The 54,655-nt window shown below is 30.6% G+C and overlaps 8 protein-coding genes across 8 annotated transcripts; 2 read left to right on the forward strand and 6 right to left on the reverse strand.

The window, feature by feature from the left end:
- Window positions 1-4,018: 4,018 nt before the first annotated feature.
- On the forward strand, window positions 4,019-5,080 carry LOC105436165 (nuclear polyadenylated RNA-binding protein 3). The gene has a single exon (XM_011661017.2). It carries the CDS (start codon window positions 4,231-4,233, stop codon window positions 4,648-4,650), a length of 420 nt encoding a protein of 139 aa, XP_011659319.1. The 5' UTR covers window positions 4,019-4,230; the 3' UTR covers window positions 4,651-5,080.
- A 610-nt stretch (window positions 5,081-5,690) lies between these two features.
- Window positions 5,691-8,872, reverse strand: LOC101220148 (rho GTPase-activating protein 2). Its single transcript, XM_004148831.3, has 4 exons — window positions 8,321-8,872; window positions 7,230-7,350; window positions 6,789-7,139; window positions 5,691-6,631 (listed from the first exon to the last, which is right to left on the reverse strand). Exons 1-4 carry the CDS (start codon window positions 8,656-8,658, stop codon window positions 5,996-5,998), a joined length of 1,446 nt encoding a protein of 481 aa, XP_004148879.1. The 5' UTR covers window positions 8,659-8,872; the 3' UTR covers window positions 5,691-5,995.
- Window positions 8,873-12,884: 4,012 nt separating this feature from the next.
- On the reverse strand, window positions 12,885-15,406 carry LOC101204157 (pentatricopeptide repeat-containing protein At2g22410, mitochondrial). The gene has a single exon (XM_004148850.3). The coding sequence runs from the start codon at window positions 15,066-15,068 to the stop codon at window positions 13,041-13,043; it is 2,028 nt and encodes a 675-aa protein (XP_004148898.1). The 5' UTR covers window positions 15,069-15,406; the 3' UTR covers window positions 12,885-13,040.
- A 397-nt stretch (window positions 15,407-15,803) lies between these two features.
- On the reverse strand, window positions 15,804-18,296 carry LOC101220388 (protein SLOW WALKER 1). Its single transcript, XM_004148832.3, has 2 exons — window positions 18,135-18,296; window positions 15,804-17,661 (listed from the first exon to the last, which is right to left on the reverse strand). The coding sequence occupies exon 2, from the start codon at window positions 17,621-17,623 to the stop codon at window positions 16,037-16,039; it is 1,587 nt and encodes a 528-aa protein (XP_004148880.1). The 5' UTR covers window positions 17,624-17,661; window positions 18,135-18,296; the 3' UTR covers window positions 15,804-16,036.
- A 3,111-nt stretch (window positions 18,297-21,407) lies between these two features.
- LOC101221090 (histone H2AX) lies at window positions 21,408-22,953 on the reverse strand. Its single transcript, XM_004148835.3, has 2 exons — window positions 22,614-22,953; window positions 21,408-21,789 (listed from the first exon to the last, which is right to left on the reverse strand). Exons 1-2 carry the CDS (start codon window positions 22,809-22,811, stop codon window positions 21,568-21,570), a joined length of 420 nt encoding a protein of 139 aa, XP_004148883.1. The 5' UTR covers window positions 22,812-22,953; the 3' UTR covers window positions 21,408-21,567.
- Window positions 22,954-23,091: 138 nt separating this feature from the next.
- Window positions 23,092-23,935, reverse strand: LOC101220856 (histone H2AX). The gene is made up of 2 exons (XM_004148834.3): window positions 23,633-23,935; window positions 23,092-23,551 (listed from the first exon to the last, which is right to left on the reverse strand). The coding sequence occupies exons 1-2, from the start codon at window positions 23,831-23,833 to the stop codon at window positions 23,324-23,326; spliced, it is 429 nt and encodes a 142-aa protein (XP_004148882.1). The 5' UTR covers window positions 23,834-23,935; the 3' UTR covers window positions 23,092-23,323.
- A 6,586-nt stretch (window positions 23,936-30,521) lies between these two features.
- On the reverse strand, window positions 30,522-32,910 carry LOC101220619 (poly [ADP-ribose] polymerase tankyrase-2). The gene has a single exon (XM_004148833.3). It carries the CDS (start codon window positions 31,974-31,976, stop codon window positions 30,654-30,656), a length of 1,323 nt encoding a protein of 440 aa, XP_004148881.1. The 5' UTR covers window positions 31,977-32,910; the 3' UTR covers window positions 30,522-30,653.
- A 17,581-nt stretch (window positions 32,911-50,491) lies between these two features.
- On the forward strand, window positions 50,492-52,119 carry LOC101219912 (gibberellin receptor GID1B-like). The gene is made up of 2 exons (NM_001290220.1): window positions 50,492-50,530; window positions 51,130-52,119. Exons 1-2 carry the CDS (start codon window positions 50,492-50,494, stop codon window positions 52,117-52,119), a joined length of 1,029 nt encoding a protein of 342 aa, NP_001277149.1.
- Window positions 52,120-54,655: the final 2,536 nt, after the last annotated feature.

Genomic DNA, 54,655 nt, shown 5'->3' on the forward strand with positions numbered 1-54,655 from the left:
GCAAAAAGAAAAAGAAAAAGGAGAAGGAAAAAGTAAGAATTAAATATTAAAAGAAGTAATAATTAAAAGTAAAGGGAAGAGCGGTTACGGACAGCTCATTTTCCAATTAAACGTTAGTTTTTCTTTTTAATATGTCTTTATTTGAGACATCTTTTCTTTGTACGTTTTCTTCTCTTTTTTTTTCATAATAATTACCTACATCTTTTATGACGTAGATATCTATCAAGCTTCAACGGTAACGATTCAAAATATGTTTGTTAGTATGAAAATCAAGTTTTAAAGAAGTATCATTTCCTCGATTTTTCAATGTAAAATTCTTAATCGCTTCAAAGTTGCTATAATATTTTAAACAATTAAGTGTTGGACTAACAAAAGTATTTATAAAGCATCGTGTATATAATACTTGAAATAAATCTTTTATAAGAGAAAAAGAAAAAAACACTTTAAATGGATGATGATAGATATCTACACACACCTTGATTAGATTTTTGTTTTATCATTTTAATTTTTCCAAAAAAAAATCCTATTATCAAAATTTAAAACAAAAGGATAAGGTTTTATTTCTATTAATTTAAAAATATTATTTTATAAAAAGAAAAAGGAATATAGTTAGTAAAATTGACCCAATTTTAAAGGGTATAGATATTGACACTTTTGATCCAATAAATTGAGCTGAAAAAGAAGAAAAGTGAGAGTTGATGATGTCACTAACAAAACCTCAATTTAAAATGTCTACTTCAATCTTTTCTTTTCTTTTTCTCTTTAAAAATACTTTTTAAAAGAAAAAGAAAAAATCTCATGGGATGAAAGAAAACATAAACATCTCTAAATTCCCTTTTCGAGAGAATAAAGATATAAATGGAATAATAAAACATTCAATATGTTTTTATCAAATATACCTATAAATTTCAAAGTTTGAAATCATATTTGGAATCAATACCCCCATCTTAATGTATGAAAAGAGAAAATTAAAAACAATACTATTACTCACACACACACATATATATTATAAACTTTTCAAAAGAAGTTAAAATGTAATAACTTTCTAAAATAAAAGTTATACAACTTTTAAATAAGTAAAAATAACTTCAATATTAATACAAATAGTTTTCATATGATTCCCATTATAATATTTATAAAAAAATTTCTAAAAAAAATAGGAAAATAAATAATACAACTAATTTTGAAAGGTTTGTAACTTTGTATTATCACCCTCAAATGGTAATTAATGAATTCCAAAAGATAAAAGTAGTTAAATTGTTGATACCCTATTATTATATTTTTCTAAATATCTCATGGCACCTTTTTATAACTAAGAGATGAGTAAAAAGTTTTTAACCTTGATTAATTAACTTTTTGAGAAGATGGGTAAAAGTTTTTTTTTTTTTTTTCTTTTGCTTGACTCCCTCCTTTTTTAGAAGAATGGAAAGACTTTATTGTATGTAATAATTAGTTGGGTGAAATGTAAATGGAGTAAAAAGAAGAAAAAAATAAAAGCCCCTTTTAGTTTTTCCTTTCATAGCTTAAGTCGTTAGAGAATTTGTTCTTTTAATTTTTTTTATATGTATTGAATTAAAATAAAGCGAAAAGACTTCACATCCTAAGACTAAGACGTTATAAGAAAAAAAGTTATATATGTAACTAGAGGTAAATATGATAAATTGAAAAACTGAGCGAATCCAAAGGTGATCAATTGAAGATAGGAAACGTTGATTTGGAAAAAATATAAACCGATGACATTTTTTTAACATTTTTAATCAATGTAAATCCTTCGATCGACAGACCAATGGTCGATTTTTATTTTTTTATGGTTGGAATCGATTTTAAACATTTACTAACTTGAAACTGACTTTGACCAATTGATGTTCATCCTAAAATGCAAACAAATAAATTAAGAGATGAACATAGACAAAAAAAAAATGCATAAAAAACCCCTTAACTCAAGAAAAAATGTCCATAAGAGAATAAACGGCTTGAATCTCATAAAGTCTCGAGAATTTATTCATATTTATAGAAAGATACAAAAGATTAATTTATTTTTTTTCACTCTAAAGTGAATTTATTGTAATTGTATATTAAAAAAAGAGTCTTCAACTTGGCTATTTGTTTAAAAATACCTTTATACTTTTAAAACGTACAATATTATTCTTACACATTTTAAAACATTTCAAATATACGGGTAAAGTATCAATTCCTTATAATTCTTAGACAGATATTGAGACATGAAATGGGCAGGACTAGTGGTAACCTATAACAAAATTTTGGACTACATCATTGTTTTAGATCATTTATATTCATTTTTTTATGAAATTCTAAAGGATTTTTATTAAAGGGTAATTTTGAAAAAACCATGAACATCGGGGGTGCGTAGGTAACATTGTTACTTTTAAAAGATATAGGTATTGTTGAGACCAATGTACGTCAAAAATCAAGAAGTTTTAGGTCCAAATCACCTACTCCATTTGTATTGTCTTTAAACAAATGACAAAAATTAAGAGTATTTTGTTTCGTAGACATGGAATCATAACTTTTTTTTTCTTTAAATAAGAAGATAACAATTCTAATTGGTAAACATAAAAAGACTTTAATGTATTAACCAAGTTAATTTTGTTCAAATTGGCTAATCATATCAATTCTTCTAAAAATGAAAATTTTAAATTAAATCCTACTTTTTTATATTTTTAAACTTTTACAACCAACTTGATCCTAAACTCTAAACAAGTTCATATGAAAAACGTCATTTCAACTTTTTTTTTTTTTTTTGGAAAAGTAAAATTTAGGGAGAGTCAAAAGTATTGAAAAAAAAAAGTTTTTTTCTTTTTTTTTTTGGAAGTTGAAATTGGAAAAAAGAATTGAAAAATGTGACTTTTCTCTTTCCTTTTATTGTAATTTAATTGTTCATATTTTTTAAAAAAAAAAATAACTTTCAACCAACATTTCCAAATTCACCCTTCTCTTCTCTGCTTGCGTGTAAAATTTCCCTTTAATAAATCACCCTTTTCATATAATCTTTCACTTTAACATCTTTTTATTTCCTAAAAAACATAAACAAATATTTAATTATCCTAAATCATTTTTAATTATGTCTTTTTATTTATTCTTTTTAAAACTCTACCATTTTTCAATGGTGTCATGTCATATATATTCTTAAATTTATGTACCACTTGCTAAGCTTTTATATTTTTTTAAAAAATACAATTGAGATCCCTATTTCAAATCTTGGGAGAGTTAAAAGGAATTTCAATAGAATCAATAATAATATATATATGAAAAAAACGAGACAAAACTACAAATTCCACTTTAAACTTCTAGAATCCGATTTACTTTTTATTTACATTTTGAAAAATAAACTTAGTAAATATGACTTCATAAAAATAAAATAAAAATTATATTAGATATTTTTAGATTCAATAACTAAATTAACTCCATCAAGAGAAACCACTCTTAAACAAATCAATCAAGAACTTGAATGATACCGATATGATGTCTAAACCTCTAGTACTTCTAGATATTTATAATTCAATCCCCACCACATCATTTCAAAGGTACTTCTTCTCATCTAAATTACATTTAAAAGCAAGTATATATATATTATATATATATATATATCCTCAAATCTAACAAGAGCTAGAAATTCTTTTTAAAAAATAGAAAAACTTAAATGAGGAAGATGGGGAGGTGTGTTTTGTCGTATATGTGGAAGAAAAATGAATTGAAGGGTTTGGCATATGTGTAAGAAATGGGTTGGACCTCTTCCTTCACACCTTCCTTCTAGAGATATATAAACTAATAAATGAATCAAATTTTGTTCATGACATTAATTCTTTCTAGAAGCCTAAAGTTTAAACTCTCAATAGCACACCACTTTCATTATTTCATTTTCCTTCTAGAACTTCTCCATTGCATGTTGTAATCAATTTGATTCACAACTTGCCTTTTCTTTTTTCTACTCCTTCCTCCAAACAATATTTATTTATTTATTTATTTTCTCCCCATTTTTTACACCAACTTTAGAAAATGACCCACAAAAGTATTTCTAATTTCAAGGGCAGCCCATGTTTTCTTTCTTAAAAAAAAAAAAAAAAAAGAAAAGAAAAAAGAAAACTTTTTTAGTTTTTGCTTTATATAACCTCTCCCCATGCCACACCCTCCATTTGTTAATATTCTACTAAATAAATCAACACATCACCTTTTTCTTGTTTTCTTATTCTTTTTTTCATTTTGATCATTATGCTCTCATCTCCTCTCTTCTTCAACTTCTATCCTCACCATTTTGTTCATAACCAAGGCAACCACATTGAGGATATTTCCTCTTATTTTCTCTTTGAGGCCACTGGGGACTCCGAGGTCGACCTTCAGAGCTCGTCTCCCGTCTCCACGGAGTTCAACGACGCGGAATCATGCACCGATGACACTGATCGTATTATGTTATGTAATAATGAAGATGATGAAGATGAAGAAGAGATGGGTGTTGAGAATGATGATGATGATGGGGATGAAGAAGAAGAAGAAGAAGAAGTAGTTGAAAGCAAGGCCATTGGGTTTTCAATAAAGTCAAATGCTTCTATTGATTCAACTAAGGATGAGTTCAAAATGTTGAATGAAGTTGATAAAAACAGGTTGTTTTGGGAGACTTGTTTGGCTTCATAGGGTTTTTTTTTTTTTTTTTTTTTTTTTTTTTTTTTTTTTTCCAATCTCATTTCTGAAAAACTGGGAGGGTTGTGGTGAAGGAAAAATGAAGGAAACTTGTGGGATTTCTTTCTTTTTTTAAAAAAAAAATATATACTTTTGTTGGTGTTGCTGTTTGATGTTTAAAATGTACATGAAAGCAAGAGATGGATTTTTATTGATCCATTTAAGACATTTCTTTTTCTTTTCGTTTGACTTTGTGTTATTGCCTTCTTTTTCTGGGTTCATTTATGATGTTTTAAGATTTCTGAAGATGGGGTGGTAATTCTCAAGTTGGACCTACACAAAAACTATTCATTTTAAATGGGCTAAATTGTAAATCTTGTCTCTGGTTTCAAGAAGTTTAGATTTCAGTTCTTATATTAAAATTTAATATTACCAATTTACATGATGACATATGTGTAAAAGACTAAGATGACTACTTTATCTTTTAGACTTGCTATTTTATTAAGTATGTAAAAGACTAAGATGTATCTAATTTTATACTGCTAAAAAAGAGTATATAAATGAAAAATACAAAACTGTCACATGGTAATTTTTCACCGGACAACTCCTTGGACGGCATGAATTAAAGATAGGTGCAATCTAGAGAACCATTCTCTCTTTGATTTATTAAGTTTTCTTTGTGAGAAAGAAAAACACATAGTTTAGTTCTAAAAAAAAGTGAGGAGAGGAAGGCACACAATTTTTTAGAAGATCATTATTATTTACGGTTCAAAGAAGGTTATTGTTTTATACCCAACAGGTTATTATAGTAAAAACTTACAACTTTATAAACTGTATGAATAAATTCTGAACTTTTCTTCAAATTATAGGACTAAATTTATGATTGGTCACTTCAAATATATGAGTTGAAAGCAAAGTCTGCAACTTCCTCGCTCCGTCCTATGATGGCGATTATTTTGGTAGGTGGCTGTTGAAGTTTGAAGTCATGATTTCAAAGATGACATCCAACACATTGTAATTGAAATTCAACAAAGTTATCTAAGAGATGATGAGAGTTTGGGAACATCATGAAACTTCAAATACATCCACAATAGCAATAACACAGTTCTACTAACAAGAGAATTTTCAAGGTTAAGTTTGTTTCGGTTACAAAAGAAACGGATCAAGCGCGTTCAGCTCGAAGCTAAACTTTAGGAATCACAAAATCACACAAACAAGCAATCCTCTCTATCTTTTTTTTTTTTCGGGTCAAAGCCTCTCGCTAAATGTCGTGCTATGATACAAAAAAAAAAGCAAGCATCACTTTGAACTACTACAAAGAAAGCATATCACGAAGTACTGTCGTTGCCGGTGAAAGCTGTTAGACTGATTCCTTAGAAGCAACAACCATGGACGTCGACGAAACGGGTTCTCTCATTTTGTCATCAATCTGAATATCGATGAAGTTTTTACATGCCATGGGGTCTTCTTTGTGAATGCTTTGTCCCTCGTCTTCGTGCAAACTCGTCCTTGAATCTTCTCCATCACTACTAGTACTACTAAGGCATGAGTTTTCGTTTTTACTATCAGTGAACGTTATACTGGACTCGACATTAAATCCTGAGCAGCTTCTTGGACTCAATTCCATGTCTAAATCACCTTCTTGTCTAGTTGAAGACCTGCAAGACTCACTTTTTGTTTCATTCAATTGCCTCAAGAAGCAGTCCTCTATCTCACTTAATGACCCCTCCTCTTCATCTCCATCTTCACTGCTGTGATTGTAATCATCGACATCATTCTCAACATCGGAGTTTGGTCCTCTCGATTCATCAGCAGTATCCATGTCTTCCTGACTGTCGAAATCTTCATGCATTTGTCGATCGGAAGAATGAGATGACATGGGCGAATATCCTCCTGAAGAAGCCTCTTCCCGCTCACGTAAAGTTTTCATTATCAGTGTTTTGAGAAGGTTCATCACTTGAACAGCATGCATTAGGGCCGTCAATGGATCAGACATCTATCAAAGAAAATAGCAGAGTCAATCAACTTTAACGAGTCGAAAAACAACACTGAACACAACATCATGCAAATGACTAAAATACTGATTGAAAACTTTTAATGCAAGTCGAATAGCCTAATAAAACATTTTTTTACTCATCTATCTCGGTTTAGACCTGAGTCATGTTCGGAGCAAAAACCATAGCAATATTCCTTGCGTTCATTTTGTTGGAATCCTCTTCCTCAACAACATCAGCCATAAGATCCACAGCCCAACCCAGCAAGGCAGCCTCAGTTGGTTTTAACTGCTTAACAAGCTCGACCGACTCCTCTTCGGTGTTACATTGCAGAACTTCCTCAGGAGAGAGTCCATCAAGCACTCCAGACGGAAGCTCTCGAAACCAAGCTTTAATTAGGCCAGCTAAGCAGTGGACATCAATGTTTTCAGGTATAATTCCCCTGTTCAATTTGTCCCTTACTTTCTCCTCTTGGCTATTCTCCGGGTTAATCCGAAAAATCCCTTCCGCCTGCAGCAAAAATCATCACAAAAAAACACATAAACATACAAACAAACAGGTAGATACAAAACAATCCACCATTAACCACGATTTCGGTACCTTGAGACCTCCTTGACGGTACAATCGATCCTGCATTAGTAAAAGTATTGTCGGTACACTATTTCCTCTTGAATCAGTAGAGCATTGCATTGATTCAGCTGAGACCCCAAACACATTGGCACTGCAAAGTTAAGGTGTTCATAATTTAGTTGTACATGAAGAACAGAGAAAACTAAATGATGTCGGGACCCCACTCGTTACATAATGTTCGTGGCCCACACAACTAATAATCAAAAGGCTCCTCCCACCAAATGACCAGCTCCAAGAAACAGTATTGTCATAGCCCGTGACACAATTCAATGTTCATTCTAAATGACAGGGAGGTGAGTTCCTTAATTGAGTGGAAGAACATTTTTATGAAAAAAGTCCTTTGATAGTACTGTTTAAATCAAATTGTGGACTTAAAGAGAGAAAATGTGAACTATTTCACGCTATAACCCAGTCTTTAAAACTAATTTTGTGCGAGAAATGTCTTAGTTCTTGTTGTATTGGAAGAAGAAGGCCAAGTTTTGGTCCTTCCCTCAACCCATTCGTCTAAAAAATTCTGGTAAAAAGAAAAGAGGATTAGTAACTCCAAAACTAAAATGCCATGAAAAAGGCTCAAATTAAAGCCAAACCCAAACCAAAGATTTGAAGTGTAGAAGCAAAGATTAAGTCTTATCAAGAGCTCCTTCCAAAAGGCAAAAATGGCTATTTACAAACACTAAAAACTAGGAATCCAAGCAAAAAGCTTAACGGTTGAGCTCAAAAGATGGCATCCCAGCCAAACATATAAACACAAAAAGCTTAGATTCAAGACTCATGATGATATCCGTCCAAGTTCCAACGGAAAAAATGGCCACTTGCAAAATCTGAAATTAGAAACCCAAGCAAAATGGCCAAAGGTTGAGCTAAAAAGTGGCACCCCAACCAAACATTTAAGCTCAAAAGGCTGAGATTCAAGTTTCACATTGAGCTCCTTCCAGGTTCCAAGGGAAAAAATAGTCACTTGGAACCTTTCCAAGCAGGAATCTGAAATTTTGGCTAAAAAAAAAACAAACCCAAGAAAGAAATGAACTCAAAAACCCCAAAAAGAAAGGAAAAATCTTCACCTGGCACTGGGAACAGAACTGGGAATCTCAACTTCAAACTCAACAGGAAGTCCCAAAAAGCCATTGAAACGGTCAAAAGTGACATGGGCAATATGTCGAACATTTGTCGGCCATCCAATTTCCATGTGATGAACAGTAGAAATGAGATCCTCCCGACGATCAACACGGCAATATACCATGGATTTCCTCAAAGCCGTCAACAGAACATCGACTACAGAGATTTGATTTTGGTCATCAGTAACTGAGCCTTTGGCTCCTCCTCCACTTTTGACCATTTTGTTGGCTCCACCTCCGCCACCGCAGCCGCCGCCTCTTGTAACCATAACAATGCCTGTCATTGTATTGATTCTGAAATTGGGTCAACTTCGTTTTGGTGGGGTTTTGAAGGAAGAATTGAAAATCTGAGAGATGGGTATGATGAATGAGGAGGAAGTGGGTTAATATGGGTTTTGTTTGTTTATGTTTGCATTGAAGGAAAGAAGTGAACTTGGCGTTGTTCTTCGAAGTTAAAACAAATTTCAAAAAAAAGGTTTCAAACGGCCACTTCAGTTTTCAAAAAAATTTCGCTTTTTTATGTGCTCTTCTATCTGCACACACCACCGTTGCTCATTGCACCCCACTTTTTCTTTTTTTAATTTAATTTAACTATGTATTAAAATCAATTTTAAAAGTTAAAGAATTCATTAAACATAACTTAAGGTTTAGAAATTCATTGAACACAACTTTTTTTTTTTTTTTTTTTATAAATAAAAGATGTTTGTTCATTGAAGATCCAAATAATTCCTATTGTCTAAAAGGTTTTAATTATAATGTATTTAAGATTTTTCAATTTATTTTCTCACTAACTAAAGTAATTATAGACCTTTCTCCCTACGGCTTATAGATTAAACATTAAAACATATTACTAATGGGAATTTAGGGTTAATCAATATGCCCTAAGCTTCACAATCTACCTATTACTTCATTCTAACTCATTGACCTTAATGTGGATAAAATTTATGAGTCTACTTTTAGTTATTCAATTTCATTTATTATATAGCAAATCTAGACTTTCAAGCAATTAATTTACATAAAACTAGGAGCCAAACATTCTTTATTTATATATATATATAAATGATCATCTTAATTCAGTTTAATGATATGATTTAGGAAATATTACTAAGTTTACACATTTTTCAGACTTGGTGGGTTTCCAATGTATTATTTGAAGTTTTAAAAATATATATTGAAAATAAACGTTGAAATCAGATAAATCCAAACTTTCAAAGTTTGGACTAAATTAACTTCTAAGTTGTATGAGTCAATTATTCCTACTTTTGTTTTTACTTTGAATTTGAGTTTGCCTGAATATGTGGGTATTTTTAAGTTTTTTCAAAGATTATATTACAAAAATTACTCTTATATATATATATATACACATACACATAGTTTAAATAATTTGAATTTATTGTTGAATGAACAAGGGTGAATATGGTTTTACGATTATTTTTCCATTATTTATTATTAGGGTAATTAAAATGAATAATGATTTTAAAAATAATAATTAAATATATAATCCTTTTTAAAAATTACAAAACCGATTTTGCTATATTTTCAATTTCTAAAAATGTTGACATGTGCTCATATTTTGAATATAAATACTATATTTGTACTCATTCTTTTTTTAAAATTACTATTACGATTATTATTGAGAGAAAATAAAGGGGTATGGCCATTGGGCCCTTAAAATACAAATATTGGATTATTGATTGCTAAGGGCCGAATGGGGACAAATTCGCCATTTCCGATGTTAGGATTTTGCTTTCTATGCCATTATTTTTATCTATTTTTCTATTTTTCACAACTATACCCTTTCTAAATATACATGTCTTATATGAAAATTATTTTAAACGGGTAAAATTATATTTAAAAATATTTTACAGATATATATTGTTTGTGTTGCTTCATCAACAATCAATGTCCTTTTTTCCCTAGAGTGATTTTGGTATATCTGTCTATTGTCAAACATACCATTGTGTTCTTTCAACCTAAAAAATTAAAAGAAAAAGAGATATATATATATCATTGTGTGATTTAGCTTTAGACTCAGAAAGAAGATGAAGGCTTTATTTTATTAATTACCATAACAAAGAAATAGAAGGAAACGAAAAATGAAGATTTAGAAGAAATAGGAAAATGTGAAGGGAATTCGGAAAGTGGAAGAATTAAGGGAGGAGATTGAATGTGGTGGTGGAACCCCAGAAGTTGGTATGGTGAGCCGTAAAGCATGGGATTAGAAAAGGGGCCTACGAAATCAGTGGAGAATGCAACACTCAGATTTCCCTCCAAAAACCAATGGTTTGAATTTCAAATTAAAATCACAAAGAGAGAGAGAGAGAGAGTTTCTATTTTATTTTGTGTGTTTTTTGTTTAATGATTTTATAATATAAATTTGGTTGATTGTGTGTTGGTCATTGGATGCTCTCTTTTAATTTGTGTCTCATTCAAAACTCCAACCTCTTATTTACATTTTAATTAATGCCTATTCACATGGAATCGATTTATTGTTTTTGTTATTATTGATATTTCTGGATTTTTCTACTCTATATTTGGCTTCTTCTTTCTGGATTTTTCTACTATTTATTTCATGATGCTGACCGTTTCAAACTATTTAAAAAAAAAAAAAAAACAGAATCATTTTGAATCATATAGAAAAAAGTTGGGTATTTTTTTAAACAAAAAAATACAATTCATGTATTTTATTTTAGGTTTATTTTTAAATATAGTAAAATCAATAAAAAAAACATAAAACACAAATAAATTGTTTTTAAAAAGTTTGTCATTCAAAATAATTTTCAAATATGGTTGGGTTAATTAACATAAATGGCTCTCTCCTCAAATCATGGAATTTAAATTAAATATGTATTCTTTCCATTTCATTGAAAAACAGTGTAATTAAAGAATAAAGAAAAATCAAAGCATTGGTCTAGATTTCTTTAGACAAATGGCATCTGTTTTGTTTAAAAGTTTTTATCTCAAAATTTATGAATGGATATATTTTGTGAGGAAGGGTAATTTTGAGAAGAAAATTAGCTTATTAGATAATTTCCTAAATTTTGAAAATTTAAAATTAACACTTTCTCTAGTGGGATTTACCAGAATATCCCAAGCAACTTATTAAAATTTGAAATTATACCAAACCAACAACCAATACTATATCATTTCTAATTGTAAATAAATAAAACTATATGAAGAATAAATCATCTTTATTATTATTCAACATTACTACCTCTTACATTTTCATTAATGTTGTTTTCTAATTTTATTAGCTTCAAACAAAGTTTCAACTATGTAGTGAATGAGCTCAAACACATTTAAGAAGAGCTACAAAATCTAAAAACTGTTCAACTCTATGGTTACATGGTGAAATTTCATAGTCAAAGTTCAAAGTTTCTAATCACGATAAGAACATATTTCATTGAGTTTTTAGGCTTCGAAATGTTATATTTTTTACTTGTAGTTGAACTTTGATTCTTTATAGTCCCAAATTTTAGACGTTATATTTTCACATTTAAGTTTAATTTTTTTTTGTCTTAAAATTAGATTTTGAAATTGAAAGGTAAAATTAATACAATTGAAATCTATAGACGACCAAAAAATATATTATTCTACACAATACTATTAGAATATTAGAAAATTTAGAAGAAAAAATGAAAAGTTAACTTTAAAGGTCTACGTCCCTAAGACTCAAAGATAGCACCAAAGTACTTGTTGATAGAGCAAAGTATAGGGTTCCACATTTATTTATAAGGCATAGCCTTTTTTCTTTCTCCTTAAAGAGAAGTCAATTATTAGAGATTCTCCTACTACTTTATAACAAACACCACACCTGTATGAAGGGGAAATTATGTAATATATATCATAATATATACATGTTTGGATTATCCAAAAAGAATCCAAACCATTGCTTTGAGCACCATTTCTTTACCAAAATCGTGTTTACTTCACCAATAATTGAAACCATATAATATGACTTAATATATGTTAGTTTAGATATGGATGATATTTCGTGGCCTCCAACTTATTCAATTTTTATTTCATTTCTACCGGTTGTTTGGAACACAAACTATCTTAAGATTATTTTGAAACTTTCGTTTTCTACTCTATTTACTATTTTACATTAATTATTTATTTATTTATTTACTATAGAGTTTACTATTTTCTTCTCAAACTAACATAATTTATACCTTAAATACATACTATTATAACTCAAATATTAAAATAATCTAACACTTCAAACACAAACTATCGTAATCCAACTATAATAACAACTCAATGCTCGTTCAAACCTAAAGGTTTCTTGAAAATTCATATTTAAATTAGATTTTAAAAGGTGACATAACAAATGAGTTATATTATGTTTTTAAAATTAAACTTGCTACGGTCAATTCAAAACAAAGTTTAACATTACAATTTCGAGAATCAAGATGCAGCTAATGTAAACGAAAAACCTAAAAACGTTGTCATATTTATCCTATGAAACAAATAGCATCATAATTTCAGTGTTGGAATAGCTAGCAATCACTTTTTTAAATAAAGAAACATTTCACTGATTGATAATGAAATAAGGAGAAACTCCAGCACCTAGAGGCAAACAGGCTCTTCGATTAGATATTAAAAAGAAGCTAAAATGAGAAAATGATGCTTTAATTTACATCCAAAAAGAATTATTACTAAAGAACTAATCATTTTCTAGAGGTTCAAAATCAATAATAAGACTAGACAACAGAAGTAATTCATTTACCACTCTATAAATTTCTGAAGAACGAGTATGAGAAGTGTCAGCAACTAAGAACTCGTGAAACTTACCTTCAATCTCTATTAAGCTATGCCCAGGAACCTTCTTCACCCCTCTTTCTCTCATCATCCTTCTCACCATTCTCACATCTTTCCATTTCTTTCCATCAGCACAAATATTTGCCAAAAGACTATAAATCCCACTGTCTTCTGGATCTAATTCAAGAAGTTTCTCACCTGCTAACTTTGCCATTTCCACATTCCCATGCTTCCTACAAGCATCCAGCAACGCCCCCCAACCCCCTTCACTTGCTTCCATCGGCATCCTCGATATCAGTTCGTAAGCTTCCTTCAACAGCCCAACTCGACTAAGCAAATCCACCATACATGCGTAGTGTTCCCTCTTTGGCTCTACCCCAAAGCAGTTCTCCATGCTTTCGAAATGTGCCTGACCTTCGGAAACAAAACCGCCATAACTGCAAGCTGATAGGACACCAATGAAGGTGATGTGATCTGGTTTAAGTCCAGAGCCAATCATTTGGTCGAACAGAGTGAGAGCTTTCTTGGCGTGGCCATATGATGCATATGCAGAAATCATGGAGTTCCAAGACACCAGATTTTTCTCAGGCATGGAATGGAAGAGCTTTGCAGCTGCATCGATGCTTCCACATTTGGCATACATGTCCATAACTGCGTTTTTAAGAATCAAACTGACTTGAATTCCTATTTTATTGACATGGTTGCAATGAATCTCTTGACCCATTTCCAAGCATCCCAATTGCCCACTAGCAGAAAGTACACAGACCAAAGTATCCTCAGTTGGAACCAACCCAACAACATCCACCATGTTGTGAAATAGCTCCAAAGCTTCCATTGGCTGACTGTTTTGGGAATAACCAGCTATCATTGCATTCCAAGAGACAATATTTCTCTCAGGCATTTCATCAAATAACTTCCTTGCAGATCCCAAGTCTCCATTTTTAGCATACCCATTAAGCAAGCTAGTCCAAGAAAAAACATCCCTTCTTTCCATATTGTTAAAAATCTCTCTTGCAGTAGTTAAACAACCACATTTCACATACATATCCAACATTGCATTGAGCAAATTAAGACTACAGGTTATGTCCTTTCTTCTTATATGTTCATGAAGAGTCTTCCCCATTTCAGAATCTCCCTTCTGCGAGCAAGCAGAAAGCAAAGCGATCATAGTAACCTCATTCGGCTTGACATCACTCGACAACATCGAATTGAATAATGCTATAGCCTCATCCAACCAATTGTTCCTTGCGTACCCATTGATCATCGTCGTCCATGTAACAACATCCTTAACAGAACTTTCATCAAACATTTGGCGTGCAAAACCAAGACACCCAGTTTCAACATAGTTTTGGATCAATCCATTTTGTACAAATAAGTCAGAATCAAACCCCCGTTTCCAAATAACAGAATGCACGGCCATTCCCACAATTTTCTCCGCAAATTGACCGCAAGCCTTGAGAGCAAAAACAAAGCTTCCAGAATCAAATTCAGCGCGATTCCGAATCATTTGCCGGAAAAATGAGAACCCCATTGAAGGGTGATTAGCTTTGCAATAACCCTTGATCATCGTATTCCAGAAAAAGCAATTGGGGAGCTCAGTTTGATCGAAGATGAGATGTGCATAGTGAATGTCACCGGAATCGGAGAGCGCACAAAAGGCTAGGAGGCGGCTGGCAGGGAAGATTTGGTTCATGAGGCCAGTACAAGTAATATGGGCTTGAATTTGCTTTAATTGGAACATGGAAGAGCATGATTGAAGGATTAGAAGAGTTGGGTTGGAAATGAAGACGTTGGAAAGTGAATTCCATTTGGGTTTTCCGGGTGAGCTTGATGTTGAAAGTGGTCGGAATGAATGGAGGATGTTGAGGGCGAGATTGAGCGGGAAGAATGAAAAGTGAGACGGGTTTTGAAAGGAAGAGAAGAAGGGTTTCATTCATAGAAGAGATTCCTGCTTTTCATCAGAGAATGAGATTTTACAATCTCACAATCTTGGACTCGTATTGACCCTTTCCGTTCCTTTCATTTCGTTAAATAGCAAGTTTGGTGTAGGATGAACATCAGTAAGTGGAGTTCAGTTTTGGTCATCTGTTCAATTTTTCGGATTGATGCTCTCTTTGTATCATTTTTTATGAAATTTTACTTAGTGAAATTTAAAAAGATTTAAATGTCATTATACTCTAATAAACTTGTGAACTCAGTTCTCCATTCTAGTTTATCACTTATTTAAAACAAATTTGTTATGGATATCATTCTTGTTCCTTGTATTGATTTCCTTGAGCAAAAATGACTTTTTTTTTTTTTTTTTTTGTAGAAATTAACTTTAAAAAACAAAATCTAAATTTTATAAAAAAATATGGTGATTAAAATTGAATAATTAAAAATATAATTGCTAAAATTAAACAGATTTAAATAAAATAAAAAATACATTTTAATTTTTATAACTTGTTAAAAAGTTTAGGAGACTACTTTAGTTTTCACATTTTACAATTATTTATTTAATATTTTTAAAAAATGTTTCTAAAATATAAATTGAAATTTGAAGGCTTAAAATATTACAAAATAGATTTTTAAAAAATATATGTTTAAAAGAATAGTGAGATAAAAACTAAAATGTTAGAAGCTTTCTACACAAGTAAGCTACTTTAATAAGCTCAATTACACGAATAGGTTACTAAATCTACCACTTTTTTCATATTTTTAGTAGCTTAAGCTTTCTATAGTATGTGTTCAAAAAATAAAAGTCATGAATTCAAACAAAATAGATAATACACAATCTATCTATGATAAGATTGTAAACACCACAAAGACAAAATTGGAGCCTTGCTCTTCTATTCTCAATTAAAAAGAAAAAAACACTGAAAGGTCTACCTTACAAACATTTCATTGGAAAACTTATTCCCATCATCTTCCAGCAATTCTTAGTAAAGGTGATATAATACCTTGTATCTCCAACAATGACTGTTGGATCCGAATCTCTTCCTCTACGGATCGCTTTAAGTTTCTAACATGATCTTTTAAGGCACCATAGGCTCTAACATCTTCACTTCGTAGCTCGACAACCTTTCTTGTCAATCCCATCAACAAATTTGAATATCTTGGCAGTGTGGAGTATTTTTGTAAAAAACCTAACAGCGAACCAAGTTCTTCCCTATCCAAATTTGTAACGCATTTCAACAGCTTCTTTCTTGCAACTAATTCCTCCATTACAGCCACCACATTCTCAGGGTTCCTACTAGCTAATACGGATACTAGAGCATCCTTGTGCCTGAACTTCTTCAAGAGATTATCGTGCTCAGTCAACTTCACCTTCTTGGGTTTCATAACTAGGTAATCTCCTTCACTTGGCTTCTCCCCTTGACCTCGATGGAAGTATCGGAAGTGAGAAGGCCTCAAAACTCGCCTTTGAGGTTCGCCAACTGTTCCAAGGCTCCAAGGGTTCGATAAATTTGTCGTCTCACTTTCCTTAGTCTTCCTCTTGCCAGCATATAAGATCCCATTTGAAGTCCCTACAACTCTAGTACTACAATCAGGAGAGAACCCAACGGACATAAGAGGTGTTGGGAATCTCATTGAATGGGTAACTTTCATTTTTGAATAATCAAAAACTTTCATATACCCATCCAATGCTACACTCAAGATTCTAAATTGATCCGACTCTTCTCCACTATCCTGGCCCAGCTTTTTTCCAACACATAGTGAAGTAACAGTCTTGTTATGACTCTCCATAGAGCAAACCATCTTCCCACCTCCAATCACATCCCAAATTTTCACAGAATTACCTCCAGCAGTTGCAACTAGTCCACCTGATGGTAAGAAAATCACATCCTCTACTGGTTTCCCATGATTCACTTCCAAAACCGACTTTGAATTCGTTCTTGCATCCCAGAGCTTCACAGTATGATCATAAGACCCAGTGATAAACATGTCCATGCTAGCTGGGGAGCAGGCTCCACATCTCACATAGTCCTTATGGCCCAAAAAATCTGAAATTGGAGTCTGACTTGCCACATCCCAGTACTTAACGACTGCATCATCCCCACCAGATACCAAGTGGAGCTTATCAAGAACGGGGTACTGGACAAATTGAACTGGACGTGAGTGTGAACGAAGCTTTCGAAGTGGGGTTCGAGTTTTAACATCAAAAACTTGGACAAGCCCTGAAAGGTCTGAAGCAGCGATGAGGAGACCATCACAACGAAAGGAAGCACAAGATACAACATCTCGAAAAGATGAAATGGTAGAGGTAGGGGCCATGGTTTGTGCGCTAAAGAGAGTGAGAGAGGCAGAGTGAGTAGCACAGAAAATAGAAGGATTGGTGGGAGAAAATGCGATGGAAGATACAGATGAAAGAAGGTTGGGGATCTCATGGCGTTTAAAGGAGGACCAATATTTTGATTCTGGAGTTTGTTTGGGTGTCCTAGGCTTAGATTTAAGCTTTGGTTTTACTGGGAAGGTCCTTGTTAAACTGGAAGAATTAGGCTCTGCCATGCTTGACTGAAAAATTTAGACCTTTCTTCTCACTTAATCTACAGCACAACATGAAAATGAAAATGTAAAGTAAGCAAACCTAAAAATGAGAAAAATACACACTTTAAAAGAAAGCATACAAAGCTCTCCGACATCAAAATAACCCAAAGGCAACATCCATGTAAAACACATTTCATTGGCAATTCAGCAACTCCATCCAACATCAAATCAAAATAACCCAAAAGTTCAAATACCCACTACCCCATTCGCCAAACAGAGAAAAATATAAGATTTAACACAGTTAAAATGAAGGAAATCAACTAGAAAGCAGAATAAAAGTGGCATCTGAGTAAATTCGGTTAAACCCTTATTATCTTTCGCCAATCAAAATCGATAATTAGAGAGTTACGAATAAACAATCCTGATATCAAAAGCAGAATGGGTTGGGAATGAATCACAGAAAACGAACTCAAATCAAAACCCATCAGAATCACAAAATTAACAATGTGTTGAGAAGAATAGAGAAACAAACCTTAGAAACTGAGTCTTGGACGGAACCTTGATGGGGGCAAAATCGAGTGAAGGTGAAAGAAAGAGAACAAATGGAGCGAGGTGGAGTGGAGCGGCTGTGACCCGATGGTGGAGGCGATGAAGAAAGAAAAATGGGGTTTAGGGTTTAGCTATTTCAGTGCATTTTTTTTTTTTTTTTGGGGGGGGGGGGGGGGGGGGTTAAAGTACAAATTTTGCTATTTCAAGTCTAAAATTGGAAAATTGAATTCATTAATAATTAAACCATAGTGTTATATTTACAATATTTGAGTTCACTATTCTTTTAATAAAAATACTATAAAACAAAATTGAATTTTTTATAACCAAGAAAAGTTTCAAATTGAGTACTGCTTGAGAAATTATTTGCAAAATCAACAAATTAAAACATTTCGAAAATTAGTCCTAATAATAATTTATATTTTTTTAATTTGTATTTATATAAATTATGGTCAAGCTAAAAGATTATTTCACTTAAAAAGAAATTATAGTTGAATTGACATTGATAACAACACAGATCCTCAATTTAAGAAATAGTTTTTTCTTTTGATTAACAATATATATATATATATTAAACCTAATTGACACAAAATTAAAATAATGTTTTACAAAATTTAGAAAGCAAAGTTGCATTTAAAATAATTTTTTCCATACTCAAAATGCCAAAGTCAACTAAACATGATATCTTAATTTTAGTGAATTTTGATAGAAATATGGATAAATCATTCCTTTTGATGGATACTTCTAAAAAAATTTATGAAAGGAGAGGGAAAATATTTTTTAAAAAATTAGTAAATAAACATTTTATGATTTTTAAACTATAAAACCAGTTAAGATACATATTACTTATATTACATTCATACTTATGACATTTTGTTGTTTATTTATCATGTTTCATGAATTTTTAAATATTGTTCTTATTTCATTGATCAATTAGAAAGTAGTATGAGTTTGAAATAAAAATTAAGAACAATGGTTTTTTAAAATAAATTAGATAAATAGGTTTTTTTAGTAAAAAATTTAAAAATAGTAGATTTTACAAAATATTTACGACCTATAAGTATGGTATAAGTGATAGAATTCAAAACTTTGCTATGTTTTGTAAATATTTCTTTTTTATTGTTAGTATAATTTTTCTTATTTTTTTCAACTTGTTTTTTTCTTTATATAATTTGAGTATTACTTTATTTATCAAATTCAATTATTTTCTTCTAATGTATCATGTAATATTTATTTGTTTGTTTTAATTTTGATACATTTGAATAATTGTAGTAACAGTTAACTAAAACTTCAGTATATCATGGATAAAAACAATTTAGATGTCCATAATTATAGAAATGTGTAGTTTATATTTGAATTAATTATAATTGATGGTCCATTTTAGCCATTAAATCAGGAAAGAAAATTAACCAAACTAATTAAATAAGCTCAAAATTATAAATATGAAATTTCAAAATCTTATCAAATTGACTTAACTTTATGTATGATTAAAAAGCATAATCTACACCCTAATTATAATTGATTATTCATTGTAGCTAGCCATTGAACCATTTTTATTTTTATTTTAATGATAAAAACGATTTTAAATACACTTATAATAATATTTTGAATGGTTGTCAAATACTCTAATTTTGTTATTCATTTTTAAATTAAACATTTGAAAATTATTCTAAACCTACCCTATTTCTAAAATTAGTTTTTTCAAATTGAAAAAGTTTGATTGAAGAATAAAAATAATAGAAAGCATTAAAAGTAAAAAATAATAAGTAAGATGTGAGTGGAAATGAGGGGGAAAAAATAATATTCTAGATCCAAGTTCTAAAGTAAAGAGAAAAAGGGACAATGAATGGTTAGTTTCCTCACAAAGATTCCAAAATGATTCAATGGTTTCTCTTCTTAGAGAGGGTAGAATATCTAAACTCGCAAAGGATGAATAACTAATCTGATATTTGAAGAACTCCCGGTGTCCACGTCAGTTTGCCACCTGTAGCTGAGTCATCACCTAAGTCATTAAGTTGACTCATCTTGTGACGACCATTCTGTTCCTCAATAACACCCAAATAGAAACAAAGAGAAACAAATATTATCAAAGTTATCCTAAAAGTTTTAAAGCATTCTTCCGGTGTTAATCATCAATGTCACCCACACTTTGGTTTGCAAATTTCATCATTATCACTAGTTTTAGAATGAAGTGCTTCAAAACAAACCACATTTGTATGTGGCAGTTAAGAAGCATGCAAACGAGAGGGAAGGAGAACAATTTCAAGACAACAAGGCATGTCTATCCTCGGAGGACAATGAAACAGCATCAGTTCACTTCCACGGGAAATTGGGATGTGGTCGAGTCAAGCGGCATTATCCGCTTGATGAACAGAATATGCTCCTGCAGCCAGCCAAACATTCCGATCCTAACAGCAGGGAAGAGAGGGAAGATAGAGAAGGAAACAAAGTAGAGCACAACATAGTGTTTGTAAAGACACCAAGTAGGAGTGCAAGGAAAAACAGAAAGAACTGCATAAACTAACCAAATCCGCTTGCAAGGTTGAGTCAAAACCGATCAGTTCTGCTGTTTCAGTTTGAAAATATGGAAAAGAAAAACGAAAGCTTTTGGCCGAGATCGAGTTTGTCAAATAACAAAGTAAAGTAAACCGAACCAACCGGTAGTAGAAATATAATCAAATCCAGCCAGTATACCAAAGCATGAGGTTGGTGTAGTTGGTTAAAAGGTCCCCAAGTTTGTCAAATGGGATTGAGGCCCTGCCCACATTATTCTTGTGCCTGCAAATAGCCAAGCAATGAACCGCTAAACTGAACCAACCACATGATCGGTTGGTTGGTTCAGGTTCTACACAATTCGGCTTAGTTTCGTATAATTCTTAATAAATTGGTAGTTCAGTTTGGTTTGAAGCCAAACCAAACCAATTACACCCGTAACACCAAGTATGAGAGAGAGATACATCGGGTTCTCGATACAACTTACTAGGAGAGGCGTGTGATCCGTTCCATGTCCCTATTCTAGTGGCTAGTGCTAGAAAAGAATTCCTAAGGTCAATTTGAGTTTGATCTGTTTTTTGCTTTCTAGAGCCGTTTTTTCACTTTTCAAGATTGATTGTAAAGACTAACCTTTTCACAAAGCACAAAGGTAAAAAAATAGCAGCTCATGAAGATGTAAGTGGCACAAACCTGATGCAGATATCTTAAAAGGGAATGGTGTATTCCTATAGCCTAATTAACAAACAAGCAAAGCAGGCAAAAAAACTAGGTTAAAACACAATATGGTTTCATTTATATGTCCAAATAAATAAATTCAGTCTTCTGTGGTTCACAATAATGAAATAAATTCCAAAACAAGGCAAAGAAACCACAACCATTTTCGCTCTTAATACCTCGTGTATCAAAATTTGGAGATGATCACACTTTTAGAACTCTTGTGATGCAGATCCGATGTCACCTTTTCCTGATCCGGCCTTCTTAGGCAAAAGAGTTTGATGGATATTAGGCAACACACCACCATTTGCAATTGTCACATCACCCAAAAGCTTGCTTAACTCTTCATCATTGCGGACCGCAAGCTGTATGTGTCTTGGAACAATGCGATTCTTCTTGTTGTCTCTGGCGGCATTGCCTGCAAGCTCAAGCACCTACAAATGGAGTTTTTTACTATATATTGCTACCTCAAATGCAAAACAAAATCATCATTATCGTTAAGAAACTATCGGGATGAATTCAAATGAAACTCCATTCATCTAAAGCATTAGAATGCCTTGAATGTGTAATCTAACATCAATTACTTCTCACTGACTAGTTAGTAAACCAGAGTTCAAGAGCGACGCACTTCAAAAGGGGCCCAAAGACAATGTCGACAAAACCTAATGTGTACTTGTATTTATGCTATTTACGTTTTTAGTCCTATAGTTTAGAGGGGTGCCCTATATAAACAATCTAACACTAATTGCGACTCTGATACTCTCAAATAAAATCTGATCTCTCCCTCTGCTCAGGAACATAACCAACACACTGTGTTGATTTCTCCACAGTTTTCACTTTTTTGCTTTTTTTTATTTGTTGATTTCGTAACATAAAGAAACAACCAAGTTATCTTGAGGCTTTACGACCTAATTCAGTAAGCAAAACTATTTTAAGGTGCATTGAATTTAAACTAATAACCAATTAGAAGCCCACAATTCAAAGCTCAAGATAACTATTCTGAAAGCAGTGATAGTAACTCCAATTTCATGCAATCCCAATCCCTGATTTCAAAATCATTACAAACCTTCATCCACTTCTGTACTGATCATCAACAGAAGATGAAATTTCTCTTCTACAAATCAATTCCAGAGCCTAAGAAGAAGGAACTACACTAAATAAAATATGACAACTCCGATTCAAGTGATCGGAAAACAACACTATAAGACAAACAAATGAGAAACGGGTAAAAGATCAGATTTGAAGATCAAGCACTAACCTCGGCGGCCAGATATTCGAGGACGGCGGAGAGATAGACGGGAGCACCCGCACCAACACGCTCCGCGTACTTACCGGCCTTGAGAAACCGAGCAATACGACCAACAGGGAACTGTAGACCAGCCTTCTGAGACCGCGACACAGACTTTGTGGCTTTGGGTTTCCCTCTACCACCCTTTGTCGAAGCCGATGAACTCATTGTACGATCTTTTCCGGCGGATAATCAAAACCCTAGAGAATGCGAAACTTGACAGAGAAAAATAAATATGGAGGGCCTAAAGAAGAAATCCTATATTATATACAGAGAGAGAAACGAAAACAAACGAATAAGCATCTGATTTAGCGTATTTTCGAAAATATGTATGAACTCAATAGGGCCAATTAAGTAAAATACCATTTAAGATTTTGAATTTCAACGAGGACAAATCTCGTAGTTCTTGTTTGATTGATGAGAAAAGGTAACATCCAACAAAATATAATTCAAATAATTTCTTTCAATTCCAATTAATGTTGAACTTCATCGCCATTTACACTGAATAACATAAAATTTGAACGACGATGATGACAGATACAAATCTAAGCACAGTTCGATTCGCAAAATTTACAAACGAAAAGAAGAATGAACTCATTCATTGAAGTTAATGACAAAATCTAACATAACCTCACTACCTATTTGATTTTATATTCATCAACGGCAACTTCTACTATAACCTAGAATTCCTGAGACGCCGATCCAATTTCAGCTTTGTCTTTCGCATTCCCGGCCTTCTTCGGCAAAAGAGACTGATGGATCTTCGGCATCACTCCTCCGCTTGCAATCGTAACCGATCCCAAAAGCTTGCTCAATTCCTCATCATTTCTCACCGCAAGCTGGATGTGTCTTGGAATGATTCTGTTCTTCTTGTTGTCCCTCGCAGCATTCCCCGCCAACTCCAAAACCTAAAACAAAAACAAAAGACCTAAATCAGAACACTGTAAACTGAGAGAATTGCACTCAAAGTGAAGTTAACAATTAGAAACCTCAGCAGCAAGGTATTCAAGGACGGCGGAGAGGTAGACCGGGGAGCCTGAGCCAACACGCTGAGCATAACGACCTTTCTTGAGGTACCTAGCGATACGACCGACGGGGAACTGGAGACCAGCCTTGTGAGACCTGGAGACAGACTTGGTGGAAGCTTTCTTGCCTCTGCCACCCTTCGTGGAAACTTCAGTAGAACTCATCTCAGCTTTCCGGTTGAGATTAGGAAGTGATTCGTTGATCGTTATAGAGAAGATAACAATTATGGTTTGGACGAGATGAGAAGGAAGAGAGGGCTGTTGATTTAGTTTTATAATGAAGAAGGAAGCGGTGTGATTGGTGGGAACAAGATTTCACGCAGATCGCCAACGTGGCAGTAAGAGAACTTTGATGGATTTATAAATAAAATAATTTTAAAATTTTGGCGCGACGAAGGGGCGAATGATTTGAAATTTGCGCTTTTTTTTTGGCGGAAATGCTTTCGTCCAAATAGTTTAGACCTTTTGTAAATTAATAATAACACACATTTTACATTTTCTTTTTCCTTTCAAATTCCTTTTATTTTAAAATATTACCATATGGACTCATTTTGTTCAATTTGGTCACAACTTTCAATTTTAATTTACATTTTATAACTCAATTTTTAATTACAATCAATTTCAACTCCTCTTCAATTCTTTTCATTTTTTTGTTTTATATTTTTAACTTCCTTCCAAATTTCAAATATTTTGAAAATATTCTATTAAAAATTTGCCATATTCACGTGTTAAATCTATAATTTGTTTAAGATATGGTTTTTTTATGATTAAAAAAGTCAATAATTGACATAATACAAAGGTTCACCGTTAGATCTACAAAAATATATTAGTGATAATAGTTTAAATAAAAATTAAATAAACTATGATAAATCTCAAATTCATCTAACGCAGGGTTTTTTTTATTAGAAAAATTCAACCATCGACATCGTACATAATTACATATTCAAACAAAAGAAAAGCTAATAAATAGGAACAAATTCAAATGGTTGAATATAGGTCTTTGTATATAGTTGCAGAAATAAAATATTACAAAGTTTTTTTCAGATCTCGTCATTAAATATAAATTCATAAATATATATTAAATTATTGAAATAAATAGATAAAACTTTCATATTCTAACATTTTTTATCTCTTAAATAATGGCACGAAGGTAATAATTAACCGATTTCTTTTACTATATTAAGGATAAGTGTATATGTGTAATAAAAAAACCAATATCTATTTTTTATGCTTCGAGAGAGGAAATGTATACTTTTATTACTTACTAGAATAAGAAAACGATAACAAAAAATTTTTTAAAAACGATCGTACATCAAACAAAAAAACAATGAAGACAAAATTTACATAAAAACTTCTACGACATATAATAATACAAAAATATTTCTTTTTTCTTTGATTGGTGTTTGAGATCAAATGCATTTTTCAAAGCATAAACACATTCAGTTACATACATTATAACTCATCATTTACTATAACTTGGCGATAAACAAATGTGTAATTTAGGTGATGTAATATCGTATTGATCAATTAAAAGTTTTAGCATAAACTCTAGAAAAATATTTTGGTGATGTTAGACGATGAGTATAGTTGTAAAACTTTACAAATAGTAGAGCTCTAAAGTGTAACCAATCTGATGTGCACGAAGAAGAATGGAGTGAAAGAATAAAAGTTAAAAAAATAAAGAGAGTATAATATTTGGTGAAAATTGATAAAGCAAACTTCTTTTTATTATAGTAGTTGATAAATAAATAAATAAGTTATAAAACTTAATTATAATTGAACGAAAAACTATTTAAGTTGTAGAAAAAAATTAGTACTAAAAATTTGTTACAATCTCGAGCTAAACAAATGTGCAATTTGGGTGACGTAATATCTATTTGAAACAGTAATTTAAGTTTAAATGTCATCCACAAGTATTGTTTTTTTTTTTCCTTTTGTTGATCTTAGGTTATTGTGTTTTAATTTGATTATATTGAAATTGTCCTATCATGCATCTTAAAACATGGTAACAAATTAAACTTACAAACTAACTGTTTACACGAGATTTTCAAAGAAATGTAATTCGTAAAATTTAACTTTGTGTATTGATTTATATAGTTGATACAATCTCTATTATTTACTATTTTGATGTTTTCTGTCTGATACAAGTTAGAACGTAGAATTTTTTATCTTCGATCTTAAAGAATTTGTAGTTGCAAGTCAATTTGAGCTTCGATCCTCTATAATTCAAATAAAGTTTGATTTTCCTAGTCTCCAATCTTTCAGAAGATGTTGATCTCAAAATTGATAAGAACTTACTCGTCTTGAGAGCATTTTAGAAGTTTGAGTCTTCAATTCTTAAGAGCTTCATTTATTCCTTCAACCAAATATCTTCAAATGAATGACAAATATCTCTATTTATGAGCTTGAGTCTATTTGTTTGTTAGGCTTAGGCTTAGGCTTGAACTCATTTACTTATTGGGCTTGGATTAGGCCTACTTGCTTGGCGACTTGGAGTTGGGCCCATTTACTTGGTGGGTCTGGGTCTCCTTGTTTGGTCCAAATTTTTCATCAAGAACTTGAATTTGATTGGATATATGAAAACTTGACTACCAAATCCAACCAAATTATAATCATTGCAATTTTGCTCTAATGACATGACATAATTTAATTGGCCGAAGTTTTAGTATAAATTGTAGAATTGTTGTTTTTAATTGAATGTCATAGTTCAGTGACGTTAGACGGTGAGTATAGTTGCAAAACTTCACCAAACTATGCAACTAGAGCTCTTGTCAAACTGATATGTAATAAAGTTGATGTGCATGGAAAATAATGAAGTGAAGGAATAAAAGTTAAAAAGTAAAGAGAGTACAATATTAAAGAACTATTTGATGAAAAATGATGAAGCAAACTTATTTTTTTTATAGTAGGTGATAAAAAAAAGTCACTCTTCATGTTCTAAAATTTTTGAGATTGTGTTATAAATTATAATTGAACGAAAAACTATTTAAATCGTAAAAAAAAAAGAAATACAACTAAACATTTGTTACAACTTGAAACTAAATAAATACGCGATAATTTAGGTGACGTAACTTCTTATTGAAAACAATCACTTAAGTTAAAAAGTATCAACGGGTATTGTTATTTGTAAATTTTGTCAAATCTTAATAAGTTATTATTTTTTAATTTGATTACGTTGAAATTATCATATCATTCATTTTAAAATATGGTAACAAATTAAACTTAAAAACTAACAATAACTCAACCAGTTGTCATATGTTCTTAGACTTATTTTATTAAATTATAAATCTCATTATTATTATTATGTTTAGTTCGTCTTACACTTTATGTTCGGAGGAGAATTTACGAGAAATTAGAGTTGGAAGGTTAGCATAAGAGGGAGGTTAGGGTTATCTTAATCTCTTTTATCCCATTTCAATCTCCCATAACCCTCTTTCTTTCTTTATTTTTTAATTTTAACAACTTTATTATTTTTGTATTAGTGATATTTGTAAAGATTGAAAAATATATATACAGTTTTTTTTTCTTCTTAGAAAATATTAAAATTTTATTTTTTTTAAAATATTAGTAGATGGTGGATGGTAAATTTTAAAAAAGAATAAATAAACTTATGAAAATTAATTTTATAACATTGTTTATAAGAAAATAGAAAGTAAAAGATCTAGACCATTTCATACAAACAATCATATGGTTATTATTTTTGTTTCTTTTATAAAAATTTAGCTTAGGAACGTTTTTTATTAACTAGTTACCTACTTTACAAATACTTTTAAAAATTAAATTGAAAATTAAATAAAAATATAGACTTCAATAATTTGTTATTACTTTTTACTGTTGGTTTATTGAATCAAAATATGAGAAACTACAAAAAAAAAAAAAAAAAAAAAAACATTTTCTAGAATTAGAATAAATTTTAATTTTATTTAACATTTAAAGTTTGGAGAAAAAATAAGCATTAAATTTAATAAATATTAAAAATTTGTAAAAAAACAATTTTAATACAAATTGAAAAACATAAGTTACCAATGAAGACTGTTTTTTTTTTAAATATAAGGAAACTTAGAGTTTGTTTGGTAACGTTTTCATTTCTTATTTCACGTTTTCTATTTCTTTTTTTTTAGAGCAAGAAGCATGAATGAGTTTGATAACTGTGTTGTGCTTCTTGTTTCTTGAAGAAAAAAAAACAGAAACATAAAATGTGTTTGATAACTATTTTTTATTTCCTTGATTTATTCGAGATATATATATTTTTTAAATTCATGTTATTTTACTCACATCTAATTTAATTAGGAAGATCTTCTAGTAATCTCATGAAGATCAAGATGAAGATTGAGATGTGTAGGACATAGTTGGTGAGAAGGAAGATAGAAACTCACGATGAAGAGGAGGACTGAAATCCACAACGAAAAGAAAGTCAAAGATCCATGGCGAAAACACATATATCCGCACGAAAAGGACAAGGAAAACCCAAATATGGCGAGGAGGAAAATGATGAGGCGAGGAGGAAGATGGCGAAGACAATGAAAGAAAGAGAAAGACGATGGTTATTTAGGAAAACGATAGAGATAAGAGGAAAAAAAAAGAAAACCACGTGGAGAGTGGTTATTTTGAGAAAATGAAAATAAAAGGAAGAAAAATGAAATCTCGAAAATATTGAAAAGGAAAATGAAATAAAAAAATAATAGTTGAGAAAAGAAAAAAGGAATCCAATAAAAAAAATTGAGAAAAATAAAAAAGAAAAGAAAACTAATAAAAATAATTGAAAAACGAAACATGATAAACTATTTTTTTATGTTTCCAATAATTCTTTATAAAATGAGAAACGTTTCTATTTTTTTTAGAACGATAAATATGAAACGTTATCAAACACACTATTTTTTAAAAGATAAAAACAGAAACAAGAAACAATGAACGATAATGTTACCAAATAGGAAAAAAGAAAGACCCAATTTTTTTTAAGATGAATTTTTATGGCTGAAATTACTCCCTAATATGATTTATTAAAATAAACATAATAAATTTGTTTATTGAATATGCTTAAAAAAAACCATATCACTACTATGGTAACCATTCCCCTAAACGTATACTGTCATAATTCTTCCTCAATCAGATATTATCATAACACTATCTATCATAATCATTCCCCAAACACATACTATCATAACGCTACCAATGGTAAAACTTTCTTACATGTATTATCATAACTCTTATTCCCCGTAACATTAGTTTTATCATAATTCTAGATAATCTTTATCTCCCATAACTCTACCTCTCTCTCAAAAGCCTCATTTGTACTTGTGACGTTTGTGTCGTAATGATCAACAAAAGCCTAGCTTGAATGGCATAGTACTTATAATACTATTAAACTCGTAGTCAGATGTTCGACTCCTCCACCCTATGTTTTAGTACAACACATTTGCAAACTAAAATAACTTATATTATAATGTCTATTTAAATTTTTTTACTAACCTTGTTTTCTTCTCTTTATTCTATTTTCATTTGTATTTACATCTTTATTATATAAATTGGAACGGTGACATTTGTATCCCAATATCTACAGTATATCACCGTCACAATATTTTGATCTATCTCAATTTCCGTCCAACAATGTAATGAATTTATGCTCTTGAACGTTTATAAAAGGTCAAGATATCACTGCACCTCATAAGTATTTTGGCGTATAAGTCATCGTTTACCTTTAGAAGATGTTTAATTTGTGAAGTTATTCAATACGTATGTGTTCGATTGAAATACCATGGTTGATATTTCAATTTTATAAACATTTATACACAAGTTTTTCAATAAATTAAAAACTAGAAAAATAATGTTTAAATTAGCAACTAGTCTGTTGTTCTCCTATATATTTTTTCTAAAATAAGAAAAAATCCAAACTAAATTGTACATCTTATTGTTGGTATGATATTATATTACCATATATACTAATTTAAATTTCTTCCACATGGAAATCAACATTAAGATGAATGTAACAATATTTCAATTTAAGGTATTTTACAAACTAAATCTTAGAATAGTTTCCATATGGAAATCTTACTTATTTAGAGTATTGCTAACCTTAATCACGTAATCCAAAGGGAAACAAAAAACAGTAATTCTATAAATGGAAAAAACAAAATTAGCATTACTAAAATAAAAACATTACTTATCAAAAAACAACAATATTATTTACCATAATTACAGTTTTGGACATTAAAGTTTGAAAAAAAAACCTATAAATTTTCTTCCTCTTGCTTATATGTAAATATAAATATAAATCTCATAATTTTGCAATACCATCAGGGAGGGAAAAATGAAGTCAAACTCTATTTCAGCCATGCTTCTACTTCTACTCCTCATTTTGTGTGGTAACAAGAATTTAAATTATTTTTTGATTTTCAAAACTAGATGACTTAGTAGAGTTCATAAATTTAGATGTATGAATTAATTTGTTTATTATTATAGTTTTCAGTAATTAGAATGAATTGTTTGGTTATGTGGTAGGAGGAGAAACAATGATAAAGAGTGTGGAAGGGCAGTATTGTCAAAGGCTGCTGCCAATATCAACATCACAGACATGCTATGATTCATTATGCATTATTAGTTGCCAAATTGAATTTGGAGCTGCAGCCAATGGAGCTTGTATTGGGCCTCGTACATGTAATTGCAATTACCTTTGTTGATAATTGCAATTACCATTGTTGATGATTGGCAATTACCTTGGTTTTTTACTCATACTTCAAATTAGAAGTAAAAGTTATGTTATAGAAATATCATATTAATAAAGAAGGTAATTGTGTGTTTTGTGTTACATCTTAAATATCGAACTAATTTCAATTTGATTGGTTGTGAAACTAAATTGAACAAACTTTAAAAGTAATATTATGTATGAAATTTCACATTTCCAAAAAATGGTAAAATCATCCCTACAAAAATGACAATGACTATTTACAAATTACAATATAAACAAAATGAATTGAGAAGGCAAATATTAGATTTTGGATGAAATCGGTTTGGCACCACTGTCAAGAAGAAGCCGAGCCACCTCCTCCTGCCCAGCCTCCACGGCGCACCGGAGGGGCGTGTACCCAGCGTTGTCCACGGCGTCAGCCTCCGCTCCGACCTCCAGCAGTGCCTTCACGCATTCAACTCTGCCTTTGAACGCCGCCCTATGCAGAGCCGTCCACCCGTTTTGGTCTTTTCCATTCACCTTTGCTCCAGCCGCCACGCAACTTCTCAGACCTCGAACGTCGCCGGCTCTTGCCGTTCTGTGCAATGCATCGTCTAATCTCAAAGAATCGAACAGATCTGTGTGTCCGTTCTCCGACGCCAGTGCGAATGCCGTTCTTCCGTCCGAGTTCACCGCGTATTTCACATTCGAGCAGTTTAGAAGATACTCCACGGCTTCCAGATGTCCTCCTGCCGCTGCGAAATGTAGCGGAGTCCATTTTGTTCTATCCACTGCCTCGACATCTCCGCCGACCGAAGCGAGGAAGCTTATTACCTCGACGTGACCGTGAGCTGCCGCGGTGTGGATTGGAGTACGGCCGTCAGAATCGACGGAATTAACTGGTATATCAGGAAAATTTTCTCGTAGTAGCTCTATTAAATCGACGTGGTTCATCGCTGCCGCTATGTGTAGTACCAAATCAACAGAGAAATCGATTTTGCAGTGCGAATCAATCAATCGCTTGACAATATCGATCTTCCCAGTCCGAACAGCGCTCGACAGCATTGACTGTTTGAGACAATCCTTCACATTGACGTCTACTCCAGCGTCGATTAAAACCGAAACTAACCCTAATTTCCCTGACGAAACTGCCGGTTCCATCAACGCTGTCAATTGAGACTTAGAACAACCAGAAATGGCTTTGTTAAGAAGAGATCTCAAATCAGGAATTCGCTTATGGTTCGAAATTAGGAATTCAACGACATCGAAACCGACGAAGGAGATGAGTAACGAAGCGTCCTTGAAAACATGGCGGCCAGGTTTGGAAAACAAGCGTCGTAGGTCGTCGGTGTGAGCTTTTCCAATTGGAAGCATGGCGGATCGAACGGAGATTTTGTCCGGCGGAGTACTGAGAGGAAGCTTATCCGATGATTTGCAGGAAATTGTGTAGGAAGAAGAAGAAAGCGGTGGAATTATGGAGAAGTCTTGTGAAAAAGAGAAAACAGAAGGATTGGATGTTGATAAACAAACTGCAACAGACATGGTGTGCATGAGATTGGTGAGACAGAAAGTTGCTGTACAATTTTCTCCTTTCATGAATGAAAATTCCACTTCATCCACATCAGGCTTCACCAATCTGTCCATTGTTAGGAAAATCTCATAAAGTTCAGAACCCAGAAGCCAAATTCTTTGTTTGAATCACAGATTAAGAAGAAGAAGGAAATCAATGGAGAAAGGCAAAGGTATGAACACAGAAACAAATCTTTGTTTGAATTTCTTGTTGCTTTTTTAATTTAGGTTTTCCACTTGATCTTTTACTGTTCAACTCTGAGATTAGTGAAGATTGGTTCTTGTGGGATAATCCATGGTTGGGGTTAATTAATAATTAGAAGTATCAATTTGATTAAAATATGGCAACTTTGTTTGGTGGTTTAGGTCTAAGTTGACAGTGACACGGATTTTTTTAAAAAAAATCCTTTCATTAGAGTAAATATATCCAATAAAATTCAAATTCAAATTCAATTTTGAACTCCATACCTCTTAGGATATATAGATTTTGATGAAATAGCTGAGTTTGAGATGCTATTTTTTCTGTTAAAATACTAGTCACTCTTACTCTCTCCATCACTCTGGATGAGGCAAACACCCTTTCAATTGGAGTCAGTTGTGAAAGGAAAAAAGAGAAAAGAGATGTGAAAAGATAGAGTCGGTATAGGTGGGAGTGGCTCCACTTTACGCTATTCATCAACACAAACAAATACAGCTCATCGTTAACATCCCTATCTCACTTTGTTTATCTAAGGTGAAGGGGAATAGGGAAAAGATGAATTGGTCTTGAGAGGATGAGAGAATAAAATATATTACTATTTTATAATTTGAAGTTGGTTTTTGAAAAACCACTTACTGTTCATGGTTTTGGTTACCATACATGAGATTATACACATACCTTTTTTCTCAAATTGCCCTATAACCTGATCTATCCATGTCGGTACGGTCGTTTTTGGTCTTCCTTTTCCAACCCCATATTTAGTTAATTTTTATACCAACAAATTTCATGTTAGAAAGAAAGGCTTAGTAGATATATCTTCAAACCCAAATCAATATAAAGACTAAAATTATATTTGAATAATGTTGTACCAAAAGACAAAGGAATGGAGTGTTGATTGGAAAATGAGATAAGGAAAGATTCTTTGAAAATAAAAGTTAAAAAGGTTGCTTGGAAAATACTTTTTGTGTATGTTTTAAACAATTATAGAGTGTACATCAAGTTGACCTATTAATACTAATTTGCACTGATTAATTAATTATAGTGTCGTAATATAACTGCTGTTACAAATTAAAAGACGAAGTGCTTTAAATAACTTTAAATTACTACCATCTTTTCTTCCCCCTTTTTTTTTATAAAATTGATTTTCTTCTGCTTCCTACACGTATTCTGTACTCCTTTTTCTAAATATTTAAAGCTATGCGTCCATACTGTGCTCGGTTATATTAAACACTGTACCAATCTCAAATTTCTTTTTAAAATCTTAAATAAAACAATAATTGTTGAAATTATGTTAAATGAAGGAGTCATCTTTCAAGTGATGTCTAAATATCTAAGTATGTTTGTTTAATTTTATAATTTAGAAATCAAACATACTCATGGTAATTCAAAATTATTTTTTTAAGTATTTGAAAATCACTTTAAAAAGTTCGGAACCAAATCAATGGTTAAAAAATCAAATTAATTGTATATAAATCTATTCTTCTAAAATCACTTTTACTCTAATGAGATTCAAAATTTGGTAGGATTTGATAAGTAATGAAATTCAAAAGTTCGGTGTCACAATCAAATCAATGCATTTCTATACAAAATCACTGTCAATTTAGAATCGTTTATTATATGATAGATGGAATGGTTTCAAAAGAGATGGTACTAACTTTGGATAATGCTTCTTTTGTCGAATAGCTTTATAGAATCTCTTTTGGGTTTCTTTTTCATAACATTCATAAATCTATTTTTGGAATTGGAATGATCTTTCATGAATTATTTGTTGATTGGGTTTTATACATATTTATTCATACTATGTATATCATCCGATCTGAGTAAAGGGCTTTGATGCCAAAAAAAAAAAAAAAAACAATATACACTAATTATTTCTATACTTATATTTAACATAAATCTATACAAACCTTTTAACTGTCATCCTCTATTATATATATCCATTGAACTATGCTTTATTTAAAATAAGAAATATATTAAGTAACGACTTACGATAAAGTCGTTACGTGAGATATACATAATTAATTATTTATTTATTTAACTTTACTTGTGTTTTACAAATTAAAAAGGTAAGACAAAAAAAGAAAGAGTGAAGAAAATGCTATAAAACAGTATAAAAAAAATAAAATGAAAAAGAAGAAGAAGAAGAAGTATAGAACACATGGGAGGATGTGAAAAAAGAGTGAATAGCACACCAAATATTGAAAAATTGGGGATTATAAAAAGCTTTTTGTTATGGTATTTTTACTAAAAAAGTGTTGTGCTTTAATTAGTCAAAAGTTTTATGATATTAAAGACTTAAAAGTAAGTCATCAAAACAAATTTGATTCCTATAATACCTTTTTTTAAATTTTCAATATTTGACCACTTTTTTTTTTAGAAAAAATAAGGAATGAAAATTTCCCAACTATTTACATTAATTTAAATAAAATACTTCTTTTCTTTCTAATTTAAATTTGATTTTGACGTTAATTGTTTGTATAGTTCAACTATAGTTACCATGTATTTTTTCACTTAGATTCAAAGAAACTTCATAAGAAATTAATTATATATATATATATATATTTAAATTTTCTTGTTTGTGACCAAAATATTATTTTTTTAAGGTAAGGTAAGCTTTTATAATTTTAGCTAAACTTTAAAAAATGTAAAAGAAAAAAAAGAAACATTTAGGAAATTGTTAAAATAGTAAAATGGAAAAAATATAAAAATTGGGTGTAATAATTTTTTTTTGTCTTTTATAGTTTTTTTTAAAGGTAAATAGTTTGTTTTTCATTATTATTGTTTTTTTTAAAACTCTAAAAAATATCTATTAAATGATAACTAAGAGTCTGTTTAGTAACGTTCGTGTTTTCTGTTTTCTGTTTTCTGTTTTCTGTTTGTGTTTTTATTTTTTAAGAAATTGAGGTGTTTGGTAACGTTTTCTGTTTCCCGTTCTAAAAAAAAGTAGAAACGTTTCTCATTTTATAAGGAATTATTATGAAAAAAAGGTAGTTTATCCCGTTCTAGTCTTTCAATTATTTTTATTGGTTTATTTTTCTTTTTTCTCAACTATTTTCTATTGGTTTTCTTTTCATTTTCCTCTAATATTTTTATTGATTTCCTTTTCATTTTTCTCAATTCTTTTTCTATTTCATTTTTCTTTTTCATTTTTCTCTCGTGATTTCTTTTTTCTTCCTCTTTCTCTCATCGTCTTCCTTTTTTCCAGATCTGAGTTTTCCTCTTATTTTTCGCGTGAATTGTGTTTTTCTATGGGATTTTCGTTGGATCGGTGGGTTTTTGCCAGAACTGTGTTTTAGCCATGGATTTTTGTCTTTCTCTTTGCTGTGGGTTTTCGGTCCTCCTCTTCGTTGTGAGTTTTCGTCTTCCTCTCACTAGCTTTGAACTTCAGATCTCAATCTTCATCTCGTTCTCCATAAGATTACAAGAAAACTTTCCTATGTATGTTTGATAGTTTTATTTTTTTATATTTAATGGAGGACATATAGTTTTGTTTGATTTTAATTGAATTAAATGTGAATAAAATAAAAAATAAATCTCGAAGAAAATTAGAAAACAACAAAGAATTATCAAACACATTTTATGCTTTTGTTTCTTTTTTAAAAAAACAAAAAACATAAATAGTTATCAAACATATTTCTGTTTTTTGTTCTAAAAAAAAAAGGAACAGGAAACATGTAACAAAGAAAAGGAAACAAAAAACAAGAAACGAAAATCTTACCAAACGGATCTTAAATGACTTTTCGTTTGTAAATAAATATAAGTAAACAGAGAAAATAATATATTTTTAAAATTCCTTTTTCTGGAAAATAAAAAAAGCTAAAAGGTTCATTTCTTTAAAGAGAAAATAAATTGGATTCAAATCAAATATCACTCATTCTCAAAATTTGGTAACAATATGATATTGTCAAAATCAATATTAAAAACAATGAAAGTCTATAACCACATAAAACCGTATAATCTCAAAACATAATTATATAAAAACTTGTTTTCTAACTAGTATGTCATTGTATAAAATTTGCTCGTTCGTGATCCTAAAATTTTCATATCTATTAAAAGTTGTTCAGAGCAAGATCAAAAGTTTAATAAGAACAAAGAAAAAAAAAAAGGCTTAGAGAAAAGTGCTTCAAAAGCCATATGATAGCACTTAGGATTTGAAGACTAGTTGAGTTGGTAAATATATACCAACCAAGAAATAAACGAGAAAAATATCAATATGATACCATGTAACCTCAAGTGCCAAAATCATACTTGACACCCTTATAGTGACACGGTAACCTTTATAAATGCAGTATATTGAACATCACACTCGTAAAAAAATCTCTTATCCATGTTAGATCGAACAAGATTGAGACGTTATAGTAAGCGAGACGAAGGTCAAAACTACCCGACACCGGTCTTTCCCATAATAGTAATAGACTAACTTTTTCTTAAACTTATAATAAACGATGAAAAATATCAAATGAACACTAACCATTTGTTTAATGGGCTAAAAAGCTTTGAGAATGGCCCAAAACCCACGTACTGTCCGCCGGCCCTAACAAAGAAACTACCTCTTCTCTTCCATTTTTCTAAAATTAAAAACACTAATTAACAAATGCATATACAAAGTTTAAAATGTGTGTATTGATAGCAAAATATCACAATATATGTTTGTATTTGTAGTAGACGATTAGAATGTATAGTAATTTGGTGTAGGTAGAGAGTGATATGATGGTATGTTTAATAAATTAATTTTTTTTGGTTGATTTTATTATATTTAAATAAAAAAATTGGTGTTTGGTTGGTGAGAAAATAGGGTGGGAAAGTGGTGATGATAAACCAAACACGTGATTCATTTGTTTATCTATAAGAAGGAATATTCTTACAATATGAATAACCCAATCATCCCTTCTTATGCCTTTTTCATATTCATTGTACAATTTGTTTGTTGGGTCATTCGCATTCCTCTAATGCCCCTTTTCTTTTTTCTTTTTGAAAATTAACCTAATTTTGCAAATATACCCCTCCCATTTCTCATACATTGCATCAACATCCATATAACTTTTCATATATTCAATGGTTAATCTTTTTTAATAATAAAACCCTAACTTGGATGGTGGAGGTTCAAAGAACATGGATTTATTTTTTCTTTTTATAAAAAGAAACAACTTCTTTTCTCAAACATTGATTCTAGAGTTTCATTATTTATTTATTGTTTTATAATGTGATTGTAGTTCAAAACACTACAAGTTCAATTCATCAAATGTGGAACCTCTTCTATCTTAAATGACATTATTTTATAAAAAAAATAAATTAGGTTTATTGTAATGATTCTCTATCCTCAACAAAGTTGTGAGCAATCAAAAGATTATATAACTCTATCACTCAAAATGCCTTAAATAAACTTATGCTACAAAGGTTTCAAGAAGAATTGAATGCTTACTTCCTAAGTTAAGCTTTTGGGTACAATGGTACAAACGAATTGCAATTTTTCAAGTTTCAAGATTTGTCAAGAGACATTATAATAAATGTGAAAATCCATATTCATCAACGTCTTAATTATTAATGCATTATACACCAATTTATTTCATTTATTTAAATTTATACATGTTTGGGTATAGAGTTGGAGAGTTGTTCGGTTGAACCTAATTAGGCAATAAATGTTGTACTCTTATTTCATAGGAACCTTTCATTTAGGCATAAACACATTGTTGTACTTGGGTGATTGAGTTTAAATAAAATTTCCATAGAATTAAATTTCCCTCATGTTTTTAGAATGCATGTTATCAAAAATTCAATATTATTTGATCAACTAGATTATAAATGGGTGATTGATGTTAAATTTAACAATAAAAGATGAATGTTCGTAAAAAGTTACAAACTCTTAGAAATCAAAATAGGAAGAAAAAAAGAAAAACTTCAAAAACCCTTTAAAGGGTGTGAAGTAAGAATATTCTCTTTTAAAAAGTAAGATCAATAACACAGCTCTTTTAAAAAGTAAGACCAACAACACAAGGTACCATCTGTGAATCTTCAACATATATATCTTAAATAGTCATACTAAAAGTTAAAAACCGTGAGGTTTGTGGGACAAATACCCCTTAATTTTTTTTCACGAGGTTTTTAAAGTCATCAATAGCTTATAGACAACCTATACTAATAAACATTAAGTATTGAATGAGACAATACGATTAAATAAACCACTTCGAAATATCTTTCATATTACATCTTAAGAATCACCCAACGACAAATGTCAAATCAAAATGGAAAATTCTCAAAAAATAATGATAGTTTTTTTTAAAAAAAAACATTTACCCCTACAAACAAACATATATATATATATATATAAAGATTTAATGAGTAAAAAAATAGTAAAGAATAATAAAAGAAAATGAATGAAGCCATGTGAAGTCATTATTATCATAGGAGTATAGTACATAATGCAACTAATTTTAAAAAAAAAGAAAACAACAATAATAAATAAAATAAAGAGGGGTATTTTGGGAATTTAGAAATATATTCAAATTTTACAAAGTTTTCTTTTTTCCTTTTCTTTTTAATGACTTTAGTAGATACACGTAATGTAAAGGAATTGTTTAAAGATTATTGTTTTTTGTCCATTAGCTTTACAACACCACATTATGTTATTACCCAATAGAAAAAAGAAGAAAAAAAAAAGCTCTATTAATTGTTCCAAAAAATAGAAATTAAAATTTAAAAAAATAAAAACCCACTTGTCCTATTCAAACCACAAAATGACAAACTCCATAATAATTTTTTTCAAATTTGTTTTTTTATTTTTATTTTTAAGTCGGCTGCCTTTGTCTTTTAAACCCTATTAGGAGACACCTATCATTTCCATTTAATATTCTCTTCTCTTTTTGGCTAATTTCTACCCTCGTGAAAATCATAATGTATACAATGGGAAGAGATACAGAAACCGAAGTGTTAAGATAGAAAAATTTGTATCGAAAATTAGGTTTGTTTTGATAATAATCGAACTTCATACAAACTTGAGTATTATAAACAACTTTTTTTTGTTTATTAGTTGATTGTTCTTTTACTTTACTAGCTTAGGTATCATAAAAAACGTGTGATAGGATTACTCGAGAAGAGATTGACGTGAGGTTCTGTATTGCAAGTTTAGCTTAGAATTCGAGACTAGATTGAGAGAAGCGAATTAAAGATGGAAAGTTTGGATTGAAAATTTGATTTAAGAAAATGAAATTGTAAAGGTAAACTGATGATGATTAAAATGGAGGCCCAATGCAAATGGACCAAAATGTAATTGTATTTGTGACAACATTTACACTAATTTGAAGTAGCTCAAATATTAAACTTAAATTTGACTAATCCTACTAAATATAGAATTAAATTAGTATAGTTAGAGTAATTGGGGATTTTTTTTATTCAAATTGCTTTTTAACTTTCTAGAATAAAATTAATAATTCCTCCAATTAAAAGTAAGAATCTTTTTTTCTTTTCTTCTTTTCTTTGAGATTCTTCGTTTAAAATATGAATGTAAAACAAAAAAAAGGTTCCCTTTTGGTGTGGAGAACTCCAACGATATTCTTCTCTCTTTTTTATTTTACTATCCACGCGTCATTTAACATACATACATATATTAGGGAAAGAGAGTAAATATAAGTGCAAACCGTACAAAATGCAGGTTCGAGAGCATTCAACCTCCTTTCTTCTAACAAAATAAGAAAAAACAAAAGAATAGCTTTTAGAGGAATTGTTATGGATATAAAAAAACAAAATATAGCAAAAAAATTAAAATTGATTCAAGAAAGTTTGAAAATTTTTACTATATTTTGTAAATAGTATGCTATAAATAAAATTTTGGATGATTTTTTTGTTTAAAATGTTTGGCACATGTCAACCTTTCATTGGATGCAGTAGAGAATGAGTTCAATATGTAGGTTTTCATGTAATTATATTTTTTTAATACTGCAGCTACGAAGATAGTTAGAAGGATTAGCAAGGTCTTCAAACTCTTGACGGAAAGGTCATATCAATTTTCGTTGAACTAAAAAGACTTTAACCGCTAATAGTAGTTATGTTATAGTGTCATTTTAGTCATTGTATTTTTAATTATTAATTATCCAAAATGAGCTTTAAGTACTTTTAATAAATCAACCATTTTAATCCATCAAAGTTAACTATAAGCAAAATTGGTTAAATAATTATGATAATTTTCAGCAAATACATGAATGTATTTCCAAAATTCATAAAATAAATGACAATAAAAACTCTTTATTTTTTAGTCGGTTAAAAGAACAAGTAATGACGAGTAAATATGTATTAAAATAATATTTTAATCTAATAATCACATATTATTGCGTTTTTAACTTCTACTATTTTCTTAATTATTCTTTCCATTTATATCCAAATTGTTGGTGAAGAAAAATAAGTTTATCTAAGTGATTTGTGATTATATAAAAATTTATAGTTTAAATTGGAATAATTATTAATTTTTTAATATATATTCCTAAATATTGGATTTGTATCAATTTACCTCAACTAGAACAATGCATTACATGTAACATTCACAAATCTATATTTACCTATTAATTTTTTTTATTTTAGTTTATTTAATTCAAAATGTTCGGTTAAAATTAACCAAATCGTCTCACTTCCATGTTGTAATTTTTTTTTTTAAATGGAAGATTGATTATGTATATATATATATATATACATTGGATATGATGATGAAGATGAGAATTGGGATATCACACGTCTACATGAATTGGAAAATTGAAAGGTTTTGAATGTATTATTGGAAGAAAAGATTGGGAAGACTAATAATGACATGTACCAAACCAATAGAGTTAAAAAGAGAATGGACCCCATAATAATGGGTTATGGGATCAATCACAAAATGCCAAAAACTAACAATGCAATAATCAAACTTTCAACCAACCTATCTATAATTTTTTTAAAAAAATTTGTAATCCTTCAATTTTAAGTTTTCGATGGGCTGGTGTTTTTGATTAAATTGGATAAGTATTTTTGAAATATAGGATAATTGAATTAAGAAGAAAGAGAGATGAGGATGATGAAGAAAGGATATATGTTTGCAATGTGGGATTAAAAAGGGAAATTTGGAAGAACAAATTTGTACACATATTTGAATATATAGAATATAAAAATGGAAGTGGAAAGAAAAAGGTGGGATTGACCAAAATGGTAGAAGAAGAAGCCAAGGAGGGTTCCTAGTTGTTGACCTAATTCACTAAATGCCAAATCCTCTTTTGTGGGCTGCATGTTTCTTTTTCTTTTCTCTTAATTAACTCCTTAAACCCACCTTAATTAATTAATTAACTACAATTTTAAGGGTGAAAGTGTATTCTTTTTTAAACCTTAGGCTTACCCAAATGTTGTACACCACGTTGCCTTTATTTTTAAAATTCAGTTCATAATACTCACATCCACTCCTAACCTATTTCTTTTCTTATTTACTTCTATCCATCGTTAAAAAACAAAAACAAACTAAATTTGTAATTTTTGTTTTTAGAATTTGTTTGGTAATTTAATTTTTCTATAAAAAATATAAATTATTTATAGAAATGGACAAAAAGTAAACTTGATTTTATTTATTTATTTTGGGAAAAAAAAACCCATTAAATTGAATAAAAATTAGAGAAATTTTTATTGACTTAAGGAGAGTTTTTGATAAATTTTGCTATAATTTGTAAATACTTTGAAATTTTGAAAATGACTTTTTAAATTGAAAGTTGGAACTTAATTAATTAAATTGTTGCTGGAAGATGGAAGTTTTGTTAGAAATAAATGATGTAATAAGGAAAGATTTGTTCAAAGTTTGAAATTTCAATGTTTGTGTTTTTTAGGATAAATTTTGATTTGTGTTTAGGTGCTATTTTGTCACACATGCATTTCACGACCCTTCCAATTTATTTAATATCTAATTAATGTTTATTAGTACAATATTTATTTTATAGTTGGGTGACAAATTAAATAGTAACTACGTTTAGACTAACCAACAAGCATATTGTATGATCTTAATTATGAGCCATAACTTTTTATGTAAAAGTATGACTTGCTGACTAGAAACCAACTCATTTGTTACACTAAATTATACCAACCTTACATCAACTTATAAGTCATAAATACATGCTACTCATCCTCAAATTATTACGTCTCTTTCACCCTCATATTCCATATTTCATATTTAACCTTTGTTCATATTAACTCACATCTCCTTCCAAATCTTAGTCTCGATTTCAACTAATTTCATTTTAGCTTACATTAGCAATTATTTAGAATAATAACAAAATAAAGTTTTATGAATTTGCTTCATTCGACTTAAATTTTTTTTCTTAATTAATAATTAAGTTGAATGTTTGATCATTCATTTATTCGTATAATCGTTGCGTTGAATTAAAAATCACTGTCATTTTTATTAAGAGATAGAGATTTCATTCAAAGGATAAGGAAGTGATTTGTTATAAATAGAAACAAAACTTGAAATTTAAACGTAACCTTAAAGAAGGATAGAATATAACATGAAAATATTTGGTTAAATATAGTTTATAGAATGATTTGAGTAAATTGTGATGGTTTGGCATTGGGTAGATTAAAGGGTAGTAATTAAAAGGTAAGAAACAAAGCAATATTATAATAAATAAAAAAAAGTATTGTTTTTAAATTTAGAGAAAAAACAAAAAATAGAGTCAAAGTCAAAGAAAATAAAAATGATAGAAAATTGAAAGAAAAGAGAAAGGGAAAGGAAAAGGAAAGGGAAAAGAAAAAGAAAAAGAAAAAGAAGGAAGAAGAAGTTGAAACCAACACGACAAAGAGTTTGGTATAAATAATAGTGTATTATAATAGGGTGTGTGCGCGGCACATGCTCAACCACACTCGCTACACGACGAATTATGCATCCAATTGTTCAACCACTAACCTCTTTCCATACTCCTTTCTCTTTTTCCCCACTCTCTCTTTTTTTTTTTTTTCACTTAGTTTCTTGTCTTTCAAGTAATTGAATCCATCTCTTTTTTCTTTCTTTGTAAATAGTTATAAGTTAAATTATGTTTCATCTTCTTTCTTTTAATCCATTTTAAAAGTTATCTTCAAATTGGTTAAATAATAAGTAGCATACAATTTTGGAATATAGTTTCCTGAACTTATTACGAAAATTTTAGCAAGTCGTACTCTTACAAAATGATTAAGAGACCAATGCTCGATCTATAGTAGTTTACCCTACTCATAAATTAATTTCTGACTAGTTTTTTTTTTACGCATAAATTGACTTGAATACTTACAAGGTTTGAAAGTATCAACAATAAGGTTAAGTGAATGTAACACTCTCTTGAAGATTTTTTAATCAGTCACACTTTTTTTCGTAACTCAATTCATCCAATTTTAACACATTATGTTTCTACTGTTTCAAACATATATAGAAACTCATTCCATATTCTTTTTAAATGTAGAAACTTAATGGATAAAAGCCATTGGCAATGGAAGATTTTACACAACTATTTCTCAATTTAATTTGGTAATTTCAAAATATCAATAGATTGACAAAAGTAATTAAGAAACTGGTTTTCTTATTAAGACTTAAAGTTCAAGCGTGATTTTTTAGTTATAGACTAGAGAAAGAAAAATTTATTTGTTTGATGTCTCTAAATCTACAAAATAAATCTTTAAATTGGAATACCACTTGTCGGAGACCTTTATATTTTATGAGATGAAATTGGTTTGTGGGAACCAATTGAAATGATAAAAAAATTTAAAGATTTTTTAGAAAAACTATTATGCATAAAAGCAAAATCATCCGTTAAAAAAAAACTATTTTCTTCTGCGTATTCAACTCTCTTTCTTATGGGATAGGAGAGAATCACGATATTCTATTAATTTAAAAATATTAAATTAATAGAAATTTCAAATTAACTAATTAATTAACCATTAATCAATTAGCTAATAATTAATTAAATCAATCTCTCTAAATCTTATAGTTTTATATTAATTAAATTAAATTAAATAAAACTACATTATTAATTTTAATTTTTCATTTAATTAATAGCTGAAATAAATATCTTATACTTAACTTAAATTAAATTTAAATCATATTCAAATATAAGTTTCTCTCGTAACCAATAATTTTAATACGAACATAATTCACATTAAATTAATATTTGAACTCATTCAAATATTTTATCTCTCATAAATTAATTTTGAATTATATCCAAAACTAAATTTATATAATAAAGTTTGATAAATTTTATATTAGAATGTATCACTATACATTATACTAATTATCAAAGTAAATTTGAACATTTCAAATTACAACCAATATAGATAAATCTCATTACCCTTTACGAGCTAGGAAGGGGACCTAATTGATCTACATATCAGAAGCTACAGTAATTTGAGATTATTTAGTCAAACTCATTAACCACATTAATCAATATTCGTTAACTGTGTGTACACTCCATTAAAGGCTCACAGTTGAACTATTTTCACTATATATATATTTGTGTCCATGGATATAGACTAATAACAATAAGTTAGTCATTCACGAGTGTTTATAACTTCAGTTGGGTTAAATTACCGTTTTGCCCTTGGGTTACCTATAATCCTTAAATACCAGTGCTTCTCTAATAAACAACTTGTTTATAGTTCTACCAATAAACATAAACCTTTCTCATGCCATAAAGAGGGTAGAGCCCCTTGTTAAAGTTTTGGAGACACCATTTAAGTGAACACTCATCTACTTACCTTAAAGTAGGGAAGAAATGGATTTCATATTGTGTAGTTATGTTCCCAGATTTCCACTCGGTCTTGTCTCCAAAATGATAAGCTTATTGAGTCAGAAATTTGACCACTCTCACCTGTACAAATCAAAGGACGATCTATCGCGAATAGGAGTTCATAAAACACCAAGGATTAATAATAAATTACCTAGGTTATCCTAATGAAATATAAACCTAACTAGTTAACGGAGTTACCATCTAGTGGTTACTATTTCGCGATTCGATCTTATACAAACTCATTTCATAAGATACCCTCACTTGTATGTCAACTACGCGAACACATTGGATCATTGCGTTTGTATCAAATACAAAGTGAGTCGTATCCATAATGTTACAAGGATAAGGCACCTAAACTTATCCTTATGCTATAGACCGTTTAAGTTGATATCGGACATTGATTCTTATATGTCTCTACTTACTGTTCAAGACTCATTAAACAACTTAAGATGTTAGTTTATTGGATTTAAGTTATTAAGATAAGAGTAATAATATAATCAATAACATTTATTGAAATTATAAAAATAATACTTTATTAATAACAGTCAATAGACTATTATTTACAAGAGTTTTATGACATAAATTCCAACAAAAACTCATAATTTTTAATTTCTTTCTGAGGCTAAATTTCATTCCTCTCTATTGAAAAAAAGAAAAAAACCTAACATGTTAAAAGAAATTGTTATTTCATTGGTTAGATGTACAATTATTTGTGATTAAATGAGAAGGGTATAATTGTCATTTTCTTAAGCTATTGATGGATTAATTTGATTGTAGTTTGGTAAAAAGTTGAAATGGAATGAGTTGAATAGGTTGTATACCTAATTATGGAAAGTGCCTTCTTTTTTAATTTAAGATGCATTTGATCACATGGGATAATGTTGTGTTTGAGATAAGGTTGTTTTTTTTCTTCTAAAAAGAAAGTAAAAAAGTTAAACCTATCCACCCATCAATATTTCTATTCATTTCTTCAAATTTTGATTTTAAATAGACATGTTTTTAGTACAAAATGTCATATCTACACCCAAATATTGTACTTTCACACATTCTTACACACGTCTTATTCATTTAAATACTAAATTTGTCTATATAAATATGACATAATGATATTTATCAAGATGCAAGAGTTTCAAATCTCTCTCCTTATAATTGTTGTACTAAAAACGAACAATACAACAAACTTTTCTCATCGTATAATTTTAACCAACCTAAGTAAATAAAACGTCAAAAGTGTATCGATATTTTTTCTGCCACTAGATTTTTACAGTATGGTCATTATATGGATAGTAATATTTTTATATAAAGTAGAATTGGTGCATAAGTGAAGTAGGGAAAATTGCATATAATTCCAAAGAAAGAGAGATTGAAGTAGAGAAGAGTGGAAGGAAGGAACGTACCCCCCACCCCCATAGCCATAGTATTTCCCTTCCCATCTCGTTTATGTTTTGTCAAAGTCTTCCTTCGTCATCTTCCCGCCCCAAAACAAAATGCCCCTAATCCCATCCTTCACATCATCTCTCTTCCCTTCCTACTTTTTATTGTGTTTGGATTTTGTAAAAGTATATTTTTTATTTTAGAAAATAAAAAGGTGGGAAATTGTAGTTTCACATTTTCTAATATTCCACAACTTTTAACCAAGATACTTACAATATTTTTTCATTTAATAATTGTTTTTTTTTAATTTGTCCATACTTTTGCAACTTTAATTTTTAATTTTTAATATCTATTAATTAAGATATTTAAAATCCAATTATAGTGATAAAATTGATTATCCATTCTCTTAAATTAAATATTCATCTTGAACTTTTTCAAAACGTTTATTCCAATACCTTTTAACTTTTAAAAAGCTTGTTCCGTAGTCTTAAATTTGTATAAACTATTTTGGCCATCACTAACTTGGTTGTATGACTTTTGAATGTGCATTAATGTGATAGATATAGAGATGTAGTATGAGACTAAGTTAATGGGAGCATTTAAGATGTGTAAAATTAATTATGTTTTTAGTTTTGTTCTTTTCTAAAATGAAGAAGAAAAGTAAATATTTAAACAAAAAAAATATTAGTATGTGATGCAATAGAAGTAAAATAGATAATGGTGTGGAAAGATTAATTTGTAAATATAAAGTTAGAATATTAATTTAGTTGTATTATATAGGAGAAATTGGAATAGAAGGAAATGAGTGAAAATATTTGAGAAGGAAGGAAGGAAGAGAGATGAGGGGGATGGGGGTGGGAGCCAAAGAGGAGAAGAGTTTGGATAAAATGGTAAAGAAAAGAAAAGAACAAGAAACAACTTGTTTTGTTTTTTGCATCCTTTCTACAAAGAATAAAAAACGGATGATTAAAAAAAGGGGACCCACTAGGTAGTGCCACGTGTCCTACACCCATAACATTTTTCCCCTTACGAAAAAGCTTTTTTTATAATTCCCAAAGGAAACCCCCCTAAACGGGGCTCTATAATAATACGACAAAATCCGAAGCCCCACGTTACAACTTTTCAAACAAATATTTTCTTTTTTAAAATTTCTTCTTTTTTAAAAATGTTAAAAATGAAAAGAAAAAGGTAAAAGGAAAGGAAAGGAAAGCAAAGCAAAGCTCTCCTCTCCTATCAGATTCTGACAAAAAACATGCCGTCACGCGCTTTCTCCAGAAGACGACAAAACACGTGTCACTCTCGCTGGCCTTTTCGTTATTTAAACAAAACGGTGTAGGGCAGTTTCGGAATTTACAAACAAAAGAGTCTCCAAACGGAACCCCTTGTCGCCACGTGCTTTGGCGTTCCCCGCACGCACCAAAACTCTCTCTCCTCCACCATTTTCTTTTTTCTTCTCTCTCTCTCTCTCTTTTTATTCATTCATTAAACATATCAATTATCCAAAACAAAAAATGCTTCTCTTTCTTTTCTTAAATTCAAATCTCTTCTTTTTCATATGCCTCTTCTTTTCTCTACTTCACCCACCTACTACAACATTACACTATACCACATTACAATATCAACTCCCTCATACCATATATATACACTTCTTCTTCCTCTTTCTATATTCTCTACACCATTCTCTACACAACTTAAAGTAAGTTTTTGTTTGTTTGAGACCAACCATTTGGTTATTGTAATTATATATACCTCTTATTATAGTTGGGTTTACGGGTACATTGCTTTCATTTTAGTTATGATAGTAAATAATTTAGTGTTGCAAGACATGGTAATTGTAGCTTAAGGGATATGTTCATTATTTTTAGATGAGTATTCAATCTCCTATTTCGATTTTATGGACTATGCTCCAATATTAAATAATGTGAAGTTCAAACAATTTATTTTACTTTCTAAAGAGTGTGTGAAGTTCTTTGAAGTAATACCAAAACTACATGATATATAAAATTAAACATATTGAATATTAATGACACAAACAATAACTCTACTTTTACCGAAACTCGTTTTTCATTTGCAAAGATTGGAGTTCTCGTTGAATATGTTATTTTTGTTGTTAACGTTGATAATAATACTCATTTTATTAACAAACATGTTCATGGTATGATAACTAGTTATAGCCTCCTCTGAAGGTTACTCTTTTGTATGGAAAAATGTTTTTTGAGATTATGTGTATTCCTTTAGCCATGGAAGGATGTTTGGCATAGTTTGATTGTTTTGGGTTGCTCGCTTAAAACAAAATAATAGAAAATAAAAAATAAGTCTTCCTTGTTAGAGTCAAAGAAACATAAGAAGAAGTCACGTTAGGTAACAACAAAGTTATAGGAATCCATCATTTTGAGAGGAAGAGAAAAAACAAAAAAACAAAAAGGACGAATCCTCTTATATCAATTCAGCTAACAATTCAATCAAAATCAACATGTGGACTATACCAAAATTTTACTTAATGCCCCAAATAACAAAAATAAATAAATAAATAAACACTAACTACAAAAATTTAATTTAACTTTTCAAAATATTAACTTAATTATCCAAAAAAATTCAACTCAATTTTATTAGGTTGACCTTTTGCTTTCTTTTAAATACTATTTTTTTTTTTTTGAGAAGATGGTGTGATAGAATTAAAATATATAAAGTAGACAACTCTCTAATATAAAATAAAATAGCACAAAAAAGTTTACTACTTTAAATTTCATTTAATAATTGTATATCAAATTAATTTAGTTTTATTTGGTTAATTATTAAAAAATTATTGCAAATGGTAAAACTAAAATATAGTCTAAAATACAATTCATTTTTAATTTATATTCATATTGATATATTAAAAAAGCGATGCAATGTATGAAACATAAAACAATATATTTTTAGTGAAAATGCTTTTTTTAATACAACAAATGTGGTCATAAAAGTTTAAACTTCAAATTTCAATCCATTTAATTTATACACTAATACTATTTAGTTAAGTGATTATTGTAAATTAAAAACCATAAATTTAACATTATTCAATTTTATGTTCAAACATGAACTCGATTCACGTTGTGTTAATTTAAACATAATTCAATAATGTAGATACGAATATATAGTAACAAAAAGATAAAATCTATAAATTTAGCCTACTTTTTTTTAAAAAAAAAACCCAAAGAAAACCTTTATTTATTTATTTTTATAAAGGAGAAGAAGATAGGATAAAATTTAAAAAAGGTAGATTTAAATTGTGAAATAATGAAAAACAAAAAAAATGTTGGCATCCATAATCTATGGGATGACTCCCAAAAAAATAAAAGAAATAAAAAAGGAATTAATGTAAAAGAACCAAAAAAGTCCCAAAATGGCTCTGACATTTGCCATTAGCCCATTCTTCCGTTCGAACCTTTCCATTTTCATAACATTGACTGAGCTCCATAACCCATTTTTCTTCTTTCTTTCTTTCTTTCTTCTTCCTCCTCAAGAACGAAACCCACATTTTAATTTTGAGTAAAAGGAGAAGAAAGATGAAATCAAGAAGAAATTTGTGATTTTTTTTTTCTTTTTTTTTTTTGTAACAGAGGAACCCCATTCGAAAGTTTTGTTCAATTTTTTTTTTTTATATACACACATATTGGAATTGAAATGGTAGGTCCCTTATGAACAGTTTAATTCGGCCGCCCGATTTGTCGTCTCTCTCGTCTCCGTCCACCACCGTCGTTTCCTTTCTCTCCCCTTTGCGATTTTGACCATCAAACACTCTCTCTCTATTTCTCTCTCTCTCTCTCTCTCTCTCTCTCTCTCTCTCTCTCTCTCTCTTTGTACTTTGTCTTTCTTTTATTTCTCTATTATCCTTCCCTTGATCTCCCTGCCTTTCTGAGCGCTCTCTGTTCCTCTTATTTCTGAAAGGAGCCGTCTCTTCAATGTCCAGTGAAGAACCCAAAACGAGGAATCAATCAGAGAGAGAGAGAAAAAAGGGAGAAAAGGGTATTGTTTAACTTCAATAGAAGTACTGTCAAAAGGGTTTTGTTTAACTTCAACCATCGCTTTAGATTGATTGAGGAACTTGGAGAAGAAGGGGGGAGTTAAGGATTGGGGTTAAGGGGAGAAACCCATTTTGTTGTTTGTTTGTATTGTTATGAAAATCAGAAGTTTGCTGATGCTTCTTTGAGTGAAGATCACTGCCTCTGTTCTTAACCCTTGTTTGATTTTTGGGTCTTGGGTGTGAAGAAAGGAGGGGGGAGATGGCTGGGAGTAATGAAGTCAACCTTAATGAATCTAAGGTACTTAACTTCTGCTTCTTTTGTTTCTTAATCTGTATTCATTTTTATGCCTATTTGCTAGATTTTGAATTGGGGTTTAATGGTTTCATTTATGGGGTCTCTTCTATTTTTTTCTTTTTAAACTTTTGCTTTGCTTTTAATGGTTATGATTTTGGGTTTTCAAGCTTTCTTGCTTGTTTGCTGAATTTTGGGTAAGTTTTTGTGTTGAAAATTTGAGCACTTAGTTTGACTTGTGAGGAGTTTCTTTTTTCCTATTTCTTTGGAGGCTCTCTAATTTATTACTAGACTGGGTTTGAATTATATGTGATTTGTTCTTGGTTAACAATGTAACTGGTGAGAGTATATTTCTGGTATGTTTTGATTCTTTCTTCCCATTTCTTCCAACTTCTACTTATGAGTTGTGAGTTTTCTTCTGTTGGAAAGTGAATGGTGGAGGATTTTTAGTTGCATTTGCTGAAACAAGTGCTTGGAGATATTATCTTTGTTCTTCAGAATAATCATGTTCACAATTGATATTTACTTGGTTTTATTTGATTCTATCTCTTTGTTTTCTTGCTTCTTCACTCTCTCTTCATTGTTTGAATCTCTTGTTGACGCAGAGGGTTGTTCCACTGAATACATGGGTGCTTATCTCCAATTTCAAGCTAGCTTACACCATCCTCCGCCGTGCGGATGGAACATTCAACCGTGAGTTAGCCGAGTATCTCGAGCGTAAAGTTCCGGCGAATGTGTTTCCGGTTGATGGGGTTTTCTCATTTGATCACGTCGATCGAGCTTCTGGTCTTCTCAATCGAGTTTATCAGCTGGCCCCGGAAAATGAAGCTAAATGGGGCATCATTGATCTTGAGAAGCCTTTAAGCACTACAAAAGTTGTTCCTGTCATTCTGTTTTTTCATGGTGGCAGTTTTGCTCATTCATCAGCCAACAGTGCTATCTATGACACCTTTTGCCGCCGGATTGTAAGCGTTTGCAAGGCAGTTGTAGTCTCGGTTAACTACCGGCGATCGCCTGAACACCGATATCCATGTGCCTACGAAGATGGCTGGGCTGCTCTCAAATGGGTTAAATCAAAAACATGGTTGCAAAGTGGGAAGGATTCCAAGGTTCATGTGTATTTGGCTGGAGACAGTTCTGGTGGCAACATTGCTCATCATGTTGCTGTGAGGGCAGCTGAAGAAGACATCGAGGTACTAGGCAACATCCTTCTTCACCCGATGTTTGGAGGCGAAAAGAGAACCGAATCGGAGAAGAAACTCGACGGCAAATACTTTGTAACCATTCAAGACCGAGATTGGTACTGGAGAGCTTATCTCCCTGAAGGAGAAGACAGAGATCATCCAGCTTGTAACATTTTTGGCCCCAAAGCCAAAAGCCTAGTAGGACTTGACTTCCCTAAAAGTTTAGTCGTTGTCGCCGGTTTGGATCTAATGCAAGATTGGCAACTCGCATATGTGCAAGGCCTAAAAGACTCCGGTCATAATGTGAAACTCCTCTTCCTCGAGCAGGCGACAATTGGGTTTTACTTCTTGCCAAACAATGAACATTTCTACTGTCTAATGGAAGAGATAAACAACTTCCTCAACCCTTAACTGTTAATACAACCAGTTAACTTTACAACCCAAGAAAGAGGAAAAAGAAAAGTAAAAAAAAAAACAAAAAAACAAAAGCTGCCACACCTAACAGAAGCTTTGACATATATATGACTTGGGTTTCTTTTCTTCCTTTTGTTGTAATGCTTTGTAGTTATATATATATGATATAATATGATATATATATATATATATATATATATATATTTACTTACAATATTTTACCACTTATGGTACTTAATTAACATCTTGGGGTTCTGCTTCTTTGCTGCTGCTGCTGCTTATTGATAGTCAGGAGCTAAGTGGCCAAATTCATAGAGCTGAGATGAGAAGAATGAAGAGTCTGAAAGAGCAGAAAGTTCAGATGCCATAAATCCCAAAAAGTTTGCCTGCCTGACTCTTCCAGCCATGAAACAAAGTGAGTGTGTGAAGTGTAGGGGTAAATTTTTGTTGGTTTATCAATCTTTTGAGGAAGAAAAATATGGGCATTCTGATTGATTAGCACTAATTTTTCACAAACTAAGGTTTGGAGTATGGTCCATCTTGTTTGTGAATTGTATGTTATACATGTGGATTTAGATCTAAAATATAAAGGTTTTTGTTTGTGTACTCCTTTTTTTAGCTCTCCCTTCCCTATCTTCTTCTTCTTCTTCTTTCTTTTTTGCTTCCTTGTTTTATTTTATTTTATTTCATGGGTGTTTTTGTGTGTGGGGTAAGGATTGACTAGCATGTTCACTTATGGGGGAAAATGGGTTTGAAGACTTTAGTTGTATTGGAGCTTTCTGTATGTCTTCTCATTTTTGTTTTATTTGCTCTACTGTTCATTTCCCCCTTTCTCTGTGGCTATTTACTTAGTTGGGGTGAGATTTTATTTTCCCTAAATGTTGAAGAGTTTGGTAGTGTATTTCAAGATAGAAAGGCAACTTAAAGTTGCACAATAGTTCAAATTGAAAACGGGTAACTATTTTGATAGGTTTCATACAAAACGTAGGCACTGTAACGACTCCCTCTTCTAAGATACTAAATGTCGCAAGAAATTTTATTATTCAAATGTTGCATAGCCTGAAGTTCGATAAAATTACTTGAGATAGATGTAAAAACCATCTCTAAGCCAAAACACTTACCATAGTTGAAGACGAAAGAATAAGAGTTCGTTTGAATAACAATAACTATCTTAAATTTTTGTTATGTTATGATCTCGATATGATTAAGTTTTTCATGAACAAAAAATCCACTTGCATACCTTCTTTTCAAATTCATCAAAGTCATACCTAACATAACTCGTACCAATAGAGAAGATAGTTACAAAACTAGGATTAAATCCTCTCCTTCCTCTCCATTCTCTTGTTAACCCAAATCCACTAGAGATAGTGGAAAAACCAACTCAAACACCTATAACAATGAAAAACAAAGAGACAAAGTTTTAGTTGAAATGACTTTCTACACTTTTGAAAGCTTTTAAAATGTCATTTCAAACAAACTCACACGTTCAACCACCATAGATCTATACATAACTTGAATAAAAACTAAAGAATACAGGTATGAATCATAACTCTAATGGGGATAGAGAAAGTAGTTAGAAAACAACTTTTTAAAAATAATCGTCCCCTTTTGTTGTTCTTCTTCTCATGATTGTGTTAGAAGAGGCAATTGGGATTTGAAGGAGAGGATTAGTTTGGTTGAAAGAAGGAAAAGAAAAGTAGTGTGTTTGGTTGTCAAAGGGACATGAGTCGCCCACGTTTCGTCCAAAAATAGCATAAAAGTTTTAGTAGGGAGAAATGATTGGACAACATATCCAAATCATGGATTTCACTATCCTTAGAAACATTGATTTGATTATTTCTTGTCATTTCCTTATAACACTATTCTTAGAAAGGAGGGGGAGGAGGAAGGAGGGGTGTTTGGCATTTAGGATAACATCAAACTCGAGAAACACCCTTTTCATTGGCCACACCACACAAACACCCCCTTCTCATAAAACACCAACTTTGTTGGCTGGTGTTCTTTTGGATGTATTCTCATTACGGACAACAAATAGTGTTTTTTTCTTTATTTCTTTCCTCCCTTTTTTATGTGCTCATTTTGTCATTTATTAGGACACTCATCACATCTAAATCCCATCAATTCAAACTCAAATCAACTTCTACCCTTTCCTTTCCTTTCCTTTCCTTTCCTTTCCATTATTAACTCATTTCAATTGGGATCCCTTACTTCATAGCTTTTCTTACAATAGTCCAAACCAACCTAACCTTATACTTATTTTCTTTTTTATTACTTATGATACAATTATATATACATATGTTTCTTTTAATTTTACTTAGTTCCTTAATCTTTTACTTTTTTAGGATTAAAATTTTCATAATATATAATATAAAGTTGGAAATCTTAATTCAATATATGAAAATAATGAAATGAAATCTTTATATATCAACATTTTACTTATTTTTAGAAAAAATTTAAATAAATGGATTCAATTCAACTCAAGTGGTCATTTCAAGTTAAAGTCAAACTTTGATATTTTACTGTTTTGTTTGTC

This window comes from Cucumis sativus, chromosome 7, assembly GCF_000004075.3.
Source record: "Cucumis sativus cultivar 9930 chromosome 7, Cucumber_9930_V3, whole genome shotgun sequence".
In the NCBI taxonomy this organism is placed as follows: Eukaryota; Viridiplantae; Streptophyta; class Magnoliopsida; order Cucurbitales; family Cucurbitaceae; genus Cucumis; species Cucumis sativus.

Excerpts from the sequence above, each read along its gene's own strand:
- LOC101220856 (XM_004148834.3), bottom strand. The coding sequence starts at position 23,833 with ATGAGTTCTACTGAAGTTTCCACGAAGGGTGGCAGAGGCAAGAAAGCT. Across the intron at positions 23,552-23,632 it reads TTGAATACCTTGCTGCTGAG|GTTTTGGAGTTGGCGGGGAA; the intron begins GTTTCTAATTGT and ends TTTTTGTTTTAG.
- LOC101220388 (XM_004148832.3), bottom strand. The coding sequence starts at position 17,623 with ATGGCAGAGCCTAATTCTTCCAGTTTAACAAGGACCTTCCCAGTAAAA.
- LOC101221090 (XM_004148835.3), bottom strand. The coding sequence starts at position 22,811 with ATGAGTTCATCGGCTTCGACAAAGGGTGGTAGAGGGAAACCCAAAGCC. Across the intron at positions 21,790-22,613 it reads TCGAATATCTGGCCGCCGAG|GTGCTTGAGCTTGCAGGCAA; the intron begins GTTAGTGCTTGA and ends CTCCATTTGTAG.
- LOC101220619 (XM_004148833.3), bottom strand. The coding sequence starts at position 31,976 with ATGGACAGATTGGTGAAGCCTGATGTGGATGAAGTGGAATTTTCATTC.
- LOC101219912 (NM_001290220.1), top strand. The coding sequence starts at position 50,492 with ATGGCTGGGAGTAATGAAGTCAACCTTAATGAATCTAAG. Across the intron at positions 50,531-51,129 it reads TCAACCTTAATGAATCTAAG|AGGGTTGTTCCACTGAATAC; the intron begins GTACTTAACTTC and ends TTGTTGACGCAG.
- LOC101204157 (XM_004148850.3), bottom strand. The coding sequence starts at position 15,068 with ATGAAACCCTTCTTCTCTTCCTTTCAAAACCCGTCTCACTTTTCATTC.
- LOC101220148 (XM_004148831.3), bottom strand. The coding sequence starts at position 8,658 with ATGACAGGCATTGTTATGGTTACAAGAGGCGGCGGCTGCGGTGGCGGA. Across the intron at positions 7,351-8,320 it reads AGTTCTGTTCCCAGTGCCAG|TGCCAATGTGTTTGGGGTCT; the intron begins GTGAAGATTTTT and ends TTAACTTTGCAG. Across the intron at positions 7,140-7,229 it reads ACCGTCAAGGAGGTCTCAAG|GCGGAAGGGATTTTTCGGAT; the intron begins GTACCGAAATCG and ends TTTTTGCTGCAG.
- LOC105436165 (XM_011661017.2), top strand. The coding sequence starts at position 4,231 with ATGCTCTCATCTCCTCTCTTCTTCAACTTCTATCCTCACCATTTTGTT.